The sequence below is a fragment of the Triticum urartu genome, chromosome 7 (assembly GCF_003073215.2).
Source record: "Triticum urartu cultivar G1812 chromosome 7, Tu2.1, whole genome shotgun sequence".
In the NCBI taxonomy this organism is placed as follows: Eukaryota; Viridiplantae; Streptophyta; class Magnoliopsida; order Poales; family Poaceae; genus Triticum; species Triticum urartu.
Genome location: NC_053028.1, coordinates 80,562,335 through 80,634,423, shown reverse-complemented (window position 1 = coordinate 80,634,423; position 72,089 = coordinate 80,562,335). Strand labels below are relative to the sequence as shown.

Genomic DNA, 72,089 nt, shown 5'->3' with positions numbered 1-72,089 from the left:
TTCTGTTGTGTGCTTTTATAAAGTTTAAAAACTAAAAATAATATGCCAAGGTTTGCCTTTAGGATGTTTACTTTGCTTATTGGTTTGTACGGTGCAGGACAGAAACTTTGGCTGTAGTGCGCGATTTTACATTTTTTACTGGAAAGTCAAATGGTTCTGTTTCTTTTTGCACTGTATTTATATACAAATTGTTTATTTTTCCTAATTTTTGTAGAATTTTTGGAGTACCAGAGGTATGGTTAATGTTCATATTATTACAGATTGTTCAGTTTTACACAGATTCTATTTTTGATGCATAGTTTGCTTGTTTTGATGAAACTATCGATTCCTATCAGTGGATTAAGCCATGCAAAAGTTATACTACAGTAGCTATAATGAAAAAACAAAATATGAATTGGTTTACAACAGTACTTAGAGTATTGATTTGCTTTATTATACTAACGGATCTTACCGAGTTTTCTGTTGAAGTTTTGTGTGGATGAAGTGTTCGAAGATCGAGGAGGTCTTGATGTGAGAAGAAGGAAGAGAGGCAAGAGCTCAAGCTTGGGGATGCCCGAGGCACGCCAAGTAAATATTCAAGGAGACTCAAGAGTCTAAGCTTGGGGATGCCCCGGAAGGCATCCCCTCTTTCTTCAACAAGTATCGGTATGTTTTCGGATTCATTTCGTTCATGCGATATGTGCAATCTTGGAGCGTCTTTTGCATTTAGTTTTTATTTTTCTTTTATGCACCATGCTGGTATGTGATAGTCCTTGGCTTATTTATAGAATGCTCTATGCACTTCACTTATATCTTTTGAGTATGGCTTTATAGAATGCTTCATGTGCTTCACTTATATCATTTGAAGCTTGGATTGCCTGTTTCTCTTTACATAGAAAACCGCCATTTGTAGAATGCTCTTTTGCTTCACTTATATTTGTTAGAGCGTGGGCATATATTTTGTAGAAAGAATTAAACTCTCTTGCTTCACTTATATCTATTTAGAGAGATGACAGGAATTGGTCATTCACATGGTTAGTCATAAAATCCTACATAAAACTTGTAGATCACTGAATATGATATGTTTGATTCCTTGCAATAGTTTTGCAATATAAAGATGGTGATATTAGAGTCATGCTCGTGGGTAGTTGTGGATTAGTAGAAATACTTGTGCTGAGGTTTGTGATTCCCGTAGCATGCACGTATGGTGAACCGTTATGTGATGAAGTCGGAGCATGATTTATTTATTGATTGTCTTCCTTATGAGTGGCGGACGGGGACGAGCGATGGTCTTTTCCTACCAATCTACCCCCCTAGGAGCATGCGTGTAGTACTTTGTTTCGATGACTAATAGATTTTTGCAATAAGTATGTGAGTTCTTTATGACTAATGTTGAGTCCATGGATTATACGCACTCTCACCCTTCCACCATTGCTAGCCTCTAGTACCGCGCAACTTTCGCCGGTACCATAAACCCACCATATACCTTCCTCAAAACAGCCACCATACCTACCTATTATGGCATTTCCATAGCCATTCCGAGATATATTGCCATGCAACTTCCATCATCATCATATACATGACTTGAGCATCATTGTCATATTGCTTTGCATGATCGTAAGATAGCTAGCATGATGTTTTCATGGCTTGTCCGTTTTTTGATGGCATTGCTACACTAAATCATTGCACATCCCGATACACCACCGGAGACATTCATATAGAGTCATATCTTTGTTATAGTATCGAGTTGTAATATTGAGTTGTAAGTAAATAAAAGTGTGATGATCATCATTATTAGAGCATTGCCCCAGTGAGGAAAGGATGATGGAGACTATGATTCCCCACAAGTTGGGATGAGACTCCGGCCTTTAAAAATAAATAAAAGAGGCCAAAGAATCCCAAATAAAAAAAGAGGCCAAAGAAGCCCACCAAAAAACACACAAAAAATGAATGAGAGAAAAAGAGAGAAGGGGCAATGTTACTATCCTTTTACCACACTTGTGCTTCAAAGTAGCACCATGTTCTTCATATAGAGAGACTCTTGAGTTATCACTTTCATATACTAGTGGGAATTTTCATTATAGAACTTGGCTTGTATATTCCGATGATGGGCTTCCTCAAACCCCCGAGGTCTTCATGAGCAAGCAAGTTGGATGCACACCCACTTAATTTTCAGTCTGAGCTTTCATACACTTATAGCTCTTAGTGCATCCGTTGCATGGCAATCCCCACTCACTCACATTGATATCTATTGATGGGCATCTGCATAGCCCGCTGATACGCCTAGTTGATGTGAGACTATCTTCTCCTTTTGGTCTTATCCACAACCACCATTCTATTCCACCTATAGTGCTATGTCCATGGCTCACGCTCATGTATTGCGTGAAAGTTGAAAAGGTTTGAGAACATCAAAATTATAAAACAATTGCTTGGCTTGTCATCGGGGTTGTGCATGACGAGAATATTTTGTGTGGTGAAGATGGAGCATAGCCAGACCATATGATTTTGTAGGGATAACTTTCTTTGGCCATGTTATTTTGAAAAGACATGATTGCTTTATTAGTAGGCTTGAAGTATTATTGTTTTTTATGTCAAATGATAGACTATTGCTTTGAATCACTCGTGTCTTAATATTCATACCATGATTAGATATGTGATCAAGATAATGCTAGGTAGCATTCCACATCAAAAATTATGTTTTTTATCATTTACCTACTCGAGGACAAGAAGGAATTAAGCTTGGGGATGATGATATGTCTTTGTCGTATCTATAATTTTTGATTGTTCCATGCCAATATTCTACAACTTTCATATACTTTTGGCAATTTTTTATACTATTTTTGGGACTGACATATTGATCCAGTGCCCAGTGCCAGTTCCTGTTTGTTGAATTTTTTTATTTCGCAAAATATCCATATCAAACGGAGTCCAAACGGGATAAAAACTAACGGAGATTTTTTTGGAATATATATGATTTTTGGGAATAAAAATCCACGCGAGGCGGTGCCCGAGGGAGGCACGAGGCAGGGGGCGCGCCCCACCCCCTGGGCGCGCCCCTAACCCTCGTGGCCACCCCGTAAGGCAGTTGGTGCCCTTATTTCTCCGCAAGAAAGCTAATATCCGGATAGAGATCGTGATAAAATTTCAGCCCAATCGGAGTTATGGATCTCCGGGAATATAAGAAACGGTGAAAGGGTAGAATCTGAGAACGCAGAAACAGAGAGAGACAGAGAGACATATCCAATCTCGGAGGGGCTCTCGCCCCTCCCATGCCATGGAGACCAAGGACCATAGGGGAAACCCTTCTCCCATCTAGGGAGGAGGTCAAGGAAGAAGAATAAGGAGGGGGGCTCTCTCCCCCTCGCTTCCGGTGGCGCGGGAGTGCCACCGGGGGCCATCATCATCACCGCAATCTTCACCAACAACTTCATCGCCATCATCACCAACTCTTCCCCCCTCTATGCAGCGGTGTAACCTCTCTCTTACCCGCTGTAATCTCTACTTAAACATGGTGCTCAACGCTATATATTATTTCCCAATGATGTATGGCTATCCTATGATGTTTGAGTAGATCTGTTTTGTCCTATGGGTTAATTGATGATCGTGATTGGTTTGAGTTGCATGTTTTATTATTGGTGTTGTCCTATGGTGCTCTCCGTGTCACGCAAGCGTGAGGGATTCCCGCTATAGGGTTTGCAATATGTTCATGATTTTCTTATGGTGGGTGGCGTGAGTGACAGAAGCACAGACCCGAGTAAGTAGGTTGTTTGCGTATGGGATAAAGAGGACTTGATACTTTAATGCTATGGTTGGGTTTTACCTTAATGATCTTTAGTAGTTGCGGATGCTTGCTAGAGTTCCAATCATAAGTGCATATGATCCAAGTAGATAAAGTATGTTAGCTTATGCCTCTCCCTCATATAAAATTGCAATAATGATTACCGGTCTAGTTATCGATTGCCTAGGGACAAATAACTTTCTCGTAACAAAAAGCTCTCTACTAAAACTAATTTAGTTGTGTCTTTATCTAAACAGCCCCTACTTTTTATTTACATGCTCTTTATTACCTTGCAAACCTATCCAACAACACCTACAAAGTACTTCTAGTTTCATACTTGTTCTAGGTAAAGCGAACGTCAAGCGTGCGTAGAGTTGTATCGGTGGTCGACAGAACTTGAGGGAATATTTGTCCTGCCTTTAGCTCCTCGTTGGCTTCAACACTCTTACTTATCGAAAAATGTTGCGATCCCCTATACTTGTGGGTTATTACTTCGCCTAAACACCGCTACAGTATGACCGAGGTGGATTATGGTGGAGGGGGGCACCGCACACGGCTGGGAGAGATCTTTGTGATCAACTTGTGTGTCTAGAGGTGCCCCCTGCCCCTGTATATAAAGGAGCAAGGGGGAGGCTGACCGTCCCTTGTTGGTGCGCCAGGAGGAGGAATCCTCCTCCTAGTAGGTGTAGGATTCCTCCCTTTCCTACTCCTAATAGGAGGGGGGAAAGGAAGGGGAAGAAAGAGAAGGAAAGGGGGGCACCGCCCCCCCCCTCTCCTAGTCCAATTCAGACCAGAGGGAGGGGGCGCGCTGCCTGCCCTAGGCCGGCCCCTCTCTCTTTCCCTTATGGCCCAACAAGGCCCATTAGCCCCCGGGGGGTTCCGGTAACCCCTCCGGTACTCCGGTAAAATCCCGATTTTACCCGAAACTCTTCCGATGTTCAAATATAGGCTTCCAATATATCAATCTTTATGTATCGACCATTTTGAGACTCCTTGTCATGTCCGTGATCATATCTGGGACTCCGAACTACCTTCGGTACATCAAAACATATAAACTCATAAAACCGATCGTCATAGAACTTTAAGCGTGCGGACCCTACGGGTTCGAGAACTATGAAGACATGACCGAGACATGTCTCCGGTCAATAACCAATAGCGGAACCTGGATGCTCATATTGGTTCCTACATATTCTATGAAGATCTTTATCAGTCAAACCGCATAACACTATACGTTGTTCTCTTTGTCTTCGGTATGTTACTTGCCCGAGATTCGATCGTCGGTATCCCAATACCTAGTTCAATCTCATTATCGGCAAGTCTCTTTACTCATTCCTTAATTCACTATTCCACAACTAACTCATTAGTTGTATTGCTTGCAAGGCTTATAGTGATGTGTATTACCGAGAGGGCCCAGAGATACCTCTCCGACAATTGGAGTGACAAATCCTAATCTTGATCTATGCCAACTCAACAAGTACCATCGGAGACACTTGTGGAGCACCTTTATAATCACCTAGTTACGTTGTGACGTTTGGTAGAACACAAAGTGTTCCTCTGGTATTCAGGAGTTGCATAATCTCATAGTCATAAGAACATGTATAAGTCATGAAGAAAGCAATGGCGGTAAACAAAAACGATCAAGTGCTAAGCTAACGGAATGGGTCAAATCAATCACATCATTCTCCTAATGATGTGATCCCATTGATCAAATGACAACTCATGTCTATGGTTAGGAAACTTAACCATCTTTGATCAATGAGCTAGTCAAGTAGAGGCACACTAGTGACACTATGTTTGTCTATGTATTCACACATGTATTATGTTTCTAGTTAATACAATTCTAGCATGAATAATAAACATTTATAATGAAATAAGGAAATAAATAATAACTTTATTATTGCCACTAGGGCATATTTCCTTCGGCGGCATCCTCTTCCTCTTCTTCTGGCTCTCTCATGATGGAGGATCTACCAAGCACTCTGGCAGTGGTCTTCTTGACCCTCTCCTTCCTCTTCTTGCCATCTCCAGCCTCTTTGGGTTCAAGAGTGAACTCCATAGTTTCTTGAGTGGAGGCTCTGGCCTTAGACACAGGAATCCTTTTTGCTGGTGCCTTCTTATGTAACCCTGGCTTGGTTGTTGTAGTTGTGCCATACTCTTTCTTCAGCACCTTCTTCTTTGAGCTGACTTCCTCCTCAATGGCCACATAGTCCTCATCTTCAGAATCTGAGGTTTTCTTCTTCCTTGACCTGGTGGCTGCCTTTGGCAAATTACTGGGAGTGCTCCTGCTACCATCATTTGAGGTACCTGAGGGACTAGTGCCCTCACTCAATTGCACTTGCTCTTCTGACATGTTCTGACTATCACTCTGTTCTGACATTCTAGCAAGCAAACTAACAGCAAACCCTGTGAATAGATATAGATGAGGTAGAATGGATGAGCATCACAAAATGCAGAGTTTTTGCAAAACTGATGACTCAAAAACTTAGTTTTAGTTCTCCACAAAAAGCATTTCGGAGCTATCGATTTGTTAAACTCGGTGATACCGAAGCAATTTTGGAACCTAAACTAGTGAACTCGGTCAGACCGAGTCATAGTTCGGTGGCACTGAGACTTCTAGGGTTTCACAGAGAATCGAACTCGGTCACACCGATTTGCAATTTTCGGTTAGACCGAAAATGCATGTGCAATGGCCTAAGCCAAATCGGTGAGAACGATTTCTACAACTCGGTCGGTCCGAGATGAGTTCGGCGGAAAACTAACCCTAAATTTTCGAATCAAACCTAACCTAAAGGATGTTTTGTGTGGATAGATTGTTTTCATACGTGGTAAAGATCATGGCAAAGCAATGTTCTATGAATCGGACTGAGGAAATAGCACAAAGAGTCGAACCCATACCCTAGTTCGGCGGGAGTTTGCTACGACGACAATGGCGGAGCAGAATTCCATTGACGGCGACGGCGACGGAAACCAGTAGCGGGAGGTCGCTGGTGGCGAGGAGACGATCTGGAGACCCAAGGAGGCAAAGCAAGATACACGCGGGCTGAGGAGGTTTGAAGAAATTTCCAAATTCTCACCCGTGGGTATATATATCCCGACCATGTCGGTGTGACTGAGTGGAATAACTCGGTGGCACCGAGATGCAGAATCGCAAGTGGTTACTGCAACTCGGTGTGACCGAAAAGTTCAAATCGGTTGCACCGAGATGGAAAACCTAGATCAACTTAGTGAACTTGGTGTGTCCGAAGTGGATGACTCGGTCATACCGAAATGCACAAAGAGGTTTTGGAAGTTTAAGTCTATGACGAATCAGGGACTCTGAGTGCTCCTCACACAGAGTGGTTCGAATTTGACTTGATCAAACTTTGTGATGTAGCATGAATAGAGTTTGAGACGAGAAAAGCATAGATAGCTAGAGGAGGTTCTTAGGCATTCTTGTCCATCCACTTGGCAAAAGAGAAAACGCCAAACAATTAAAACAACAAGTGGATGTCCTCGAATGAGTAAAATATGCAATCAACATGCTCACATAATAAAATGGCAAATGAAATATGTGACAAAGCATGCACAAACACTCTAGCATCTATCAAGCAATTGGCGATGACTAGGTCATCTATATATGAGTATATTGACTGAGGAGTCAAATGAGAACATTTGATCGTAGGTCATACTCATCGTTTAAGCACAAGTGGGGCTGCCACTTTTACATAAAGTATTGTTGTGCTCACACCTTTAGAGTTGCTTTAGCTCAATTGATTAGAGTAAAGCCCCCTAGATGTGATATCCCCCCTAAGAGGGCTGAACTAACCTTGGGTTTTGTCGATGATGGCTTCATGTAGGTGTTGAAGATGTAGATGCTCAATGTTGATGTAGATCATCCAGAGCAATCCATTGGAGTGAGTTGCACTTTCAATACCTGCGCGGGTTAGTCCCACAAGGAACAAACAAGGATATCCATAGACATAGAGTGATGTTCACATAAGATGATGTCCATGAAAGCATTAGGTTACCTTGTCCCTTGTCTTACCAACAAGAGGGTTTGGGACTAGTAGAACTAGTGCAAGATGTGGAAGTTGTTTGCACAAGTCCTTGCCAAAATATATGAGTGAAGTATGTTGGCGGAGTCACCCTCAAGAACTCTCTAGTTCTTCTTCGGGATCCCCATCATCTTGATGGGAATCCTTGGAGTTGTAGTCATACTTGATGTAGTCTTGGGAACCCACTTGACCAAGGCCTTGGGAGCTTCTTCAAATGCATCAATCTCCTCTTGAAGCTTGTCCTTCCCTTTTAGCTTGTGGTCTTGTGGTGGAAGATCATCTTGATCTTGTGTCCCTTGGAACGAGGTATGATCATACTTCTCTTGTTGAGGAACAGACTTCGTCTTGGGGTATTGATCTTCTTCCCACTCAACTCCATTGGCATTGAACTTCCGTTCAAAACCAAGACCTTGATTCTACCGGTGTCTTCCTTGCTTGCGTACAATTTCCTCAAATTGCTTACTTTTGGCAAGGCTCTTGTAAACACCTTTATCTATAATTCCCTTCAATAAGCTATTTTCTTGCTCAAGTGTAACTTGGATAAGAGAATAATTAGTGGAATCAAGAGAACTACTAGAAGCAATAATATTGGATTTAACATGATTGTTGTTACTACTAGAAGAAGAATCTTTCTTACTCTTGTTGCTAGATTTAACTTGTGGCATGTAAGTAGACAAGAGTAAACGCTTGGCAATGTAAGAAGAACTTTTCTTGCGAAGATCATCATTGATTGCCTTTAAGAACTCATGCTCTTGCTCGAGGTTGAGATTTTCAAAGCGTAATTTCTCATGAGTCTTTAAAAGTTCTCGATGATCTTCCAAGGTAGTTTCATGAGCTAACTTAAGAGTGTTTAGTTCTTTAGTCAGACGCTCAATCTCCTTCTTATCATCATCATTCATTTTATCTTGATTAGCATGATTAATAGTAAGTTCATCATAGTTTTCATAACTAGAGTTGTCAACAAGTAAATCATCATCTCCTAGCAAATCATCTTCATCACTATTGAAATCAACATACTCGGGGTGTGGTACCTTTGGGCCTTTAGCCATGAAGCATCTTCCAATTCCTTCATTTGGTGAGTCAAATATGTCATAGGAGTTGGTTGACACAAGTGCTAGATCAGCAACACCTTCATCTTGAGTATATTCGGAGTCGGAGTGATAACTTCTCTCGGAGTGATTGTCGGAGTCGGAGCCGGATACCCATTCACCAACATGAGCTTGATGTCTTCATTTCGTGTAGCTCCTTGATGATTTGTCCTTCCTTCCCGGATCCTTGCTTCTCCGTGATGTTCTTCATTCATAACGGTCATCTCTACTCCTTCTCTCTCTAGGTGGTGATTCTTCTCTTCTACTTTTCCTTTTGGGTGAATCTTCTCTTATTTTGTAGGGAGCCGTACACTCATTGGAGTAGTGTCCGGGTCTTCCACAATTTTAGCAATTTCATTCACGACTTGAAGATCTTTTGTCATTGTAGGACCTTGACTTGGAACTTCTCTCCTTGCTTCTACTCTTGTAGAACTTGTTGAAGTTCTTCACCATTACTCAATTCTTCATTGAAGGTTTGTTTCTCACTTAATGATGTGGGAGCATCACATGAGGCTTTGTAAGCACCACTTGACTTGTTGTGAAGCTCTTCCTTATCCTTGAGTGACATCTCATGAGCAACAATTCTTCCAATGACTTCGGTTGGCTTGAGATCTTTGTAATTGGGCATCATTTGAATCAATGTACACACGGTATCATATTTTCCATCCAAGGCTCTTAGGATCTTCTTGATGATGAATCTGTCGGTCATCTATTCACTTCTTAAGCCGGCAATCTCATTTGTGATGAGAGCAAGCCTAGAGTACATTTCGGCGACACCTTCTCCATCCTTCATTTTGAACTTATCAAGTTGACTTTGAAGTACATCCAATTTAGATTCCTTGACGGAGTCGGTACCTTCGTGCATATCAATCAAAGCATCCCAAATTTCCTTTGCATTCACAAGACGGCTGATTTTGTTGAATTCTTCAGGGCACAATCCGTTGAAGAGAATATCACAAGCTTGAGCATTGTATTGCAGCATCTTCAACTCTTCTGCGGTAGCTTCACGGTTTGGTTCTCTCCCATCAAAGAATTCACCTTGCAAGCCAATACACACAATAGCCCAAACGGCGGGGTTATGTCCAAGAATATGCATTTTTATCTTATGCTTCCAACTAGCAAAATTAGTACCATCAAAGTAAGGACCTCTACGGTGGTAATTTCCCTCACTAGACGCCATACTCTCCTAGGTTGTGAAACCAAGGCTGTGATCACCAAACGCTATGGAAATCAAGGCAAATGGAGACCCAAGCTCTGATACCACTTGTAGGATCGAAAGTATGTCTAGAGGGGGTGATTAGACTACTTGACCAAATAAAAATCTAGCCTTTTCCCAATTTTAAGTCTTGGCGGATTTTAGCAACTTAGCACTAGTCAAGCAATCAACCTACACACACAAGTCTAAGAGTATAGCAGCAAAATGTAAAACATTGCACATGAAGGTAAAGGGAGGAGTTTAGAGGGAGCAAACGCAATGTAGACACGGAGATTTTTGGCGTGGTTCCGATAGGTGGTGCTATTGTACATCCACGTTGGTGGAGACTTCAACCCGCGAAGGGTAACGGTTGCGCGAGTTCACGGAGGGCTCCACCCACGAAGGGTCCACGACAAAGCAACCTTGTCTATCCCACCATGGCCATCGCCCACGAAGGACTTGCCTCACTAGGGTAGATCTTCATGAAGTAGGCGATCTCCTTGCCCGTACAAACTCCTTGGTTCAACTCCACAATCTTGTCGGAGGCTCCCAAGTGACACCTAACCAATCTAGCAGACACCACTCTCCAAAAGGTAATAGACGGTGTGTTGATGATGAACTCCTTGCTCTTGTGCTTCAAATGATAGTATCCCCAACACTCAACTCTCTCTCACTGATTTGGATTTGGTGGAAAGAAGATTTGAGTGGAAAGCAACTTGGAGAAGGCTAGAGATCAAGATTCATATGGTTGGAATGGAATATCTTGGTCTCAACACATGAGTAGGTGGTTCTCTCTCAGAAAATGAATGTTGGAAGTGTAGGAATGTTCTGATAGCTCTCTCTCTCTCTCTTAATGAAGAGTCGGTGGAGGGGTATATATAGCCTCCACACAAAATCTAACCGGTACACACAAATCACCAAACTCGGTGGGACCAAATAATGAAACTCGGTCAGACCGATTTAGTTCAAAATGTGAACGTTAGGCTTTTCGGTGGGACCGACATGTCAACTCGGTGGGACCGATTTCATTAGGGTTAGGGCATAACGTAATCTTGGTGAGACCAATTACACAAACTTGGTGGGACCAATTTTGGTAACAAGCTAACCAGAGAGTTAGTTAGGCAAACTCGGTGGGACCGATTCGCTCATCTCGGTGAGACCGAAACATTACGAAGGGGAAACAGAGAGTTTGCATTGCGAACTCGGTGGGACCGATCGCTCATCTCGGTTGGACCGAAACGTTACGAAGGGAAATAGAGAGTTTGCAATCCCATCTCGGTGAGACCGAGATCCCTATCGGTAAGACCGAAGTGACTAGGGTTTGTGGCAGTGGCTATGTCAAATGAACTCGGTGGCGCCAGATAGAAAGTTTCGGTGGGGCCGAGTTTGACTTTTGGTTTGGGACATATGTGGATATGAGAAAGTAGTTGAGGGTTTTTGGAGCATATCACTAAGCATTTTGAGGAAGCAACCCATTAAGCAACACCTCATCCCCTTTTAATAGTATTGGCTTTTCCTATGGACTAAATGTGATCTTGGATCACTAAAAGTAAAATGTAGAGTCTTGAGCTTTAGAGCTTGAGCCAATCTTTTGTCCTTAGCATTTTGGGGGGTCCACATTTCTAATCCATGCCATGCCAATCATTGAGCTTTCTTGAAATATTCATCTTGAGATATCATTAGCTCAATGAGCTATATGTTGTTAGGAATTACCAAAACCACCCAGGGATAGTTGCACTTTCAGCGAGTCACCGAGTGCCGCGCGCGTGTTAGATAGGCCAGCGGTCGATCGGGCGACATGCGCGGGGCCCAGCATCGATCTCTCGCCCCGCGCTACCGAGCGTGCGGACACCGAAGGCACCACGTGGCATATTCCTGCTAGTGCGTGGGTTACGAGGGAGATTCCTGACTCCCTAGTCGTCTCGGATCGGGAGCACTTCGGTGCAGTGGATCCAGATCTAGTAGGATCTTTTGTGGACGGGAATTCTGCTGCTGATTCTGCAATGCCACGATCTTCTGTACCAAAAGCGCGTGCACCTGAGCTTCCTCGCCGACATACAAGATCTCAGTCTGGTATTGTCAAGGAGAAAGAATACGTTGATGGTACTATAAGTTATGATAGGATTAAACATGATTTCCTTACCAGTATGGGTGAACCAACTCATTTGCATGATGCGCTTGCTAGCAAAGAATGGAAGGAAGCTATGGATATAGAATATAGTGCACTCATGAAGAATAAAACATGGCATTTAGTACCACGAGAAAAAAGCAAGAATGTCATTGATTGTAATTGGGTGTACAAAATTAAAAGAAAATCTGATGGAAGCATGGACAGGTATAAGGCAAGATTAGTTGCGAAAGGTTTCAAGCAGAGATTTGGTATTGACTATGAAGATACTTTTAGTCTTGTTGTTAAAGCAACTACTATTCGACTTGTGTTATCTATTGTTGTTTCCAGAGGTTGGAGTTTAAGGCAGCTAGATGTTTAGAACGTGTTTCTTCATGGTGTTCTGGAAGAAGAGGTTTTTATGCGGCAACCACCAGGTTTTGAGAATATAAGCACACCTCATCATGTTTGTAAGCTAGACAAAGCATTGTATGGTTTGAAACAGGCCCCAAGAGCTTGGTACTCAAGGTTGAGCACATAGTTACAGAAACTTGGGTTTACACCATCCAAGGCAGATACCTCATTGTTCTTCTATAAAAAAAGGTAGTGTCACTATATATATTCTAGTATATGTTGATGGTATTATTGTTGCTAGTTCAAGTCCAGATGCCACCACTTGTTTGCTCAAGGATTTAAAGATGGAGTTTGCTCTTAAAGATTTGGGAGATCTTCATTATTTTCTTGGTATCGAGGTCAAACAGACAAAAGATGGTATAATTCTTTCACAGGAGAAATATGCACATGACATACTCAAGAGAGTAGGATTGGAGAACTACAAACCTGTAAGTACACCAATCTCAACTTCAGAAAAACTTACTATTGAAAGTGGAGAAGCACTTGGACCAGAAGATGCAACAAACTATATAAGTATTGTAGGTGCTTTACAATATTTGACTCTCACACGTCCAAATATTTCTTACTCTGTGAACAAAGTTTGTCAGTATTTGCAGGCACCTACTACAACTCATTGGACAACAGTTAAAAGAATTGTGAGGTGTCTAAAATTCTCAGAAGGACTTGGACTTCAAATTGTCAAGTCACCATCTATGCTTGTGACTGCCTACTCAGATGCAAATTGGGCAGGGTGTGCTGATGACAGGAGATCCACAGGTGGTTTTGCTGTGTTCCTGGGGACAAATCTTGTGTCATGGAGTGCAAGGAAACATGCTACAGTCTCAAGATCAAGTACTGAGGCTGAGTATATGGCTCTAGCAAACACCACAGCTGAAGTCATGTGGATTCAGACTTTGCTTTATGAGCTTGGAGTGAAAACTCCTCAAGCTGCAAGATTGTGGTGTGATAATATTGGTGCCGCTATCTTTCAGATAATCATGTTTTTCATGCACATACTAAACATATTGAGGTTGATTTCCACTTCGTCAGAGAAAGAGTAGCTCGCAAGTTACTTGACATAAGGTTCATACCCACAGGAGATCAACTGGCTGATGGCTTTACAAAACCTCTTACCATGAGAAGGCTGTATGAGTTCAAGTACAATCTCAACCTTTCAATCACTTAGGTTTAGATTGAGGGGGAGTGTTGGAATAGTTGAATAGAGATAGGACTCTACTTTCCTCATGTTTAAACTTGTAGTCTTTCTCTATCCCTTCTTCTGTCCAACTTCTTCCCATTCTATACCGACCTTTTGTAAACAATCTCTTCGATCGATCATCTTGTAAGCCACGGCATTATTGATATAAATACAAGTGCGGCCCGAGCAAAGGGTTCTACGCTTCCCAAACAATCTTACAGGAATGACTGACTCCCCTTGTTTGAAGTCGATTACGAAAGTTGAAAATGTATACACTGATGTGTAGAGGAATTGAGGTTAACAGCAGAAATGTTACCAATAAAAAGTGTCTTCCCATGGGAAGAAGTATTGAGAGAGGTGATTTTGTCGAGAGGAGGAGATTGTCAATCCTGCTTCGAAAGCCATCTTCTGCTCGCGAGGAGCTCGCGATGGACAGTAAAATTAGAAGAAAAAGGAAAAAGTGAAAAAAAAATCTGAATTTTTCTGTGATGAACTTTGAAAAATGTTTTAAGTGCTTGCAAATTTTGATCATGAAATCACGTTCTTGGAAGTCGTGGCAAAAAATCAACACTTCGAAATGCTTTCAAAAATAACACTTTTGGAGGATCAGCTTTTCTTTTCACGACTTCCACAGATGTCATTCTTTGATGAATTTTTGTGAGCACTCAAGACATTTGTCAATGTTTACCACAGAATTTTTTTTGATTTTTTTCCTTCAGTTTTTTCAGAATTTACTGTTCACCCAAGCTCATTTGTGCTCGAGCTCGGAAACTCTGCATCCATCATGCTTCCTCTTTCAAGAGAAGATTGTCTCCTACCTTACATGACCAATGGGAACAATTATAAATGATGCGATATCAATTCCCAGGAGAGATCTTGCTGATAACATTATCTGGAAATTGCATAGTTCTAATCATGTCTCTACTAAATCTATGTAGGGCAGGCTGGAAAAAGATTTAGCCGGGGATAACTATAAGTCGATTTGGGAGTCTAAGACTCCTTTCAAAATACAAATATTTCTATGGCAGTTGCTCCAGGATGTTGTTCTAACTAGCGAAGAGCTACTCCAGGATACAGTTCTAACTAGGGAAGTGATGAGGAAAAGACAATAGCTTGGCAATCCATCCTATTGTTTTTGTGACCAGGTGGAGTCATCGCAACGTATTTTATTCTGGAGCCATGTGGCTCTAGTGATTTCGATGCGGTGCTAGGAACTGATATGTGCCCCAATTATCTGTGGCAATACTATGTGTGGTTTTATAATTTCATTCCGGGGAATAAAAAACTTTACGCAATTGGTTTGGCTTCTATATATCGGGCTATTTGACTAGCATGAAATCGTGCTACATTTGAGAATAAATAGATCAAAACTCCTTTTGAGGTTGTGTTTACCGCTTGCTCCTTTCTATAATGTTGAGCAAAGATGTAGAAGTTGGGCATGGTTGATGTTGCTATGGTCAGTAGTAACAGCAGCACCACAAGGACAAGAATTGTGGCCAGCAAATTAGTGGCCGGACGCGAGAAGTAGCGCTATCTGTTGAGTGTTTGATGGCGGCAAAATTTTATGTTTTGACCCTTTAACTTTAGTTTTGCAGAATCTGACCCTGGTTGCAAAAAAAATCGTGATCTAACCCTTTTTCTACCGCCAGGGTCTATGACGATAGAGTTGAACAGTCTACCGCCGTGGCCACCGGCGGTAGGTTGACGGCAGCCCCCGTCAACCTGCAGTTTCTGATCTGACGTGTCCTAACTGCCCTACCGCCGAGGCATATGGCGGTAGGGTAGCTAAAGCTACCGTCGAGGGGGGTGGCGGTAGGGTGTGGTGCGCCTGCGCGGGCGAAAGCTTGCTGTGACAGAAAACGAGACTACTTCTGCGGTAGGTTCTCACACCCTGCTGCCACACCCAGTGGCGGTAGGGTGTGCCAGGCGCGTCAACATTCTGTGACTGAAAATGGGGGGTTTCGTGCGGTAGGTTTTCACATCCTACCACCAGGTAAGCTATGAAAACCTACCGCCGTGGTGCCTGGCGGTAGGGTCCTCTCATTTATTTTTCTACAAAAACTTGACCATTTGAATTACAAATATGACACTAACAGATAAACACACAACAGCAAATAGTGTTTGCATATGAAAATATGATGACCTCACGCATTATAGATAGCAAATCGACATATCTAATAAGTTCAACACAATAAAATAGGTAGCAATAACACAAAACCGAGTACTTCAACATGGCACAACTACTTTAACTAAGCAAGTTCAACACGACAACATCACTCTAGTTCCTCCCCCTCCCCCTCTTGGCGGCATGCTCCTCGTTTCTCTTTGAGCGGCCTTCATCGGGCTTCTTCGGGCGACGATGAGGATGCTATTTCTAGAAACGTGATGGGCTCAAAACATCCTGGTGTGGATGAGATACCCTCTTCTCCTGGGTTGGCTGAGTCGGTGAAGGTACATCACCGTCGTCGTACTCCTCCTCATCACCTCCTTCGTCGTCACCTCCTTCCTCTTCTCCCTCTTCCTCCTCGTCCTCTTCCTCGGTCTCCTCAACAATGCGAGACAATGAGGTGGCATGGCTAGAGGAACCTACGCCGGCGTGGCTCGATGAAGCCAGGGCACGTGTCAACCCACCAGGAGTAGGAACATGCACGTCAACCGAGGTAGCGCACCCAAGCATGGCCGCTAGCCTGCGGCAACGGTTCATGATCTTCTGCAAAAACGAATATAGAAGAGAATGGCTTGGATTAGGTTTAGCATTGCAAATAAGTAAGAACATATGGCATGGATCAAATTTGTGGTTGCTCGAACAGAATTCTATGAGGCTTAAAGTTACCTTCACCGCATCCCTCAGCTTGCTGTCACCCTCCACGGTTTCGGGGTCATAACTTAGCGCATTCGAGCCATAAAAAATGTTTCTGTTCAGATCTGCGGTCTACAAATGTAAGGATCATTAATGACCATGTTAGCATCGTCCAACCGCCGGCTCGAATGCATTTCAACAAAATTTACCACTCTGTTCATTAGGGGTGCATACTCCCTGAAATCACCTTGCATATCTCTGAGGTTTCTCTTGTATCCTTCATTCTTAGAGTCCTCCACCTCCTGCAGTGATGACATGTCCGCTTCCGTCCACCATGGCCTCAGACGCAGATGAAACTTGATGCCATTGTCATACCAAATCATGTGCCTCTCGTACACATTCCAGCAAATGTCTGACCTCTCCCCGTCTTTGCGGAATGTCCTCTCGTCCCACATTTTCACAAAACTCTTGTGCTCTTTGATGCGCATGATGTCATGGCGGGTTACCGTGGCTCTGTGATGTGACATCATGGCGGGTTACAGCAAATTGATGAGGAATTAATGATGGAAGATTCTTCTAAGTCAAGTGGTGAAGACTGATGTGAACAAGTTCAAATCAACCTGGGCCTAATGTTGGGGATATAACTACTGGATATGACCCGCCCAGGAGGGGCCGGGTCATGCCAGTGGCAGCTTAAAGGTGAAGAGGCCCAATAAGGTCCAAGAAGACATGAAGATGGCGGTTCGTGGAGCAGGCTTGTTGAAGGCCCAAGACCCGGAGGCGACCTGAGGCCCAAAGGTGCGAGCCACTGTATCTTTAACTTGTCATGTAAGGCAAACTTAGTTAGAAACCGAGCCGGCCACGTTTGTGTGAGCCGGCCGGGACTCTATAAGCCGCCGGGCATCAACCTGTATATAAAAGGGTGACCTGGCAGCGGGTTAACTCAAGAAACAGTCAATTGAGAACTAGGTCAAGCGTATTTGGTCCCTGGTAATCGAAACCCAAGCAGTACAACTGAAAGCAGGAGTAGGCTTTTACTGTTGGGGAACGTAGCATGCAATTTCAAAAAAAATCCTACGATCACACAAGATCTATCTAGGAGATGCATAGCAACGAGAGGGGGAGAGTGTGTCCACGTACCCTCGTAGACCTAAAGCAGAAGCGTTGGGTTAATGCGGTTGATGTAGTCGAATGTCTTCACGATCCAACCGATTAAATACGGAACGTACGGCACCTCCGAGTTCAGCACACGTTCAGATCGATGACGTCCCTCGAATTCTTGATCCAGCAGAGGGTCGAGGGAGAGTTTTGTCAGCACGACGGCGTGGTGACGATGATAGTGATGTGATCCGCGCAGGGCTTCGCCTAAGCACTTACGATGCTATGACCGGAGGAGAAAACTGTGGAGAGTGACGCCGCACACGGCTTGGAACAATTGTTGTGTCTCCAAGGGGTGCCCTGCCCACGTATATAAAGGAGGGAGAGGGAGGAGGTCGGCCCTAGGGGACGCGCCATAAGGGGGAGTCCTACTAGGACTCCCAGTCCTAGTATGATTTGCCCCCCTTCTTGTCCTTATCATGGAGGGGGAAAGGGGGAAAGGAGAGGGGGTAGGAAAAGGAAAGGGGGGTGGCGCCCCCTTCCCTAGTCCAATTCAGCCTCATCCCTTGTGGGGGGTGCACCAACCCCTTGTGGGCTGGTTAGCCTCCCTCCTATGGCTCATATCTTTCCCCGGGGGGTCCGGTAACCCCTCCGGTACTCCGATATGTACCTGATACACTCTGAAACCCTTCTGGTGTCCGAATACTACCTTCCAATATATCAATCTTTACCTCTCGACCATTTCGATACTCCTCGTCATGTCCGTGATCTTATCCAGGACTCCGAACAAACTTCGGTCACCAAAACACATAACTCATAATACAAATCGTCATCGAACGTTAAGCGTGAGGACCCTATGGGTTCGAGAACTATGTAGACATGACCGATACACATCTCCGGTCAATAACCAATAGCGGAACCTGGATGCTCATATTGGTTCCTACATATTCTATGAAGATCTTTATCGGTCAAACCGCAATAACAACATACATTATTCCCTTTGTCATCGGTACGTTACTTGCCCAAGATTTACCTAGTTCAATCTCGTTACCTGCAAGTCTCTTTACTCGTTCCGTAATGCATCATCCCGTAACTAACTCATTAGTCACATTGCTTGCAAGGCTTATAGTGATGTGCATTACCGAGAGGGCCCAGAGATACCTCTCCGATACTCAGAGTGACAAATCCTAATCTTGATCTATGCCAACCCAACAAACACCTTCGGAGACACCTGTAGAGCATCTTTATAATTACCCAGTTACGTTGTGACATTTGATAGCACAGAAGGTGTTCCTCCGGTATTCGGGAGTTGCATAATCTCATAGTCAGAGGAATATGTATAAGTCATGAAGAAAGCAATAGCAATAAAAGTTAACGATCATTATGCTAAGCTAACAGATGGGTCTTGTCCATCACATCATTCTCCTAATGATGTGATCCCGTTCATCAAATGACAACGCTTGTCTATGGTTAGGAAACTTAACCATCTTTGGTTAAGGAGCTAGTCAAGTAGAGGCATACTAGGGACACTTTGTTTTGTCTATGTAGTCACACATCTATCTATATCTATCTATCTATCTATCTATATCTATCTATCTATCTATCTATACCTATACTAATTCTAGACTTCCAAAAAATTCCCACGTTAATCAGAAAATAGGAACTGTTAATCTGGTGGGACCAAGTTATTACGGTTCAGATTATCCGATATAATATCCTATTTTATAAGTTAGTTCTATTCTACAAAAAGAATTATTTACTTTTTTTGCGGTTGAAAAGAAATATTTACTTGAAAGGTCCACGTACGCTTCTCAAATTTGTGACAAAAAGAGATTGAATCCTAACTGCATCTGCATGTGATACTCCACAAATCCCTCCTAACTTCCATCTCATTACCATATATTCCACGGATCCCTCCTTCCTATTCTCTCTCTCTCTCCTTCAGAAGGAAAGGATTGATCCTTCCTAAAAAATACTCATCCCTGCACAATCTCCTATTCCCTCTCTCTCTCTCTCCTTCAGAAGGAAAGGATCGATCCTTCCTAAAAAAAATACCCATCCCTGCACAATCCGAGTTACGACTCCATGGCATGGTCAGACCGGTCGACCGTGGCTGCGGCCACGCCGCCTATGTCCACATACGAGGCTGAGAAATCGAAAGATTTGGCGAAGAAGAACGGAGGTCACAGGAGACGGAGGCAGCGCCGCAGCAGCATCTGTGATCTTCCTATTAATCTCCTGAGACGGATGCTGCTGTGACCACTATCGGTCCACCATCCTATGTGACCTCCGATCGGTCCACCAAATATTTTGACCTCGCAGCCTTGCATGGGAACATAGGCTGCGAGGTCAAAATATTTGGTGAAGAAGAACAGAGGTCAGAGGAGATGGATGGAGGCAGCGGCATCTGCAATCTGCAGAGGGCAGTGGCAATGGAGGAACCGTGGAAAAGTGAGAGTGGAGAGAAGGAATACTCTGCCCTCGAAGAGTAATTGCTGTCCAGGTCGATCCAGATTGCACTATCAGTCACGGGTCGTCATCTGGTGTAGATCGGCAGAAGTTGCTGCCCCTAGAGAACTACCAACATACTGGTAAATCTGGTATAAATGTGTGTTATATATAGGAACGGATTTTTATAATCATATTTGCCGGTTGGTTGTAAACTGTTAAAATCTACATGGTTGATATGTGTGGTTAGTGTGTTCTTTCAAGCAGAGAAACACCATATAGGTTGGAAGAAGAAATTAGAAACCCAGTTTTACACATGCAGTAAGCTATCTATAATGTTCATTGTACAATACTGGTAGTTCTAGGCTGCTAGCTAGGAAAGCGAGGATGATATCAATTCATCTACGACCTGCACTCTGGGGTCGGCCTCATGGCCTCCTCTAGGCGCAAACGAGCAATCTGCAGAGTGGTCTTCTGCCAATGCAGCGGTCAGACCGATGTACAGGCACACCAATCCACAACTGCATATTTTTTTTAGTGTTTCTGAAAGGTAAAACTTCTCTATGTTTGACCAGCTTTGAGGGGAAATTTAACTATGTGCATACAATGGCTATTACCAGGGACAATCCTCTATCAAATCCATGGTCTACCTAACCTAACCTCTTTGACTTCCATTTTATGACAAAGCTGCAATCTAACAAGGGTGATGGTTCATGCAGGGTAGGGTTAGGTGAACCGATGGTGTTCTAAAGTAGTGATGCTGCTGTCGTATGTGGTGCATTTACGATTCGAGAACCTATAAGAGGACTGGTGGGCGGTGGCACAACATTTAAATCTCTGAAGGCGTCGAGTTTGTCTTCAGTTGTCCATCACCACATGTAAGTAACATATTCGTAAATTCCTTGAATATCCTCCTTGATTTTTCTCTAGCACTAACTCCACATATCTATTCTCTTTTTATAAGAACATGCTCTATGGGCATGGTCGACTGAACATGGTTGTCGCCGCACCACCTATGTCTCCACATGCGAGGCTATGAAGTCAAGATTAATTGTTCTACTCATCTGCCCTGAGCTTCAAAGTTCAACTAATGCTGCTTATATTAAAAGAAAGCCAATAATATCCATACTCTACCTAATCACTTTTACTTCCATGTTCTGACAAGGCTGCAATCTAAAGATGGTGATGGTTCCTGAAGGTATGGTAAGGTGTACACCATCTAAACGGGACATGCTTGCATGGTGAATTTGTTTGTTTTAATGTGTAGATGATTCCCAGGTGGTGGTTGGTACAGCATACTGCAGCTGTATAAGAACTAGGACATGTTGTCGTTCCCAAGTCCCAACGGCGACCCGAGCCTCTTCAGCCATGCCAAGTTGGCCGGGTCATGTTTCCCATGTCTCTCAGGCCATGGTGGCAGCTAACTGCCTGTGTCCAGTGATGCAGCAGAAAGACCTTCAGAGACAATGCATGCAGATCAAAGGGGGGAAACAGCAGTGCAGGACAGCGGAAATTGCAAGAATGTCGTACATGAAGGAAAGAGGGACACCGGACAAAGCAGAGCCGACGGAGTGATAGATATGGAGACTGGATCTTATCATGACCTTGAGAAGAAATAATTAGTTTTTAAACCCAGTTTAGTTGCTGCTAGGTGGATGTCTTAATGTATTCTGATTATTATATAAGCAAGCAACAATGACATGATGCTCTACGATTCTTGGTATAGATACATATAAATTACTATAGTATGTTAAAAGGTGTGTTATACAGAATTTAGATGTATAGTATGTTTTGTTTAGAAAAACCATCAACGCGTCTTTTGTTGATATATGTATGTACTGTATAGTTTTCAGACAAAATTCCTTAAAACATGCGAATATTTGGGGAACTGAAAACTATAGTTTCAATCACTTATTTTGGTTTGTAAGTAGAAATAATGATTAGATATAAAATAGCATTCCATACAGTTTAAAATTGCTTTGATCTAGGATACATGTGTACATAAATTAACTAAACGGCATAGGTTATTAGCAAGGAATGAAAAGTGGTCAAATGATCCTTTCGTCTTGATGACATTAGTTGCTAACCTAACCATGTTCACTCTCTATATAAAACAGTAGTATAATGTATGTAAATAGATGGTATATAGTGAACAAAAGACTCGACTTCATCATGTTAACAGTAAAAAAGAAATAGTAATGTGTACATCTTAATATCTAGCCCCATATTAAGTCGGTGGCTTTTTTTTTGGTGAGGGTATCTGATGGTGGTTTTCTGCGACCTTTTTTAAAATGGTGCATATGTAGAAAGTACAGGCGATGCCCTACAAAGGAACAGTTGCCACCAGTACAAAAGAATTAGATTATGATCTATGAAAAAGGCACAAGTTTACACATGTCTTGGGAGTTGTATCAATGTTCCTTACATGAGAGATTATTTACTCAGATAAAAAAAAGAACAGTAGTCTTTTTGGAGGAAACAAGTATGCTGAAATAAATATCTGAATTCCTTTTTCATAATCAAAAGGATGTTTGATTGGGTGATATTGCTTAGAAAGCTACTTTACATGGAGAGGAGGACGATTGGAAAATTTCTTCCAAATAATTACGAAGTCATGCATAGTTATAGATTACCTTTTTTGTATGTCTTATGTGAATTCACACTTTGAAGGAAGTTCTTCAATTCTACATATAAACATATGCGATTTATACTACAGGGAAAAGTCTAGATGTAATGAAGTAAGCAGATAAAAATGACTGCAAATTAATATGTGCACAATGATGGACTTGAAACATAAATACAGTAAAAAACTTAAAGTTATGGGAAATTAGAAATAAAATCGTTAGAAATTATGTCAATTAAATTTTTAATATGGAAAACATAGTGTTGTAGCCAAATCACTATGGGAAATAGGCAAAATTTTGAAGCATGCAAGAGCAAAATAACAAAAATGAACCCATAGCATAGAAGTTCATCAATATTCTATAGACTAGCCCGTGCAAATGCACGGGTTGGCGACTAGTGTATCAAGTTTCCGGTTAATACAATTCTAGCATGAATAATAAACATTTATCATGATATAAGGAAATATAAATAACAACTTTATTATTGCCTCTAGGGCATATTTCCTTCATTTACCTCATTGAGAGGGGCCGAACCTGGGTAAAACTCTCTATGTCCTTTGTCTCGTTCAACCCCTTCGAGCTAACCTAGTTGCGATGGCTCCACACCTAAGTCCTTTTGCTATGGCATCTGCCGTGTTAAGTCCACGACAAATACCAACATGTTAGCATGTGAAGACGTAAAGATATGGTCCATTAGATTTAATATTCATGGTTGATATGTGTAGGCTTGTATCAGTGGCATGTGAGCATGTGACATAGTAAGATGTGGTTATACCATAAAGATGAAGATAGCAAATCAAACTGTCTAGAAGATAAGTAGCGCATGTGCGAAAATTGGAGACAACTGCAAGCGCACAAGCTGATCAATGCATTGCAGTGAGCTATTGAAGCACCATCACATCAACAATTCTTGATGGATAAATATTGACAAGACTCTTAGCTCATGTTCCTCTATGGATGTGGAATGAAGATGATTGATATATATTCAACAAGTGAGGATGATACCAAAATGAGTTGTGTAGGCTTGAGAGGCACCAGGGATTATTTCACCACAAGTTGGTGGTGACTGTGAGCCAGATAAGCTCTTTCAAGGGAATCGGATGGGCATTCAATGTATATGTGAACAACCTAAAAATATTTAAGATGTGGAATGCTAAAAGTGTCCATAGCATCCTTCCCGGTCTTGAATGCTAATAGATGGAGACCTTTTACGTATGTGCGTGTGTTGTCTCTTGGTTAGGATAGAGTGGATCTGTGAGAGCATCTGGTGCAAGATGAGAGAGTGAATTAGCAATGCACAATCTGTTGTTGGCATTTTTGTACACCTTAGTGATGTCTTTCAATCTGCATCATTAGCTATTTCCACAAGGGCGTCACTCAAACAATTCATCTATTCACTTAACTAATTAACCATATTGCTACTTTAATTCCCTTTGAACTGATTTACTACAATGCCATATTTGACTCAAAAGTCCAAATTAAGCAACTTGGATCCTAGTGCATTTACAATCTAGTTGATGATGCCATTAGTAGGTAACCAAGCAATTCATGAATACATAATTGATGTTTTGTGCTTTTTACAATCCAATGCTTCTGTTTACAATAATATGACTCTTAGCGGGTAAGAGATGGGATGAAACTACCGCAAGGAATGTAGCATTAATGGTGGAGTGAGAAATGTAATGGGTGCACCTTGAATCTAGCTCTTAGCATGGCTTTTCTCCGTTGCTAACTATAATACATTGTATGGAATGAAAAAACACGTCACCATCAACGATGACATGGCGATTTGTTTGACCAAGAACCCATGAGTGGTGTGTATCGATCTTTGCGATGAGAAGTGATTTAGAATGTATATCACGACTGACAATAAGCACCTCCTGAGACTAGACTACGTCATGTTGCCATGACATGGCTCGAAAGTATCTCGTAGTTTTTTAAGTGAAACCCCCTTAAGTGTATATGAGAGTGATTCTATATTGGAGCGTCTAGTTTTCATGTTGTGCTGACAGGATGATTGTCTCTGGATATTTACAATAATATGACTCTTACACTACTAGGGAAAACCCTAGTAGTAGCGCTTGAAATATGCATAGCAGTAGCGCTGGGTCCAGCGCTACCACTAAGGCACTACAGCTAAATAGTAGCAGTAGCGCTGGAAAGGGAGCGCTACTGCTACTTGTAAGTAGTAGTAGCGCTTGTTCTAAAAAGCGTTGCTGCTAAATTTTCCTGTATTTTTAAAAATACAGCTTATTTTCATTGTGTGGTTTTATATACAGTACTTTCATCATATGATTTTATAACCATGATTACTTATTATATATAACAGTGGGTGAAATGAACGTGGAGTAGATTCAAGAGGAGGTAACATGTGGTGCATGTTGAAAGTACTACTCTAATCCAAACTTGATCTAGTTTGGATTAGTAGTACTTTCGATGTGCACCACATGTTGACTTCACTTAAATCTAATCCAGGTTCATTTCACCCATTGTTATATATAATAAGTAATCATGCTCATATAACAACTTAGCATCATGCATCATCGATCATAATAATACATTGGTATCATAATAACAATTCATACTCATCATCATCGATCATACAACTTCTACTCGATACCACATCATCATCATAGTCATCTAACCAGTCCTACTTAGTTGTTCTTAGCACATGATCATGAGTATTATTAACTAGGACCTACTACCTTCTCTTAGGTAAAATAGCATAAAACAAGATAGGCCCTGACTCTCCATTATGGAGAATGGAGATTATCCTCTCTTCAATTCTTGCCTTTCGCACAATGTTGCTTCCAAGTACCTCCTTACGACTGTCCATACATTTTTTTCCATTCTTTGATTTTCATGTCTCCACTTCTTTTAGAAATCCAATATGGACAGGTGAGATTCGTATGATGACCTGGCCGTATGTTCAAAACATCAAGGCGACCATTCTGATACATCAGATGAGGCACACAATCATTCGGGATTTTCTGTTGAAAACATAGTAATAACTTCGTAGTTAGCAATGTAGTTAAGTTTTAAATTTATGCAAAAGATGCACAGATGTCGTAATACTAAAAAATCTTACCATGACATCTCCATGGATGTTACCGTGGTTCAACACGTGCACTAGTGGCACGTATTGACCATAATATGGAGGAGTTTTATAATAGATATTGTAATTCTCAAGATCAGTACAAAATGCGATCAGATGATTTTTCTCCTGATAAGTTAACTCAGAGCCATCGATGTAGTAGGTTCTATCTACCATGTTCCGCACATTGTTTGAACAATGGAAATAAGTTGTCAACTATTTTGAATGAACAATATAAATTAGTTAATAACTATGTTTGAGAAACTCACATAGCGATAGAATTGGAAGCGTATCAACAAGGACACAAATGTCCATATTGTCTTGGTTGATGTTAGGATCACCAAGATCCATGGTGATAAGCATACCCTCATAAAAACCATACATCTTGCAAAGTGCTTCCCAATCTTTGCAACCAAAATGGGTTACGCTCTCAGAATTATACAGATTTACTTCAAAATCCACATCATGATGGGTCCTTAGGTGAATTTTCTTTGTTTCAAAATTTTCATGGTCTTCAAAACCCATCCTCTCCAAGACATAGCGTCTTGCATGGCATGGGATAAGCTACTCAAATTGTAAAATATGAAAATTACACGTTGAAATAGTTAAAGTCATGCTTAATTACGAAAAAACACTTTTCGTCGTTGCGTACTGTTTCAACATCGAAGGTCTCCTGGAGCTTAATGCTGAAGCGCCGATCTTCGTCCAGGTGAGGCCTGTCGCACAGACCTCGGTTGTCGTTGCACCAGCTACACTCCCCCGGGAGACTTTCGTTGACTGATGACGACATTTTCTATGTTCATAATTCAAAGTTTAAACTTGTACAATTCAATATATGTACTATAAAAATTAAATTAGATCATTATTATTCATCACGTGTTGACTATCGGTCTACCGAGTCTATATGGTGGAGACTCTCCCTCACTAATTCCTCTCTGACATTTGCGACCGTCGGTGATGGTCGTTACTCCTCCTTTCCCTAGTGCATAACAAAGGTCTAGCACAAGGGAAAGAAGGAGAAACGACCCCCACGACAACAGTCGGGATTCTTCGTCCTCTCTGATATATGGTGGATACACTCCCTTACTGATTTTTCGACCTTCGGTGATGGAGCCTCGACAGACTTAAAGTCAACCCGAAATGTCGTTTAATTATTTTTCGAGAAAATCCAGGCCACTCGATATTTCCTACATATTCTAGCACAAATCATGCCAGAATTCACGGAAAAATCCGGCATGACCTTTGCTAAAAAAGACATATCGAGCGCCTGAAATTTGTCGGAATGGAAATTAATCAACACTCCGACAAAACATAGGCCACTATAGGAGGTGTAACCTGCAAACATGTGGTCGGGCACTTGGGCAAGCACATATCCTATTTGAGCAACACAAGATATACATGTTATTTCTACGTCATATGAGCATTCAAACTTGATGGAGTAGTTTTCCAATTTAAGCATTCAATAAGCAAAACCAAACGTAAAATAAATTAGTATTCAAATTAGCATTCATTCAATAAGCAAAACTAAATCATCTCTTTCGTACGTACATCGTCGGATATTATTACTAATAGATCTCGAATAGTATCATACATATAACATCACTAATACAGCTAAACTGTAGCGAACGAAGGATATCGGCGCGGGCGGTGGACACCCAAAGAGAAGGAACCATCACAGGATCATAGCTCCAGTGAGATCCCTGAAGAACCTCCCAGGTATTGGAGAACCTGCCCTCCAACGCAACCATGTAGCGACAGATGTGCTCGTCCTCCCCGCTAACACGGTGACGTACCACCTCCGCGGGGTCCTCAAGCCTCTGCACCGTCACTGGCCCACCCGACCGCCACCAAAGAAGGTTCGGGTCAACGATGGGCTGGCTCCTCACCAAGCTACGCCCCTCGAAAGGTAGCACCTCCCAGTACCAGCCCGGCGGAGCCCAGTCCCGGACATGGCTCCTCACCAAGCCCAGGCCTCCTCCGCCGAGTCGACGACGAGGATTGGGATAGGCATCGTCGACGTCGATGCGGGAATAATTGGTTTAACTAAAAAATAAACTAGTTCTATTAATTTTCTTACTAAAAATAAACTAGTTCTGTAGTAAAAATTAATTAGATCATCAAATCTCATATACCTAAAATTTCTTACTAAAAATAAACTAGTTTTATTAATTCAACTAGTTCAACTAAGCACTTACTATAAATAAAATAAACTAGTACTTACTAAAAATAAACTAGTTTAACTAGTTATATTAATTTTCTAACTAATTCTATTAAACACTTACTAAAAACAATAAAAAACTATATTGAATTTGTTCTATAAACTAAACACCACTGCCCTAAATTAGCATCTACTTAATTAGTTACCTAACCTACCTCCCTAACTAAAAACATCTAAGTTAATTGACTAAATTCACCTAAGTTAATTAACTAAATTCACCTAAGTTACCTAACCTAATGAACTAAATGGAGGGAGGAGGAGTACCTCATGGTGGTGGAGGAGGTCGGCGGTGCGCGGGGGTCGGTGACGGGGATGACGGCGGGGATGATGCAGGGGCTCCTTGGTTTCTGCAAAAACAAAATATAAACAAAAACATTATTATCGTTATCTTAGGACTTAGTGAAACTCCATAAGCTACATTAAATTATTCTATTCAAATTTACTTATTCAAATTTTCTAAAAATTTCCTATTCTATTCAAAAGACCTACATTTACTTATTTTTTCAATTTCATATTTTATTCTATTCAAATTTACTTATTCAAAATTTCTAAAAATTTCCTATTATATTCAAAAGACCTACATTTACTTATTCTTTTCAAATTACTTATTCAAATTTTCTAAAAACAAAATATACTAAAAACCTACATTTACTAAAAACAAAAGCCTACATTTAACAGAACTAAAATCTATTTATAGAAAGGGGGAGGAGGAGGTGTGGGAGGAGGCCAGGAGGAGGGGAAGGAGGAGGAGGAGAGAGCAGGAGGGGGAGGGAGGAGGAGAGAGTAGGAGAGGGAGGAGGGAGGAGGAGAAGGGGGTCCCCGGAGAGGGAGGAGGAGGGAGGGATCGACCTTGGGGTGGAGGAGGAGGAGGACGGCGAGGGCGACGGAGGCAACAGAGAGTGTGAGGGGAAGAGTGAGAGGAGGCGCGGGTCGGTTAATTTGGATAAGGGCCCTTAGTGGTAGCGCTTATCTGTAAAAAGCGCTACTGCTAAAATCTGTAGCAGTAGCGCTTTCTGAAGAAAAGCGCTAATGCTAAAATCAATAGCACTAGCGCTCTTTGTATAAAAGCGCTACTGCTAAAGCTAAGCATGTAAAAAAATTCAAAAATACATTGGTCATCAATGATCTTTTTGTGTAGAATCTAAATTGTCAATAGGAATCTTCTCCGGTTTAAGAACTGGCGAAGATTCCTATTGCGGCCACAGATCCTACACGTAGAGTTCAATGAAGACCAAGTGATTGTGCTGGTTTGAGAAGCACCATATTTAAGGTGGTGAAAATTATGTTCGCGGATCGAGGTGGGACTAAACTTTGGTCTTATTAGGAGGGGACTAAATATATCAGTAGCGCTGGTAGCGGAAAAAGCGATGTTGCTAAGATCAATAGTAGTAGCGCTTCTTTCCCATGAGCGCTACTAGTATCCCTAGCATACCTAGAACGGTCTGTTAGTTTTAGTAGTAGCGCGTTTTGCATTTCCAGTGCTACTGCTATGCCCATAGTAGCAGCAGTGTTTACTCTTTTCTAGCGCTACTACTATGCTACTGTGTATAAGCATTTTCTTAGTAGTGTTAGCGGGTAAGAGATGGGATGAAACTACCGCAAGGAATGTAGCATTAATGGTGGACTGAGAAATGTAATGGGTGAACCTTGAATCTAGCTCTTAGCATGGCTTTTCTCCGTTGCTGACTATAATACATTGTATAGAATGAAAAAACACGTCACTATCAACGATGACATGGCGGTTTGTTTGACCAAGAACCCATGAGTGGTGTGTATCGATCTTTGCGATGAGAAGTGACTTAGAATGTATATCATGACTGACAACAAGTGCCTCCTGAGACTAGACTACATCATGTTGCCATGACATGGCTCGAAAGTGTCTGGTAGTTTCTAAGTGAAACCCCCTTAAGTGTATATAAGAATGATTCTATATTGGAGCGTCTAGTTTCCATGTTGTGCTGACAGGATGATTGTCTCTGGATACAAGTTTCTACGTCCACCAACTGCTCTTGATAAGAGTTGTCTGCAATACATAATTTTCACAGGCGACCCTTATCTGGAGGCACCAACCAAAGTAGCTTGATCACTATCAAGTTTAGCAGAGCCATATATGACCTCCTGGCTTACATGAAGGTTTTATATTGGTGATAATTACATCTTGGTGTGAGATTCACTGGTGTGAATCAAATTAATAGACTTGAGCAATTAGTTGACTCCTCATATATATGTCAACATGAGGATGATGATCTTGTGTACATCTTGCATAAGATCTAATCCATTTGTCATATTTGAAGTCAGTTCTAAAACCACATAGCAAATGTCCTATTGATGGTTTTTCGAGCATCAACAATGGTAAATACGCACAATTAAAGTATGTAGCCTTTGTTGTAACAAGAAATGCATCCAAAATCAAACTAGGACATGAAACCAGAGGTGGTTGTACTTGTACACCATAATAACATGACATCTCTAATCAACTCATCACATGATGGTAATCGTACGATGTCACGCTACTAATAATGTGCCCCCTAAATGTAATATACATGGTTGATATGTGTATGCTACAATCATATCAAAGGCATGTGAGCATATGACACGAATAAAAACAAGATTATACATGTATGACGTCGCACTAGTATTTATGTTGCCCCCTAGATGTAATATCCATGATTCATATGTGTATGGTGCAATCATATGATCATATCAAAGACAATATGATTCTGCCATAAAAGGCGAAGATCAAATTGACTAGAATAGATGTGGTGCATGTGCTGAAAGTGAAGATAAATGTGTGTGTACAAGCCGATAAATGCATTGTGGTGAGCTACCGAAGCACCTTCACATCAGAAATTTCGAAGGGATAAATATAGTTCTAGTACAAGTCTCGTAGTCATGTTCCTTAGTTATGATGAATGAAGGTCATCCAACTATTCAAGAAGTAGAATCACGTTCTATCTGAGTGAGTAGCATGGGCTTGAGAAACACCGAGGATTATTCTACTGCTGCGTTGAAGTTCACAGGAGCCGGATGGACGTCTCTCTTCTCTCAGCGGCGATGGCCCTTACTTCTTAGGAAAACTTTTGCTTCTCTAACAAAATCATGGCGTTATAAAAGCCACATGGGCTCCTCTTGTAGACTTCAGAAATGTAGTCGTGTACCCTCTTCCTGTAGGTAGACTTGAGAAATGTACAATTATATCATTCTGTTTGTATCATTCGTAACTTCAAGTGGTTCAGAAATAAAAACATGAAGAGAGCAAGGTCAGATAAACATGAAACTCTACTGGACCTAGCCAGTGCCCCAGAACACAACTTGGGCTGGAGAAAGGAACTGTTTGGAAACACAGCAATCCAGCACACTATGCAGGGCCGGGGAAAAAAATAGTTTGATAACTCAGCACTCCAGCTGCAGTACAATTAGCGAACTAATAATTGACAGTTAACCATTCTGATGAGCACTATATTGGAAAAACTATGAATAGCAGGCAAGAAGAGAAGGAATTTTATGAAGCCCTAAACTTAAACTTGGCAGCACTCGGTCACTAGTGCAATAATTGATTTTAACAGTACCCCACAACCAAATAAGAAAGCATGTTGATAGCCGGAAAAAATATAAGAAGACATGCCCTTCAATCACGAATGAGCGCAACCAACCAGTATATCCCCCAGCTAACTGAAATAATGTTTCAGATATTCAGAAAATATCATCTCCAGCCAACTCAAATGATAATCATGAGAAACACTGCTTTGCCTGATTAATTTTCTCAACTCCACAATATATCAAAAAGGGGAACCTAGTTCCTAGAAATTTCTGTATTCCAGACAAGGCGGCTAGTATTAAGCTAACTGTGGAAGCCCCCAGGTCACAGAATTGAGTTCCTTAGAGCATCTCCAACAGGCGCCGGTCGCGCCGCGCGCAAAAAACACATATGCCGCGCGCGCATCGCCTGGTTTGGCGCGGCGCGCAGCGCTGGCTCCAGCAGCCGCGCTAAAATGCAGCGCGCGGGCGCCGCTCCAGCAGTGCGCTAAAATGCAGCGCGCGCGACACGCACAAACAACATATGCATTCGAAAATAAAAGCAAAAAAATCAAAAACAAATAAAAATAAATAGTTCAATTTCGTTTATTACAACTCAAACAAACAGTTTATCGTTCAATACAACAAATAGTGCAATTAAACACAACAAATAGTTCAACAATACAATAACGAACGCACAAATCATTATGCTCTTTGTCGTCCATTCCATGCCCACCACTCTTCAATGAGATCCTTCTGAAGATCATTATGCGCTGCGGGACGTCGAATGGCATGATAGGAGGCAACAAAATGGGCCACCCTTTCAGCCCTCCGTCGCACTCGCACCGGATGTCCCAAGAGCTCATACTGAGAGTAGTCTACATCTTGGCCACGCTCATTCTCGATGATCATGTTGTGCATGATCACACAAGCGTGCATTATGTACCAAAGCATCTTCTGATCCCAAAATCTAGCCAGTCCTCCCACAATAGCAGATTGGGCTTGCAAAATCCCAAAAGCTCTCTCCACATCTTTTCTAGCCGCCGCCTGAGCATTGTGGAAATCAAGATTTTTCTTACCTTCTGGCTTTTTCAACGGCTTGACAAAGGTTTGCCACTTTGGATAGATGCCATCCGCTAGATAATAGCCATAGTTGTATGTACGGCCATTTGCTACAAACTGCACCGGTGGCAACTCCTCATTTGCAATCTTACTCATCAGTGGTGACCGGTTGACAACATTGATGTCATTCAAAGATCCAGGCATTCCAAAGAATGCATGCCAAATCAAAGTCTCTTGATCGGCCACCGCTTCAAGGATTATAGTGGAACCCTTTTTTTGGCCGTGGAATTGCCCGTGCCATGCCTTTGGACAATTCTTCCAACTCCAATGCATGCAATCTATTGAGCCAAGCATGCCAGGAAAGCCACGAGCTTTGTTCATCGCCAAAAGCCGTGCGACGTCTTCAGCGGTGGGAGATCTCAAATACTCCTCGCCAAACACTTGCACAATTCTGACTGTGAAGCGCTTGACACACATGATAGCTTGGCGCTCACCCATAGCCAAGTGATCATCAACTAGATCAGCCGGTATACCGTATGCCAACATACGCAAAGCAGCTGTCACCTTCTGAAAGGTGCTATGCCCGAGCTCTCCGGCGGCATTCCTCCTTTGCTGAAAAAAGCGGTCATGGCTCGCTAGTTTCTCTGCAATGCGCCTGAACAACTCGGTGCTCATCCTAAACCGGCGACGAAAATACGACTCGGGGTATGTGGGATTCTCCGCAAAATAATGCCTGATCAATCTGTTGTGGGCATCGATCCTATCCCTCCAAATTTTTTGCCGACCCATAACCGAACCACCGTGTTTCGGTTTTTTATTAATATGCATAGCTAGGATCATTGCAAGATCCTCCTCCTCTTCCATATCAAATTCTTCTTTGGAAGAATCATACGACGAACTCATCTACAATGTTGAATACTATGCTATAAATAAAAAACTACAATCAACATGCACGAAATTCATGGCTTTTGAGCAATACATACCTTCTAGGCGTTTTGTCGAACACCTAGCGGGCGCCGAGCGGCAGCGGGCGCCGAGCGGCAGTGAGCGCGCGGGCGATGTTCGTTGGCGGGCCAACACGCGTGCGGAGCGGCGGGCCTAGAGGGGGGCGGAGAAAGCGCGCGCGGGGCAGGGATAGGCCGGGGAAGCGCCGGAACGGTCGGCCGGTGGCGCGGTCGGCGGCGGCGGCGCGGCTGGAGGGGGGGTAGGAGGTGCGAGCGAGCGCGCGAGAGTCCAGCGCGCGGGAGCGGGCGCAGCAAATAAGCGGCGCGCGATTGCGTTTCGGCCCGCGCGCTGGACTACGTATGCCGCGCGCGCGGTTTTCGCGCGTCCGCTGGAGCAGCTCTTCCGGTTGCGCGTGCGCTAAAAGAGGGGATTTTGCGGCGCGGTGCTAGTTTGGCGCGCCTGTTGGAGATGCTCTTACCAAGTGACCACAAATACAGTTCATTTCCATTTTGTCTAGATGAACACAACTATGTACAAGCACTAAACGGATTTTCAAAATCATACTATATCTAGAGTTATTTGCTTCATCAAATCCCCTGAAATGCTTGAATAATGTTGATGTTATGCTCCCAAATTATTCAACGGAACACAACTAACTAATCAGTAAACCGGTACAAAAGAGCAATCAAGAACCCCAAGGCAAGGTACGTACAGGATAAACATGTGATTGGGCCATGGGAGGCTACCAAAATAACTTGGCAAGATATGGTCATCGTAGAGAAGTTCATACAAATCATCCAAAGATCATGTCTTATTGTAAGTAGCTAATTTTTTAAGGAACAGAGTGAAGGTGGAAGAAAAGGTTGGTAGCATACAATGCTTCTACTATTTCCATTGTCTGATCATTGTTGTTGTCTATGATTACCTAGAATCACCATAGAGCAACAATAAAACATGTGACCACCAAGATTCCAGCCTACAATTTTACGCGATGTTTTATTTATGCAATCATACATAATTACCAGCTTCTCCATGGGGTAAACTAGATGGTGCATAGAAGTATTGAATCTATCCAAGGCTCTAAACTTTATACCACACGTCCCAACCACCAGAACCTCCTTGCAATTTGGGCTGGTTCACTAAACACACTTGATGACAACAGTGGTCAAACACATACTCCCTCGACACTTACTTTGGGATGGACGGAGTAGATTTTATAAGCGCATTATTCATATTCCCTAGTCACAATAACAAACAAGCATGGGACCACTAGTAGAAAACAGAGTTTTGGTCCAGGCCGGGTCAGCCCATTAGTCCCGGTTCAGTCCAGAACCGGGACCAATCCCGGTTCGTGAGCCCAGGGGGCCTGCCGGGCCACGTGGGCCATTGGTCCCGGTTCATCTGGACCTTTTGGTCCCGGTTGGTGGGATGAACCAGGACCAATGGACCTCGCTCCTGGCCCATCACCATTGGTCCCGGTTGGTGGCTTGAACCGGGACCAAAGGCTCCCCTTTAGTCCCGGCTCATGTCACCAACCGGGACCAATGAGGTGCCTATATATACCCCTCGCTCGCGAGCAGAGCACCCCAGTGCTCTGTTTTTCTCTGGCCGAGGTGGAGAGGGCTTGGTGGTGCTCTAGCTCACCTCCTATGCACACAAGGTGTTCGATGGAATGCCCGAGCCACACTACTTAAGCTTTCTCCTCTCCAAGCTCGACCTCCAAGCTCCATTTTTCATAATATTTGTCTAGGTTTAGCGGTCCGTCACGCCCCGTCCCCATCTTCACCGCCGTCGATCACCCGCGCCGAGCTCATCACCGGCACCACGGTGGTGAGCCTCTTGTTCTTATCTTCTTTCTGAAAGGAAAAATATTCTTACTTGTATGTTTACATAGATACTTGTATTATTTTCTTACTTTTATTATTGCATCTTATATAGTGCGATGGTTTTGGTATCCGCCCCCGTCGGCCCTCGTCCTGTCTATGATTCGGATGTGGTATATATATTATCTTTATAACTATTGGTTCATTTATTGTTTATGAAAATTATGCCGACCAACGTGACATAGATTTTATTTATGTAGGATGTATGTGAATCGGAAATGCCAACCGACCCTACTGTCGAGAGGTTAAATTTAGTTGAAGAAGAAAACAATTTGTTGAAGGAAAAAATAAAAAAAATTGAGGAGGAGAAGATGATATTGGAGTTGCATGTTGCGGATGTCGTCGATGATCACAAGATCAAGATGGATGCAATGCGCTTGAAGATTAGAAAGATTAGAAAATATGCCAGTCATACCGAGGCTTGGTATTATTATGCCGTTGGATCAATTGTTACCTTGGTTGTGATTATGATCGCATTTGTTTTCGCATTGAAATGTTTTACATAGTTTCAATGTATGGTTTAATTAATTAGATGCTCTGGAGAGCTATATGTTGTTAGATGAGAACTATGTATGCACTTTGGTTTTAATGTGATGATGAACTTCTATTAATTTGGACACTTAATTATATATAATGCACGCAAATGAACCGGCAATGGATGTACGGTGACAGACACACCTGCGAGTACATTAAGGGCGTGCATGAGTTTCTCGATGCGGCTGAGGCAAATAAGCAGAATGGTTTTATGTGTTGTCCATGCACTGAATGTGGGAATACGAGGTCTTACTCTAACCGGAAAATCCTTCACTCCCACCTGCTTTACAAGGTTTCATGCCACACTATAATGTTTGGACGAGGCACGGAAAAATAGGGGTTATGATGGAAGACGGCGAAGAAGAAGAGTACGATGACAACTATGTGCCCCCTGAATACGATGATGCTGCAACGGGGGGAGCTGGTGAAGATCAAGAGGAACCAGACGATGTGCCCAATGATGCTGCAACGGGTGAAGCTGCTGAAGATCAAGAGGAACCAGACGATGTGCCCGATGATGATGATCTCCGCCGGGTCATTATCGATGCAAGGACGCAATGCGAAAGTCAAAAGGAGAAGCTGAAGTTCGATCGCATGTTAGAGGATCACAAAAAAGGGTTATACCCCAATTGCGAAGATGGCAACACAAAGCTCGGTACCGTACTGGAATTGCTGCAGTGGAAGGCACAGAATGCTGTGGCTGACAAAGGATTTGAGAAGCTACTGAAAATATTGAAGAAGAAGCTTCCAAAGGATAACGAATTGCCCGACAGTACATACGCAGCAAAGAAGGTCGTATGCCCTCTAGGATTGGAGGTGGAGAAGATACATGCATGCCCTAATGACTGCATCCTCTACTGCGGTGCATACAAGGATCTGAACACATGCCCGGTATGCGGTGCATTGCGGTATAAGATCAGACGAGATGACCCTGGTGATGTTGATGGCGAGCCCCCCAGGAAGAGGGTTCCTGCGAAGGTGATGTGGTATGCTCCTATAATACCACGGTTGAAACGTCTGTTCAGAAACGAAGAGCATGCCAAGTTGATGCGATGGCACAGTGAGAACCGAAAGAAAGATGGAAAGTTGAGAGCACCCGCTGACGGGTCGCAATGGAGAAAAATCGAGAGAAAGTACTGGGATGAGTTTGCAAAGGACCCAAGGAATGTATGGTTTGCTTTAAGCGCGGATGGCATTAATCCTTTCGGGGAGCAGAGCAGCAATCACAGCACCTGGCCCGTGACTCTATGTATGTATAACCTTCCTCCTTGGATGTGCATGAAGCGAAAGTTCATTATGATGCCAGTTCTCATCCAAGGCCCTAAGCAACCCGGCAACGAAATTGATGTGTACCTAAGGCCATTAGTTGAAGAACTTTTACAGCTGTGGAATGGAAACGGTGTACGTACGTGGGATGAGCACAGACAGGAGGAATTTAACCTTAAGGCGTTGTTGTTCGTGACCATCAACGATTGGCCCGCTCTCAGTAACCTTTCAGGACAGACAAACAAAGGATACCACGCATGCACGCACTGTTTAGATGACACTGAAAGTATATACCTGGACAAATGCAGGAAGAATGTGTACCTGAGCCATCGTCGATTTCTTCCGACCAACCATCAATGTCGAAAGAAAGGCAAGCATTTCAAAGGCGAGGCAGATCACCGGAAGAAGCCCGCCATGCGTACCGGTGATCACGTACTTGCTATGGTCAATGATTTACACTACGTAATCTTTGAAAAGGGTCCCGGTGGACTAGCTGTTCCGAATGACGCTGAGGGACACGCACCCATGTGGAAGAAGAAATCTATATTTTGGGACCTACCCTACTGGAAAGACCTAGAGGTCCGCTCTTCAATCGACGTGATGCACGTGACGAAGAACCTTTGCGTGAACTTGCTAGGCTTCTTGGGCGTGTATGGGAAGACAAAAGATACACCTGAGGCACGGGAGGACCTGCAACGTTTGCATGAAAAAGACGGCATGCCTCCGAAGCAGTATAAAGGTCCTGCCAGCTACGCTCTTACGAAAGAAGAGAAAGAAATCTTCTTTGAATGCCTGCTCAGTATGAAGGTCACGACTGGCTTCTCGTCGAATATAAAGGGAATAATAAATATGCCAGAGAAAAAGTTTCAGAACCTAAAGTCTCATGACTGTCATGTGATTATGACGCAACTGCTTCCGGTTGCATTGAGGGGGCTTCTACCAGAAAACGTCCGATTAGCCATTGTGAAGCTATGTGCATTCCTCAATGCAATATCTCAGAAGGTGATCGATCCAGAAATCGTACCAAGGCTAAGGAGTGATGTGGCGCAATGTCTTGTCAGTTTCGAGCTGGTGTTCCCACCATCCTTCTTCAATATCATGACGCACGTCCTAGTTCATCTAGTCGACGAGATTGTCATCCTGGGGCCCGTATTTCTACACAATATGTTCCCCTTTGAGAGGTTCATGGGAGTCCTAAAGAAATATGTCCGTAACCGCGCTAGGCCAGAAGGAAGCATCTACATGGGCCATCAAACAGAGGATGTTATCGGTTTTTGTGTTGACTTCATTCCTGGCCTTAAGAAGATAGGTCTCCCTAAATTGCGGTATGAGGGGAGACTGACTGGAAAAGGCACTCTTGGAAGAGACTCAATAATATGCAGGGACGGATATTCTTGGTCTCAAGCACACTACACAGTTCTACAGAACTCTACCTTGGTGACCTCGTATGTCGATGAACACAAGAACAGTCTGTGCTCCAAACACCCGGAACAGTGCAACGACTGGATTACATGTGAACACATCAGGACTTTTAGCAGTTGGTTGGAAACACGTCTCAGAGGTGACAACACTGTTTGTGATGAGTTGTACTTGTTGTCCAGGGGACCATCTTTGACTGTATTGACTTACAAAGGATACGAGATAAATGGGAATACATTTTACACGATTGCCCAAGATCAAAAGAGCACCAACCAAAACAGCGGTGTCCGCTTTGATGCAGCAAGCGAGAGCGGAAAGGACACATATTATGGTTACATAGTGGACATATGAGAACTTGACTACGGACCTGATTTTAAGGTCCCTTTGTTTAAGTGCAAATGGGTCAATATGTCAGGCGGCGGGGTACAGGTAGACCCACAGTACGGAATGACAACAGTGGATCTGAAAAATCTTGGGTACACTGACGAACCGTTCGTCCTAGCCAATGATGTGGCACAGGTTATCTATGTGAAGGACATGTCTACCAAACCGAGAAAAAGAAAAGATAAGGAAGCGAATACATCATACGATGAGCCAAAGCGCCACATAGTTCTTTCAGGAAAAAGGGACATCCTGGGAGTGGACGGCAAGACAGACATGTTTGAAGATTATGAAAAGTTTCATGAAATTCCTCCCTTCAATGTCAAGGCTGACCCAAGCATCCTGATAAACAATGAAGATTATCCATGGTTACGGCGCAATAAGCAAATGACACAAGCGAAGAAAAAGTGAAGACTTTCTCCCGCTACTATTATGATGATACCATGCCAACTTTGTAACACACGAACATGCTATCATTGTCCGTTTTGTACATGCACATGCTATGTGGGTGAAATTATGATACCATGCCAACTTTTAACTTTTTCAGAGTTCATTTGAAATGCTTTCATGTCGTATGGTTCGGCCCTCGTAATACCATGACCATTAGTCCCTGGCCCATGCCAACTTTCAACTTTCTAAAACTAATGGCACTAACAGAAAGTTTATAATTTTGCTCATCGCCCCTGGCCCATGACCATTAGTCCCGGTTTGTGCCACAAACCGGGACTAAAGGGTTGGTCCTCGTTGCGGGTAGAGTTTAGTCCCACCTCGCCAATCGAAGGGGGCTCACACCGGTTTATAAGCCCTTCCCTCTCTGCCTGGTTGAGCTCCTCTCAACGTGAAAATAGATGCCCTAATAGAAAAAAGTTTAACCTAAATTCATAGTGAATTTCTCTGAAATTCATAGAAATTTACTATGAATTTAGGTTGAATTTTCTCTATAAGCGCATCTATTCTCATTTTTTTAGTAAGTTAATCACAAACTTGTGATTCAAACAATTTTCAAAGAATTCAAATTTTAACTATTCAAATTTGAAAACTAATGGCACTAACAGAAAGTTTATAATTTTTCTAAAACTAATGGCACTAACAGAAATTTTATAATTTTGCTAACCTAAAAGCAAATAGAATTAAAAATTAAAGCAAAAAATAAAATAAAATAAATAATGCAAAAAACAAATCAAAAAAACAGGAAAAAAACTATTTTTATAGTAAAGTTAATCACAAAATAAAATGGCACTAACAGAAAGTTTATATTTTTTCTAAAACTAAAAGCAAAAAAGAATAAAAAAATAAAGCAAAAAACAAAAGAAAATAAATAATGCAGAAAACAAAACAAAAAAACTGGAAAAAAAATAGCAACAATAAGTATTTTTGTTGTAAGTAGAAACAAAAAAAAATAAATAAAGCAACAAAGAAAACAAAAAAACAAAAAAAAAGTGTTTTCAAATTTGAAAACTAATGGCATTAACAAAAAGTTTATAATTTTTCTAAAACTAAAAGCATAAAGAATTAAAAAATAAAGCAAAAACAAAAGAACAGGGCATTAGTACCGACACTTTAGTCCCGGTTCAGGAACCGGGACAAAAGGCCATTACGAACCGGGACAACAGACCCTTTTTCTACCAGTCGACACAAAATTTATAATTTTCACCAATCATAAGACAGCTCATTAGAGAAAGAAAATATCATTAACCAATCGACATAAAATTAAAATGCATAATTGTCAAATAGTTTGGTTTCCACAACATAAACATAACTGATTAAACCATCTAAAATCATCTCTAGGAGATCCTGTAAAAGGCCTCGGCCTTTATAATAACCGTTAGTTTACAGTTTGTGTCAAAAAAACTGATCCAAACAGATCCCGCATATTCAATTAAACCATAAGAAAAATAGGGCTCTCCTATATGAGAACCCAACTAGTACCTCATCTACTATATCTAAATAGCTAGCCCCCACTACTAGAAATTCTCTGTCTTCTCCTTGCGCCACATCACCCGAATTAATTTAGCCATTAAATATATTAGATCAGTCTACAATAGCCCTCACATATACATGTTGAGAGCCGCCACCAAGCGCACGAAGTAATTGAATGCATGCAAATATGCATGCAGCAACTGACTCAAATGTTTGCTTTGGAAAGAAAACAGACGCATGCGTGTAGCTCGCACTAATGCTCCATGAAAGGAAATTGAGGCATCCATGCATGTTCTAATTCGTTTTGCTCCATTTTGGACTTATACATCGAGATTCACATTTATTTATTTTGTCCAAATGTTGGTAAATGAATTATCTTGCTACGGGAGAAACGCAACACACTAACTAGGTTGATTAGTTCAGCGAAATTTTATTGCACAATTTTTATTTTATACAAAAGCATTCGTCTAGTATCTTCAGTTTTCGGGGCCTTGTTTCAGCTCCCACTAGAAAACGGCTGGCTAGAGGGAAGTTTTAGGAGCAACCGCTCTAGCCCCTGCGCTACCGCCGCCGCTAGCCTCGCCGGTAGCTCACCGTAGCACCTCCCTCGACCGGCCGCGTGTCTCCATGGAGCAGCCAGAGCCTCACACTGCCTTCGTTCCATCAAAGCGCACGAGGCACGGCTTGGCTGTGTCTGCCCCGTGCAGGCGCACGAGGCAGGAGGTTGGCGGCGCGATGCAGGGCTTAACGCGAGATGCGGGCGTCAGGTCCGGCGGCAGCCAGCCAGAATACGGCGGCAGCGGCGACGAAACTGAGGCGGAGGACGGCAGATCTGGTTGGGTGTGGGCGAACGTGGCGGATCCGGGCTGCGCGAGCTGTGAGCTCCCTGTCCATGGCGGGTTCGGTGCTCCTGTGTAGAGAGAGAAGGGAATGCGTGAGAGAGAGAACCCAGGAGGGCAGTGGAAGAAAAAGGAAAGGAGGGAAGGAGGAGGTGCTCGTCGCCGGCAGCGAGGCACTGACGAGGCATCGGTGATCTAGGGCGCCTATTGTAATTTACATTTTGCTTTTAGGGTGTGTTGTGCTATTTTGCAGGACACAAACATCATACCGTGAAAATATTTTGTGTTATACCCTAAAATGATTCTATAGTACGAGTTTTTACAAGGTCTGCTAGAGATGCTCTAAGAGCTGGGCGTCACAAGCCACAACAAACCAGCACATCAGGACTGAGACGCCAAAGGTGATTGTACACCATAATAACACGACATCTCCAATCAACTTATCACATGATACTTATACGAGTCAGGCTACTAATCATGTGTCCGCTACATGTAATATCCACGGTTCGTATGTGTATGGTATAATCATATCAAAGTTGCGTGAGCATATGACACGGTAAAGGCAACATGATACGTGTACGACGTCATGCTAGTAATCACGTGTCCCTAGATGTAATAATATTTATGATTCATATGCGATGGTACAATCATATCAAAAGCATATGAGTATATGACATGGTAAAGATACGATTCTGCCATAAGAGGCCAAGATAGCCAATCAAACCAGCTAGAAAGAAGTGGCGCATGTGCTGAAAGTGAAGAGAATTGTGTGTGCACAAGCCGATAAATGCATTGCAGTGAGCTTCTGAAGCACCTTCACATCAGCAATTTCTGAAGGATAAATATAGACATTACAAGTCTCTTAGTCATGTTCCTTAATTATGATGAATGAAGATCATCCACAATATTCAAGAAGTAGCGACCACGTCTCATCTGAATGAGTTGTGTAGGCTTGAGAAGCATCGACATGCGGATGATGCCCTCGCCGACGGATGTATTACACGAATGGTGGCCAGCTGCCAGGAAGCGGATCACCAAGGGGCACCGAAAGGGATTTGATTCGCTAGTGCTATTGATCTGTTGGAGCATTTGGAAGCAAAGGAATGGGCGAGTTTTTGGTGGCCATGGCATTAGCAAGGAAGAGGAACTCTCCACGAGGATTTATCAAGAGCTGCAACTTTGGCTAGCGCCAGGAGCAAGGAGTGTTCAACACTTGTGTGAGTAGTCGTGTATGGTAGGAGTAGGAGTGGGAGTCTCTTTGGCTTCGCCGACTTGTGGTGACGGCCAGAACAATCCTCTTGTAATTATTTCTCCTTTCTATAAAGCTTAGGTACGCTATTGACGTATTCTCAAAAAAGAAAGCATCGAGGATCATTTAACTGCTGCTATGTTCTACTCTCTCTATTCCAAATTACTCGTCGTGGTTTTAGTTCAAATTTAAACTAAAACCACGACAAGTAATTTGGAACGGAGGGAGTACCTTCCAAGCTCCACTGGAGCCGGTTGGGCGTTCCATTCATAGGCCATCAATCATGAAGCTACAGTAGGAACCGAGAAATCCGGATTTCCTATCCCCAAACTAAATTAGGATCTAGATGAGCAATTAACCAATCTGAAAGCACGTGTTATGTTGCATCTTAGAAGGGTCCGCCCCACCGGCTCATGCAACACCTCATTATATTGTCCCGCAAAGTGTAATTCAAAAGATAAACAAAGGTATTCGCTTGGAATCTAGCAGCTTTATATTAATATTATTAAGTGACTTGTCCACGTGATCCTGCACAATTCTTGTCACTCTGCTTCCGAAAAAAAAAAGAAAAAAAAACTTGTCACTTGGCGGCAACGGCCGTTGTTGGAATCAGCTGGATATATGCTCTCTTCTCTAACGAAACCATGGCATCAGAAATGTACGCATTTGGGTAGACTTTAGATATGTTCTTCCTATTGGTAGACTATAGAAATGTACACGTATATCATCCAGATCTTGTGGCCATTCAGAAATTAGGACTGCATCATCCCTAACTTCACGTGATTCAGAAATCAAACATGAAGAGAACCATGTCAGAGAAACACGAGTTTCCCATGGCAGCAGCAACTGGACCAGGCCAGCACCCCAGAACACTACTCAAGCTGTAGGAAGAAACCGTTTGAAAACACAGCACACCGGAACACAACGCAAGCTGGGCTAGAAACCGTTTGAAACCCAGCACCCGAGTAGCGATCCCGTTGGGGCATAATTAAACATAACAGATCTTATGAACACAGGCGCGATATGGAAAACTGGAAATAGCAGACAAGATAAGCCGGAATTTGTACAACACTGTACAAAAAATCTTGACAGCACTCAATCACTTCCACTCGTACAATAAAATTGATTTTCAGAGCAACCCAAACAACCAAATAAGAAAAGGATGCCCTTAAATCATATTAAGGGCAAATGACAGTATACCTCCACCCAGCTGAAATAATGTTTCAGATTTTCCCCACCTCACAAAGTTCGGGGCAAAACATTAGCCGAGCCACCTCAAATAATAATGCTTCAGTACCCCACTTCACGAAGTATTAATCACATTCATCTCCGAGGTAATACAAGGTAGATGAATATTTTGGTGTGAATCAAACTAATGGGCTGGAGCAATTAGTTGACCCCCCATATATATGTCAACGTCACATGGTTGTACAACAAGTATTGCATGTGTAAGTACATTCATTTTATTATTTCCAAAAGGGGGGAAATGCAATGTAAGTTGAGGGATGATCTTGTGTACATCTTGCACAAGTTCTAATCCATATGTGATATTTGAGGTCAGTTCTAAAACTTCATTGCAAATGTCTATTAATGGTTCTTCAAGCACCAACAATGATAAATATGAGGAATCAAACTATGCAGCCTTCCTGGTAATAAGAAAGGTAACCAAATTCAAACTAGGACGTGAATGGTTGTACACATATGTCACGGTAAAGACAATATGAGACATGTATGATGTCACACTGGTATTCATGTGTCCCCTGATGTAATATCCATCATTCATATGTGTATGCTGCAATCATATCAAAGACATATGAGCATATGACAATGTAAAGATATGATTCTGCCATAAAAGGCGAAGATAGCAAATCAAACTGACTAGAATAGAGGTGGTGCATGTGCTGAAAGTGAAGATAAATGCGTGTGCACAAGGCGATAAATGCATTGCGGCGAGCTACCGAAGCATCTCGCATCAGCAATTTCAAGGGATAAATATAGTTCCACTACAAGTCTCCTAGTCATGTTCCTTAGTTCCACTACAAGACTCTTAGTCATGTTCCTTAGTTATGAATGAATGAAGATCATCCACATATTCAAGTAGCGATCACGTCCTATCTGAATGAGCTGCATGGGATTGAGAAGCATCAAGAATTATGCTACTGCTGGAATGAACTGAGTGCGAGGGATCCGAGTCTTCCAGGCCCCTTCATAGGAGCCGGATGGACGTCCTTCATCCCTCAGCAGCAATGGCCTTTGCTACGTCCCCATAGGTTTCCTCTCCACAACAATGGCAGTGGCACCATTGTTTGTCAGGCAAACTTTGAGCTGGGTATGCTTGCTTCTCTAGCGAAATCATGGCATTAAAAAGGCCACAGCGGCTCCCCATACAGTAGGTAGACTTATGAAATGTACCCATATAACGTTCGTAACTTCACATGGTTCAGAAATAAAAACATGACGAGAACGAGGACAGATAGATAAACATGAAACTCTACTGGACCCGGCCAATACCCTAGAAAACAACTCAGGCTGGAGAAAGAAACTGTTTGGAATCAACACTATGCAGGGCTGGAGAAGAAACAGTTTGATAACTAAGCACTCCAGCAGCAGTCCAATTGGGGCACTAATACTTGACAGATAACAGGTCTGATGAGCACAGCAGGGTTGCAAGCATTATATTGTTAAAACTAGGAATAGCAGGCAAGAAGAGCAGGAATTTTATGAAGCACTCAACTAAAACTTGGCAGAAGCACTCAGTCACTAGTGCAATAATATCGATTTTAACTGTAAAAGCCCCAGGTCGCAGAATTGAGTTCCTTAACAAGTGAAATACAGTTCATTACCGTTTTGACCAGATGAATACAAGCGCTATAACGTGCATACAGATTTTCAAAATCAGACTATATCTAGTGTTACTTGCTTGCATCAAATCCCCTAAAATGCTTGAATAATGCGGAACTGATCAGAATTCAGCACCCATATTTGTATGAAATTTATCTAGAACTGACAGACTGCATAGCAGCATGTTATGCTCCCATGTTGTTCAACAGAACACAACTAACTAATCAGCACACCAGTACACAAGAGCAATCCAGAAAATCCAAGGCAAGGTACATACAGGATAAACGTGCAATGGGCCCATGGGGGGCTACCAGAAAAATTGGCAAGATATTGTCATCATGGAGAAGTCATCAAAATCGCCCAAGGATTATGTCTTATTGTAAGTAGCTAATTCTTCAAGGAACAGAGTACAGGCTGTAAACAGTTGGTAGCATACAATGCTTCTACTATTTCCATTGTCTTGCTCTAACATGATCATTGTTGTTGTCTATGACAACCTAGACATAGAGCAACAAGAAAACATTTGACCACCAAGATTCCAACCTACAATATTATATGATGTTTTATGCAATCATCATACATAATTACTAACTTCTCCATGGGGCAAACTAGATGGTGCATAGGTATTGAATCTATTGAAGGCGCTGAACTTTATAAACACAGGCCCCAAGCACCAGAACCTCCTTACAATTGGGATTGTTCACTAAACAAACTTGATGAGAACATGGTCAAACACATAGGTTTCACTGCAGTTTTCTATAAGCGCATTCTTCCATATCCCCTGGTCACAATAACAATCAAGCATGGGACACAAGGATCACAATTTTCGCCTAGCACAAGACAATCCATCAGATAAAGAAAATACCAAGCATGTTCAACATAAAATTAAAATGCATAATTGTCAAATAGTTTGGCTTAAAACAACAGAAGCATAACTGATTAAGCGGTCTAAGAGTAGTAGGCATCACAAGCCACAGCAAACCAGCACATCAGGCCTCAGGCGCGGGCTGCGTGAGCCCAGCCTTGGCAAGCAGCTTCCCCATGGCGTCAGGAGAGCACACCTGGTACTGCACCTCCCCAGTGCCGGGCTGCACGAAGACCTCGGCCAGCTCCAGCTTATCGGCAGTCAAACTAGTGGAATCCATGGTCTTGCTGAGGACCTTGAGGGCGAGGGCGACGGCCTCCTCGCGGGTCATGCCATCCTTGTAGTCCTGCTTGAGCATGGACTGGGCGGCCTGGCTGTTGGCCCCGACGGCGGCGGCCTTCCAGCCGCCGTAGTTGCCGGAGGGGTCGCTCATGTAGAGCTGGAAGCCGTGGTTCTTGTCCCACCCCGCGAAGAGGAAGGAGACGCCGAAGGGGCGGAGGCCCCCGAACTGGGTGTAGCCCTGCTTGGTGTCGCAGAGGGACTGGACGAGCTGCTCGACGGGGATGGGCTCCTGGTAGGAGAGCGCGTAGCGCTGGGCGTGGAGGCGGGCGGTGTTGATGAGGATGTTGGCGTCGGACATGATCCCGGCGACGGCGCAGGCGAGGTGGGAGTCGATCTTGTACATCTTCTCCGCGGATCGGGAGGACTGGAGCAGCTTGGAGGTGACCTTCTTCTCGCCGACGAGGACGACGCCGTCGGCCGCCAGGATCCCGAGCGCCGACCCGGCGTTCCCGATCGCCTCCATCGCGTACTCCACCTGGTACAGCCGGCCCTCCGGCGAGAAGATCGTGGTGCGGCTGTCGTAGCGGCGAGACATCTCGGCGGCGGGGAGATCGGCGGAGGGTCGGCGGCGGCGAGGGAGGGATTCCGAGGGTTCGGGTGGGGGATTTGGGGGAAGTGAGGAGGAAGCAGAGTCGGGGGGGAAGGTTAACGAGGGATCTACTTGTAAGGCAAGTAAAGAGGAGGGTTGTGGTTTGGGTTTTGTTGTAAGTTTAGGGGTGGAAACGAAAAGGAGATCTGCAGGAAGCAAATTCATCTCGAATTCCAAAATTCCGAGCTAATTTTGTGTAATAAATAATCAATGTTTATTTCTATTCTTTTGGCCAGAATCCTTCCTTTCTTCATTATATGAGACATGGCAGTACAAGAAACATTAGAAATAAAAAAATTACATCTCGTAGATCATGTAGCGACGACTACAAAGCAGCGAGCCAAAGGCGCGCCGCCATCATCGCCTCTTCTTTATCGAAACAGGACAAAACCTGTTGTACTAGACAGCCAGGAAGTTGTTGTGCTAAGACCCCGCAAGACCGGCACACCAGAATAACAATCGATGTCAATGAAGAGAAGCTTATATTAAAAGAATTCAACATGTAGACACACGAACGAAGACTGGATCCACGGAGATCCGACGAAACCAACACTGCCCGAATCCCATGAGATCGGCCGAAGACACACCTTTACAGGCCCTCTGACGACATCACACCATCGGGGTGGAGCTAGGCGGGGAAGGCCTTATTCCATCTTCAGGGAGTCGTTGCCGTCTCTCCTTTCTAAGCAGGACACAATCCTAATCGGCCTATAAAAACCTTAAAACAAAGAAGGAACCCTCCTGCTAGCAAGGATGAGGTCAATTGGGCCTCCATGGCCCTAAGGCCCCCGAAGCCTCAATAGATCAACGGGAGGTGAAGAAACCCTAATTGGGGCAGTCATGAGAGGAGGCCGAATCTGATACAAGAAATCGTTAATTGGTACTTCCTCCGTCCCATAATATAAGAACTTTTTGACACTAGTGTAGTGTCAAAACGCTCTTATATTATGGGATGAAGGGAGTAGTTATTTGGTTGGTTGGCGAGTAGGGATTAATAAACTAATCGGCAAGTTAATCGGCCATTTTAATTAATTGATCAGACGATTTATCAGTTTATCGGCTACTCGATGACCCTACAAGTAGGGATTTATCGGCAAGTTAACTGGTTAATCAGATGAATTCTTAAATAGGGGTACAACTGTGCATTTCATCAATGTTTATTTTACCTGAGAACTCGGGTAAAAGAAAAGACATTTTTGTTCTCCCATGGTAATTTGGCCTAAATTTGGAGTTGAAAGTAGAAATGAATATTCATGTATAAATATTGCATTGTGGCAATTACAATACGAAATCACCAGTTACTCAATGAAACTATTTGCTACAAAATAAAGAAAAATACATGCAAAATATCAACCATTAGAAGATTTTATTAGAACACGGGAACATGCAAAACAAAGGACTGAAATGCAATAGCATGCTAAATACCATAGGAAGTGATGACATGGAAATAGCAATGATAGAAGTTATCTGGTTGCACCACAAGGAGAAAACATGCATATCTTTTAAAACTCAGTGCATGACATAAGAGTATTGCCACCGCTTTTGCCAAAAAATCATAATAACTCACCGCTTCTGCGACAAGCAAGTGGTTCGTTGGAACTGGCAGTGAGCCCAACTGGGTAGACATGGCTGATCTCCAAATCAATGTAATTTGTTACTCACTTGCCGCAGAAATGGTGGGCTTTTATGATTTTTGGCACACAAAAAAAACAGTGACAATTTAGCCCAGCCACAAATGTGATGGTTTTGAGCAATTTACTTCTTGTCAAACAAAGAAAAGTTTCAAGGGTCTATGTAGGACAACAATCCATAGGAAATTCAAATGTGGCGTTCCTTCCATACTGTTAGAAGGGAGAGAAAGGTTTGGTGAAATAGTTTTATGTATTGTTTGAGCCTCGTGGGCATATATATATATATAGGAGTACATTATCTATTTGAAGTACAAAGCAAGCCAGAATATTTCCTAATCTAACCTATGTTTCCTAATACAATCACGTTACTCAACACATACAAATATCCTCCGGAGGTGAAGAATTCAATGGATTGAAATCCTACAACGGTCCGAACTCTGGACTGCAAGAGTTTCACATGAAACAAGTCAATCAAGCAGGTACAAGAAATTCCACATTCCAAAGAACACCTCAAGGTGTTAATTACTCATTCAACAAGGCAGCACTACATGGAAATAAGTTTGAACGAACAAATAAAGAATGGAGATGACTAGAGTGGTCCTTACAAGTTACAATCGACGGGTGGAAAACAAAACAAAGCTACAGACCTAAAATCCTGACCGTAAACCGAACTGTACACCAATGTTGCCCTCCTCTTCATGCTACGCGGCAGTTTCCTGTACAGGCGTCCATGTTCCCCAACCAAGCTCCGGGAAGATATGATACAGTACATAGGCTAATTCACATGCTATGCACATCTCAACTCCCCTCATGCATTTGGATGCTTTACCAGCGCAACCCATTTCCACCAGAGGTAAACGACGGACGAAGAGATCACCGCCCCAGCTATACACAGGGCTGCAATGCCTGCAACCACTCCTCTTCGCTTGTCATCATTACTTGGCGCAGACACTGGCCGTGCTGGTGGGGGGCTGTTGTTCGGCTTTTCAGGACGAAAAACTGCAGAAAAATGAGCATTTTATCCTTGTCAGCCAATGTACTGTCCCGATTGCCTACTGATGCTACATTCATCAAACGCAACCTCTGGATCGTATTGTCACATAAACAGAGAGTGAAATAAGCTGAATACAGTATATGTAGTGTGGATATACTTACCTCTTATTGCTGACACCAGAGGCCCATAAGCTCCTTCATATGGAATACAGCATGTGCCTCGTCCACTCCAATACAGATGTATCTTAAGTACTGAGTTATCCACAGTCACTTCACGAGTTATGTTTGTGGGTCTCCCGAACCCCCCTGCTTCCTTAGTAATGTCAAAATCTCTCTTGATATTCTGATCCTGCAGTAAATCAGACAATTTCAGTTTGGCTGATATGAACTGGAGGCATTAAATGTCAAAATTTTGAGAGAGAGAGAGACCAAACCTGAATATCAATGTTAAACAAGCGCCTTCCTGTCCCATTATTTAACTGGCTATCAATAAGTATCTCTGCGAAGAAGAGTTGAACTGTATATTTCCCATTCAACAAACCAACCGCATAGTACGACAAAGCACTTGTTGATGTCCTTGCAGTTTCATAGAGATCAGGCATGTCTGTCCCCAGAATAACTTGAGTTGTACTTATGGTACCAGGTCCAGAAGAGTTAGTAAAAGGATCAGAACCCACATGGCTAACTATCCATTGCCTGTCAGTATTAACATGAAAGCCTGCTGCCCCAAGGATACTGGTGTCATCGTCAAACGTAATTGGCAATGGATCTGAAGAAATCCTTTGCTTGCCGCCACAGTTTACAGCGAATGAAGTTATTGGTTCTGCAAATGATGACCAGATGAGGGATGAGTAAACATTTGTGCGGATTTTAAAAGATTTAACAAGTCTTTGATCTTAATAACTATAGAACATCACAGTATGTACACCAATAGAATATAGTAATTGATGTTATTAATACATGATAAATTGAGTACTGGAAGCTAATAGCAAGAAATGCGTCTTCAAATATCAAACAGTGAAGATTTGTTATAACTTACTAGTGTTGAACTTGTTGCATTCTTTCATGTGGAGACAATTGAGGAGAGTAAGGTTCTCACTGCATATTAAAATTCAATGCAGGGTGAGAAAATGAAGCAGGACATTATTAAAATAACAAAGTTTAAAATTTACTGCAAATTACAAGGACAAGCTCAGGACTGTATACAGAAGTACTAAAAGGCCGCCATCAATGCTACCACTTCTTTTCCGACATTACCCTTGTTGAAAATTTCCTAAATTTTCCAATCATTCTATCCCAGGATGTTCTCTAAAATGCAAATATAGGCCAAACTTGTAACAAAATTCTACTGCATATGTAGGCCTGTTGATCTACAAAGAAGGAAAAATCGGTAGCACTTTGGTCTCCTCTTTCACGGCCCTTCCATTCTCCAACATATCTGATTATTTCTGAAGTGCGTCAAGAGAAAAGAGCAGCCGCAGCCTTACAGGAGCGAAATGATTGCATTATTTAATATTCTTGCTGTGGACAAAAAATGAATGCTGAAAAGCATACATTAAATGTGGAAAATGAAATGGTATTCAATCAATGGTGTTACATAAGCTCTCCCATTCAAATATGATATGTGCCCACCTTCTCAATCTTTAATAACAGGCAGCAAGAGAAGATTCACAATAACAAAAATAAAACTGCTGGCAAGAAATAACAATGGAGTTGTTACTTGTTTGATCAACAGTATCAAAGCACGACCACTAATCAAATTATTTAAAATATTGATTACCTGTTGATTGTTCTGCTTGCATCAATTGAAGTCCCGATATAGTTTCTACGCAGGAGAATATGTTTGCAAAGAAATAAGTAATGTTGCCAATTTAGCTATTAGCACCAATGCCTAATATAATGAGTAAAAGTAAGGAAATACATACATTGACCACTTGCGATCAGGGGGGTTGTTAGGAAGGTTTCCATTAAGTAAAGGGTTATAAGAAACATCCCTGAAGAATTTAAAACAATATTCAGAAGAGTTAGACAGGTTCAAGACCAGACTCCATTGTAGAAAAAGAATTGTAGGCTGATCTTGAAGAATTAGATGACACCATCGAGCCAAAAGAAAGCACATAATGGAACTGTAATGCCCCAGTCTTGATTTCGAACATATTGCAGTTGAATAATTCTGAGATTGCCCGTGTAATTTTATATATACTATTATGTCGTGCTAAGTTGCTAGCTTGCTACCACAAATCCAATTCCTACCAATCTCTTGCAAATCTCCTTGATTCAATCACGGCCACTCATTTGACCGGTTTTGACATGGGAGGAGTCCGTTAAGAGAGACCTGAAGGATTGGAGTATCACCAAAGAGCTAGCTATGGACAGGGGTCCGTGGAAGCTTGCTATCCATGTGCCAGAGCCATGAGTTGGTTGCGAGATCTTATGGGTTTCACCTCTAGCCTACCCCAACTTGTTTGGGACTAAAGGCTTTGTTGTTGTTGTTGTTGTTCAATCACGGCCACTCATTTCTAGTTTCTATAGACCACTTCAGATCCAGTAGTTCAAAGATCCCATGTTTAATATATGCCACTATCTCAGACAGTGGCGGAGCCAGGAAAGTTGAATAAGGGGGGGCCAAGCGTTGATTAGCTTTGTTGGGGAGGGCCGGCCCTTCAAATTACACTATTTTAGCAGGAATTAATCAGCTACTGACATGCATATTAGCTTGAATTTAAGGATGTTAGGGGGGGGGGGGGGGGGGGGGGGGCCCCCGTGGCCACCCCCCCCCGCCCCCCCCGGGGGGGGTGGGGGGGGGGGGGGGGGGGGGGGGGGGGGGGGCAGGGCCCCTGCTGGCACCCCCCTGCCTCCGCCACTGATCTCAGATGTTTTCTAAAAATTGTTTAGCTGTGCTACGTTCCAAGTTTGATCTGTAATATCATGTGCATGTTAGGGGTATAAGTGGTTTTGTAGTCTAAGTCAAGGGTTGTCTCTTCTGTTTCATATATTATAACTTTGGGCCTTGATGCAATACAAATATCCCATTTGCGCAATCTCTCTCACGGATTAACATGGTATCAGAATTCAAGATACGTCAGAATCCATGTTAAATATAACCTGAGGTGTCAATATTTTCCACACTCCAATACAAGGACAGTCAATATGAACAGATGTGATGCACCATTATTAAGTCTGCAGCTAAAAAAAAGGTCCTATTCATTCGAGTACAATGGCTGCCCCATGCTACGGAAAATGGATGTACATGATACTCCCTCCGTCCCATAATATAAGAGCGTTTTTTACTTATATTATGGGATGGAGGGAGTACATGATATGGAAGAAGTTTATGTAAGATTTTAAAGAAGCGTTAGACAAAGTATGTTGTCTTAAAAAGCAATAGAACTCAACTGCATGTATTTTAAAGTTCAAAAAAAGAATAGAGGCCTTTTTAGAAACTAAAACGGCACTCTAAACTAAAGCTTAGTTGAGAGGTTTTGGTAAGCCACAGTCCATGGGGAATCTTTGATATAAGCAAAAGGTATCCATCAGCAAGTACAAATGCAGAACAAGTGAACATACTTACAAACCACGGGATGATTGAAACATTTCAGAAGGCAGAGGTCCACTAAAGTTGTTTTCACCCACATATCTAGAAGGATGAAAATTTATTAGATAAGTGGAACAACAAAAGTGATAAAGTCCTAAATTTGACGCACTGACAAAAACTTGGAGAAAGTAGGTACAATAGCAATAAGATTACAATAAAGTGCTCCCATCCCACCCAAGCCCCAATTCATTTTCTTTGCTATTAGTGCATATCAAAATGTTAAATGAGATACTTAAAGCTTGGTTCATTTCATCAACCAAAGGATAAATAGACCATGATACACCCAAATTAACTTAATCAGGTTGTGCCAATATTGACTAATTAAGTAATTATCACCAATAGACATAACACTTAACAGAATTGATAGTATCTTCCCATAACCTGAAGTCATATTGCTATGACCTTGCATGACTAATATTCTCCATTTGAATCAGATAGTAATATATGTATGCCAAACTAGACAAGGAGACATGCAAAACCAGGGCAGAAACACAAGCCAGCAAGGCACCTAGTGTGGAGGAGATTGATATTGGAAAGGTGCAATGAAAGACATCTGGCACCTATCTTCGGTAGATGCAGAGCTATGAGGCCAATATTACAGTTTAAAGGTCAACAATTATATGCCTTGGAAGTTGCAAGAACTCAAAATTGTTGATTAATTGCATTCTTCTTAGAAACAGGCAGGAGGGCTGTCTTTTCATTTAGACGAAAAGAATTAAATTTGTATTGTTTCCTGAAGAAGGGGAGAGCCTTGGCGCAGCGGTAAAGCTGTTGCCTTGTGACCATGAGGTCACGGGTTCGAGTCCTGGAAACAGCCTCTTGCAGAAATGTAGGGAAAGGCTGCGTACTATAGACCCAAAGTGGTCGGACCCTTCCCCGGACCCTGCGCAAGCGGGAGCTACGTGCACCGGGCTGCCCTTTTTATTGTTTCCTGAAGCAGTTTGCTCTATGTGCACAAGGTTTTCTAAAATTTCCTTGAAAACACGACCAACTTTATTAGGCAAATAAAGGTTAAAAAACTTTATTAGGCAACTAATCTACCCCTAATTCAATTTACTTTTGAAGTTGCAAAATGTAAGTCCGTAACTAGAACTTACAGGTAGCTTAATCTCCCATAACGACGCAATGGTTCTATTGAGCTTGATAAATTGTTTGACCTCAAATCTCTGCATATATAAGGCAGCCACGAACTTGAGAATTAGGTACAACTATGAAATACCAGCAAAATGTATAAAATTTAATATGAAGGATTTTACTTATGAACAAAAAAGATCCATCTCATGCATAGCTTCCTCCAGGCATTACAGCAAAGCTAAGAACAAGATAAAATAGATGTGGCTGCATAGGGAATTGAACATTTTACTATTCTCAGGTCTTCCATTGCCCAAGATGAAAACAAATGTTCAAACACATTTAAAATGTTAAAATGAAAAATTCAACATCTGAAATAGTTGTCCGCCTAACATAGACTACATTGCAAGTTAGAAGGTATGCCTAAATACTGTTCACAGTGTTTCATTTACTAAACCAATAGCTTATTGATGATTGACAATGGATGCTGGAGATAGATAATATTAAGATTTATGACAATGGCATCATACGAAATCAGGCTAGAAAACAATGTCTGGAACTATAAAAATAGTAAGATTTAAGACAGTAGCAGCATATTATAGGGTAACTGTCTAAAATATTATCAGAACCATAAAGAGTTATACTACTATCAAGCATAGCTAAACAAAAGCAATGCCTTCAAGCAGAAGTTTCAGAAAACCCACAGGTATGTTAGATTGGGTAGATTTGGGGGGTTACTAGGAAACTGGCCAATTCCACATTTTCTCAGTGATCTGCTTAACATAAAAAAACATTAGTAAATAATAATTATACTGATCATGGAACCAAAGTATAGTTCAGTATGACAGTTGCAGACGTACAATATTGAAATATTTGCCCCATCTGCTATGAAATCGAAAGTAGAATTTCCACCATCAAGATCACCAAGCATCCTGCAAAAAATTCCCTGTTAAACGCAAGGCTATAAACTATTTATTAAGATGAAAAACAGATTCATGTGTCTTCTAACAAATTGTATGTCACTGATTTTTCGTATATATAGTCCTTTTGTGTTACTCCCTTAAGAGTATGATAATGATAAAAATAAATTGAGGTCACTACTATATTCTACTCCCTCCGTCCCAAATACTTGTCTTAGATTTGTCTAGTATCTAGACAAATCTAAGACAAGTAATTTGGAACAGAGGTTGTATTATTCTTTGATATTTAATAAGTTAAACCACCAGAGTGACTTACAGAATTTTCAGATTGGTCAACTTAGAGAAGTTTTTTGGAATAGGCCCTCGAAGTTTCGTTCCATATATTCTCCTGGCAAGACAAGTGCATTAGCTTAAGAAGACTGCAAAGAAAGAAGTAGTTGTACCTAATGAAAATAAACAAGTACTCATACATACAGATCTATGATATTGGTAAAATTCGCAATAAATTCTGGAAGTTGCCCTTCAATGTAATTATCGAACATCCACCTGCATAAGTAATTGCAAGGTCATGTAATCATTCTTTTCAAACATACTCTATATAATGTACTACCCTCCAGATTGACTTAATCCAAATAATTAGATTTCTACTTAGTATATAAGGAAGTAAAGGAAATGAGGCATACTTACAGGGATTGAAGACTCCCCAAACGTGAAGATTCATTAGGTAAAAGCCCACTGAGTTTGTTGTTGTTGAAGTGCCTAGCTAAGTGAAGATCATTCAGTCAGCTATAATAAACATAATAAATATCTTCGCCAATGTATAGAGTTGCAACTGAGACAGTCTGAATACAGACTGTTTCTGCAGTATAACTAATTATTTGTGTAAGATGTAACAAACATGCACTAGTTCAGCAACATGAACTTGCAATGCAGGTATAGATTGATGATAGATACAGGAAAACTTAACAATGAAGTTATACAACAAATTTACAATCCCATTTGTAAGGGGAGGTAAAAGATTTCATCACCATGTTTGTAGTTTGGAGAGATTGGCAACTTCTTGAGGTATAGAACCACTTAAGTTGTTATTGCTCAAATCCCTACAGGAGGAAATGATGAGTAAGTGGCTATCAATCATATTGATAATTCTTATCACCACACAAGTGTAGCCTCTTTGCAGTATTGATGCTAGAGGGTATAATACAAGAAAGAAAAAAAAAATATGTTGTTGCTAAACCAGGTTGCATCAAATTTAAACAATAATAGTTGGTTCTGAAAGTAGAAGATTTTGTGTACATTTAGACAGGTTCCATACTACCTAATCATTTTCGGAGTATATGTTAGGCATGGAGGCCTTGGTTGTATACCTAATCTTTTCAGTAACCACTATATATTCACCCGCAAAAAAAAAGTAACCACTATATATTCTGCAGTAAACCATTATGAATTTACGATGCAAGAGCAAACTACTGAGTGCTTAGTCAGACGTAGTAACTGATATGATGCACATTCCAACCAATGCTGTGCATCCATGCTCCTACAGCGGGTTAATTCTAGCATTCCCTAGAGTAAGCAGTTTGCACAGTAACAGCCATCAATGCCACAAACTCACAGAGAGACCAGCTCCGTCAAGCTGAAGAGCTCCGGCGGGATCCCGGTCAGATTCGGGAATCCGGTGACGGTCCTGCATCATCCAGAGCCACCCGTCAGTCCACACGCAAAGAGGCGCCTGAAAACTTGAAAACTAAACGGCCAGAGGCTTCGAGCGAGCGAGGAAGAGGGAGCACGAACAGGTGCGTGATGCGGCACACGGGCGAGCCGTCGCAGCGGCAGCCGACGGACGCGTTCTGCGCGAAGGACCCGGGCCAGTCCCGCGTCCCGCACGGGTCCCCCGGGCTCGCCGTCGGGCCGTACCGGAGACCCCACCGCTGGAACACCGCGAGCAGGGCGGCCGCTGCGAGGGGAGGAGGGCACGGAGAGAGATCTGTGAGGCCGCGGGCATTTTACCGCCTTCCAATCCGGTAACGAGAGCGGGAGAGCGGATTTACCGTCGGAGGCGTCGGTGGACTGCTGCGGGGACGGGGGGAAAGGCTGGCCGGGCTGGGCGGCGGCGACGGCGAGGCCGGCGAGCGCGAGGAGGAGGAGGGGGAGGGGGAGCGGGGCCATGGGAGTGGGGAGGCAGGGGTTGACTTGGGGCGGAGGAGGAGGGGTGGGAGCATTGGGGAGGGAGGAGGCCCTCCCTTGGGGTTTTGGGGCGTGGGTTTGACCTCGCGCCGTTGCGCGGGTCTGGGGAGCACGAGCGGCAGCGGAGACGAGGTCGCGGACGGCCGGGTCTCGGGAGGGGGCTGGCTGCCTACCTCGATCGGGGGTCGGACTCCGGCCGGCCGGCGGCGGCGCTGGTCTGAGCTTTGTCTGAGCAGCCTGTAAAACGAGCGGAAATGGAAATGGAAAACGCGTTTTGTTGGGTAAGCATTTTACTCCTTTTTTTCTTCTCTTTTTTGCGTGAAAGGGCAAGCGTTTTACTCGTTGACCGGGTAGTCAAACTTTTGCTCCGAAACAGCCTATGGACCCTCTTTGATTGGCAGAGACTGTTGCATGTGCCAAATAGAAGAGTGTGAAAACACAGTAATTTTACAAAATCACTCCCTCTGTCTTAAAATATAAGAACGTTTTTGACACAAGACGGAGAGAATAGATTTTTTTTTTAGGATCAAAAAATTATATGTTCGATATAATAAAACACATTATCATAAAAGACATAATGAAATAAAGGTTAAAACATATAAAAATAAGATGGAATCAATACTATGCTACTTATTTTCTTAAACCATCAGATCTATTTTAAAAGTTCACCGGAATTATAAAGCATCTCAAACATAGATAAAATTACATTGAGATTTCGAGACCACTGAGCGACCACTACTGCCGAACGAACCGCGGACACGATGTTGTCACCACTCCCTTACCGTAGTGGGCTTGACCTTGTCGATGAAGCCGGAAAGTCTCTATGCACATGACCCTAAGTCCTAGCGGCATGGAGTTGCAGGCACCGCAGTTGAACCCTTACATAGATTTGAAGCACCTGACACCAAATCTTGCCACATGACGAAATACACTAACCTTGCCGACCCTAGGAGATGGCAAGAATCCACGCCGAAGCTTCGTTGACTACGTCTAGGCAGACAGACTCGGGGATGATTGAAGCTCGGTAGACAAACTCGAAGAAGAAGCACCGACATCCGCCCGAGCGCTGCATCTGTGAAGACTACTAACGGAATGAAGGCACCAGTTTCCCCTTCATGCCACCGACTGCCAAAGCGACAGGCAAAGGGGAGGCGAATCCACGGGCTCGTTGGTGAAGTACGGAGGGGGAGAGTTTACCCTGTTGGTCTATAATTAAGTATATTTTTTGTTGTTATTATATACAATGACAGAGCTACAAAGAAAATATTGGGCCGACCAAGTTAAAGAAGAACGGTAAAACTTTTCAAATTTTGAACAATATGTAATGTACTGATTTTATTAGGCATAGTCATTACATATATGTGTGCCTTTTGCTCTCATTGATTACTATATAAGAAGACTCACACATATACTACTCCTAAGCAAATAATCAATACTCCCTTCATCCGTAAAAACTTGTCCCAAACTTGTTTCTCAAATGGATATATCAGCACTCCATTTTTAGGTCCTTCTTCAAGTTTTGTTAGGGTTTATGTCCTGCTCAAGAAGACGAGATGGCGGCGGCTTCTTGAAGATGGAATAAGGTTCTCCCTGATTAACCCCCGTTTCGGTGGTGTGTCTAGCATCGTCGGAGGTCGAGTGGAGGTGTGTCTCCGGTGGATCTCGCGAGATTCGGTCGGTGATTGACTTTGGTGAATCTGCTTGGATCTGGTCTTTGTTCAAGTGTTTTCATGTTGAATCCTTCTGATCTAAATTGCTCTTCATCGGTGATGGTTGTTGTTCTGGTGCGTTGGTCCTATGGAGGCTTAGCACGACGACTTCCCTTTTGTCTACAACAAGTTGTGACCAGCTCCAATGAGGGAGGGGCGATGACGGCGGTGTGTCTTTGGCTTGCATGAGTGATTGTAGTCGTCGCTAGGTGGTCTATGAATCTAGATGTAATTTTTTAATATTCTTGGTGTTCGTTGTACTGCCATGATTGAAGATTTGTATATTTGAAGTTTCTTGAAAAAAAAAGGACCCACAAAACAGTAGTGTGTAAAATCAATCATAAAAAGGACAACCAGAAAGGAAAAATCTACACAATTCTGATGGAGAAGTTGACAGGGGATTTGGCTAATTATATCATCTGACTGAGAATGGCAAAAGCGTTAGATAAAAATTGCTTTTTTCTCTCTCAAAAAAATGCATATTTTTTCTTGGATGTGATTTGTTTGCGCAAGGTTACGAAAATCTAGCGGTTATGATCTGATCGGGTGAATCCTGCAGAAAACAGGTCATGACAGGTACAATTATCATCCAAGGACTATACTAATAGAACAAGATCCATCAAATCAATGTCTCGATGTTTTGCTTTGGTCGGTGGAATTTGAATTTCTAGCACATCAATTCATCCTTTTTCTCTCTGTGCTATGCTTTTAGATATCGTAGAAATACATAGTTTTGAGCCCTCTGATAGCACACTGAATTTTCTTGACCAGCGGATATCTTGAGAAACAGGCCGCATGCTTGCTTCCTAGTCAAATAAACGCCCACATTTTCTTCTGAACTAACTACTTCCTCCGTCCCATATTCTGAGCGTTTGCTTCTGATCCTTGTGCTGCTGAGCTCCTTTTCCCCTGTGTCAAAGGGAGCTGAAAGTTGACAACAATATTGTCGAGTGGCTTTCATTTTGTGCTGGCCCATTTTCTCATTCGTGCACTGGTGGTCTTAGCCTGCAATCACACAAGCAATGAGCTAAAAAAATCCCAACAACAAAATGATTGTTCCGAAAAAAGTGATAACAGAAAAGAAGATAATAGACTGTTGAATTTCATGACAAGATAAACCAGACATATATAGAGCAGAAAAGAGGAGCTCTGACTTACCTCATCGTCCCAATCACATCTCATGGTGAGGTAGACTAACACCAGCGTCTGAACAGCAGTCCCGCCAATCAACCCAGACCAAATTCCCTGCAAAATTTAAGTCATGCATGATCAGAAGATGCAAATTTTCTTCTGTTCATTTTTGTTTCTCCGCCCTTGTGATTATCCATTCCCTACCCGAACTCCGAAGCCGAGCGGCCAGCCCAGTATGATCCCGATGGGCACCCCGACCAGGTAGTAGGATCCGATGTTGACATAGGCGACCAGTGCTTGCCATCCAGAACCAATAGCCACCCCTGCAATGCAACCACCCATAGTTACAATACAACACAAGCGCAATGATACAAAGAGCTTCAGTGGCATTTCTGGATTTTGAGCTATAGAAGGAAATGTATGTACCTGAGAGGACGGGCTGCACGCTGTTGAGGAGGATGGTGAAGGCGAGGAGCATGGAGAGGTTGTGCACGGCGTCGAGCACGGCCTTCCCCGACGAGAAGAGGAGCGCGATCTGGTCGTTGTAGGTGAGGATAAGGCACCAGAAGACGAGCCCGATCACCACGGAGGTGGTGATGGAGACGACGATGGAGAAGCGCGCGCCCTTGCCGCTGCCCGCGCCGAGCTCGTTTGCCACCCGAACACTGCAAAATTTTACGCAAAAATTTGCCAGGCACACATGTTAGTCCACTCTGAGTCTCTGACCGAACGATGCAACACTCGGCCGTGTACTCATTGTTGAATTCGGTGTGCGTGCGTGCGTAAGTACGTACCCAGTGGCTGCCAGGAACCCTAGCGGGATCATCATCTCCCAGCCGTTGATCGTCAAGCATATGGAGAGGGCGTCCACGGCGATCTCAGCGTTGGGCAGGTACCCCGTGAGCAACACAAGCACCCTGTAGTACCAGTTCTCCATGCTGCATGCGGATTGGCAAAGAAATGCCAAAGAATCAGTGGCTAGAATGTACTCCCTTGGTTCCTAAATATTTGTCTTTTTAAATATTTTAACAAGTGACTATATACATAGCAAAATGAGTGAATTTACACTCTAAAATATATCTATATACATCCATATGTGGTGTTCCATTTGAAATCTCTAGAAAGAAATGTTTAGGAACAGAGGGAGTAGTATACACTTGTTCGTTATACTCTACGTAATTGGTACGTGCACTCTTCTAAAAAGTGTGACAAAAAGACTTACCAGAGCATGACGCCGGATGCGGTGGAGAGCTTGATGAAGTCCCAGAAGTCGGCGAAGGCCTCGACGGAGAAGCCCCTCCAGGAGAGCGGGCAGCCGCCGCAGACGACGTAGAAGAACTGCCCCAGCACGACGAGCCACCAGGCGACGTCGGCGGCGACGACCACGCCGGCGTAGCCGAGCTGGAAGTGGGTGACGAGGAGGTAGGTGACGAGGACGTGCAGCGCGAGGGTGACCCCGGCGGTGGCGGCGGTGACCCAGTTCTTGAGCTGGCTCTGCAGGAAGCGGGTGAGCGGGAGCAGCATGGCCATGGCGAAGTGCTGCGGGATGAGCCACACGCTCATCTCGCCGGCGAGGCGGGACAGCTCCGGCGTCTGGCCGAGGAGGAGCAGCAGGCGCTCGGTGAAGACGTAGGTGGGCGTGAGCGCCAGCGCGAAGAGGAAGAGCACGATCCAGGAGCGCTGCAGGTAGATGCCCAGCATGTGGTGCTTCCTCGCCCCGAACGCCTGCCCGCACAGCGTCTCCAGCGCGCTCGCCATGCCCAGCTGTTACAAGAACCACCAGCAGAACACACGAGCAAGTTCAGAAAACGGCCATTGATGAACATCAGTGATCACAAATACTGGTACACCGTTTTTCACCATAGCTAGCCTGAAGATCTTTTCTTTTTACTACAGTACCAAACATTTTCACTGTGACGAAATAGTTCTACTCGTGCTGCTGATCGTGCGATGGCCATGTGATGCCGTGAGCAATGACGAACTGGCCACCACAATGCAGTACGCCTGATCGGTGTCAGTGGCCCGTAGGCGACGGCGTCGACAGCGCCAGGCGCGTACGTGGACACAAAACTGCACAAGATACAGTGTGCGGTGCGGCAGCTAGCGGCCGACCCGATCCAGCAATCAATTTGACATGTGCTTAACCAGGACACGGTTCCTCTTGCTATGGCTTGCAGAAGAGGGACACATCTCTGGATATTATTGGCTATTGGTTTTCTGATCCAGTCCAGACTCCAGAGAGAGCAGAAACTAGTGCAGTCTCTCCTACTCCCTCTGTATTTTAGTCCGCATATAAGTTTTGTCTCAAGCCAAACATAGTAAAGCTTGACTACATCATGGCTAGGAAAGACTATCAACATATAAGATTATAGTAAGGTGTTCCCCTCAGAAAACAAAAGCTGCTCGTGAGGTATACCCACTTAAATGCTACGAAATTAAAATCCGAAAGTTACTTGTAGCACGCAAGCTGTAGCTGTGGCGACACCAACCACATGATCCCCGCCTCGCCCATGAAGCGGGAAAAAAGGGGGATGGTGGTCGGCATGTTACGTGTATAGTACTTCCTACGTCCGAAAATACTTGTCACAGATACGAATAATCCATTTATGTGACAAGTAATTTGAGACGGAGAAAGTAGTATTACTCAAGGCGGCAAGACGCCACGAGCTGGATATGATGATAAGATACGGCGGCGGTTCCATCGATCCTGGTCGACCGGTTCATAGTCCCAAACCAATTTGGCAACCAACAAACGAACGCCGTCACGTTCCTGGTTTCTTTACTCGATCCTGTCCCCTTGTCTTTTCCGGAACGAGCGCGATCGATTGTGCTTCTTCTACGTAAGATCTTACTCATCGTTTCATTTATTTCGAATATCAAATAAGGAAGCAAGCCCACGGAATTAAGATCTGAAAGCTACTGCATGCTTGCGTCGACGGAGCTGGCTGCTAATACTGGCGTTATTCAAAGCGGCAGGCGCTGGACGTACCTAATGATGAGATACTACGGTGGCGTTTTCGGCGTTAAAGTTGACACTGCGCCACTTTACGCCGCGGTGTGCAGTCGACTGGTAGTAGCAGTAGTTTTCAGTGTTTTCCTTTTGTTCGGCAAAAGTGGCTCTCGGTGCCAATTCTAGTACAGATGACATCTCCTGGCCGTCTGTGTGTGCAGACAGCCGCTACGATCCGCACGAGAGGAGCTCCAAGTGCGACGCTAGATATCCCAATCGTGGAAGAGCAGGCCCGCACTGTCTCCCTCGAAAAACAGTAGTGCTGCTGCTCCTGCCCCGCTAAACGAAATGAAGACCTGAAAGCTGCTCCCAGCGGCGATGCAGCTGCAGCTGCACCCGTGTTCGTCGGCCCAATCCAACATCCACGTGGCACGCGCGCCCGCGCGTATGGGAAATGGAGACGGAGTAGGAGTGGACAAGTTATCCAGATTAGCACGAGCAGCTGGGGCGTGTTGATACTTGATAGGATACGCGCGCGCGATTTCGGCGTTAACGTTGACCCTGCCTGCACTGGTTTACGCGCAGCTTAGCTACAGAGCGGGGCGGTTCAAATTAGCTGGCGGCGATGGAGGTAAACAAGGCGGCGATCGAATCAAATGCCGTGGGGTTGTTACTTCTTAGCCAGCCGATCCACCCTGTTCTTTTCTCGGCTTGTCGTTTCTGGAACGAGCCTGTGGCTATGCTTCTGAGATCGATCTACTCCGTTGTCTCGGTCTCCCGGCGTGCGCACGCAGGGGACGGAGGAATCAACGGGTGCGAGCTCCTCCAAATTGAAGGCATGGATCGGGCAAGGAGGCGGAGCAAGCATGAACGAATGAAGGTTTTGCTCACCAGGAATCCGAAGTTGAACCCGGCGATGACGGTGGAGGCGATGGAGAAGGCGGCGAGCTCGAGGTCGCCGATGTGGCCGATGAAGGCCTGCGAGACGACGTTGATCCCGTACAGCGCCACCCGCTGGAAGATGGCCGGCCCCACGATCCGCCACAGCCGCTTCGACTCGTCCCACCACTCCCGCGCCACCCGCGCGCCCCGCCTCTGCCCGTCCCCCTTGGCCGGCAGCTGCTGCAGCAGCGGCGCCGACGCCTCCTCCTCCTCCTCCCCGTCCCCTCTCATGGCCGGCGCGCTCCGCTCGACGACGACGACGCTCCGCGCAGCTTCAGCTCCTCCGGGTTCTTTCTGGTGGTCTTTTGCTTGCGTGTTTGCGGTCGATCGGGTATGTATATAGCGGAGGCCCCGCGCGTGCTTAATCAGCTCATTTATGTGGAGCTGCCGCTGGCATGGCCTTGGCTACCCATATCTGCCTGCCGGGCGGTAGCTGCACGTACGGGAGCCAGCCGGGGGCATACCGACGAAACTTTTGGACGGTCAGTGTACACACAGGACAGGAGGGCTCCGCCTCCGCCCGTGCCTAATCAGCTCGTTTATGCGGACGGTCAGCATAACACACGGTCCATAGCGCCTGAGCCGAGCCATCCACACGCACCAACCATCGGCGCCCCGCCACGCCCACCACACCCATCCGGCCGGAGATCGAGTGGAGAAGCTCATTCAGAAACCCAGCAATCTACAATGAACTGACGAGGCTGTCTTTTTCATTTTTCTTTCTGAAAAGAGGCGCCAGCTGACAAGGCTGTCAGCTCGACCGGTGTGGCCAACGCGAGGCCGCCGATGAGCATCGCTTCGCCGGCGGGGTCGGACGAGATCTAGCACCACGTCGCTGTTGCGCGTCCATCCAACGGGGAGCAGGTGCGTGCGTGCGTGCGCAGGTGCGTCGGGCAAGGCCACGGCGCATCCAGGTGGGTTTTGGATCCGGGCCATATTGTTTGCTAGCACCAGTCGTCTAGCACTCCTCTTGTCCATACTGACGCGTGATTTGATCAAAAGTGAAAGCGGACTGTTTTTTAGTATTGCCCATGGGAACTGAGGCCATCTCAGATGCTTAGAGCATTGACAAGCAGAATTGGCTAATTTCGATCCCAAGTACTCCCTCCGTTCCAAATTACTCGTCGTAGAAATAAATGTATATATACTAAAATACATCTAGATACATTCATACCTGCAACAAGTAATTCGGAACGGAGGGAGTATATGCCAACGTGTCCGGTTGGTCAGTGATCAGACACGCTCATTTTGAGCCTTCATTAACATTAATGCATGCGTGCAATCATTGTTCTCTACATCCTTCCCGAATTGTCCGATTAAATTCGTGCGATTGATGAGGATGAAAACAAGAAGAAAAAAAGAATACATAAAATTAAAAGGTGGCCTGTGATGGGCCGCATCCTACGTGGAGGACTGCCTGGACATCTTCATATCCTCTTCATATTTGGTGTGATGAGATTCGCGGACAACCCGGTCACATGAGGACAAAGTGAGGGAGGGGGGAGGGGGGTCCGGTTGGGTGGCCTTTTTCTTCTTTTTTGTGTTCGGACAGTGACGAACTGTAAGATGAGACGTTTGAGATCCGGTTGTAGATGCTCTTTATATTCTTTATGGTGGAACCAACCCATCAAAATTCAAGTGCTAGACTTGGCGTTGGTGCTCATATTTTTAGATTTATTTTAGGCTTTACAACGGTGTTTGTACTATGGTAGTAAACGTTTTCGTTGACTACGAAGGCATCTGTAGTGACTTCGTAATCCCAACATGATGTGTAGGCTCAGCCTTTCGGAGGTATTCATAGGGGTAGAATGTACGTGTGTGCATTCATAGGGACGAGTATATATGCATATGTATGAGCATCTACGTATGTACTATGTAAACAGAGTGACATTAGCAAAGTCGACTTTTTTTATCTATTCATATCATGGTAGTATAAAGAACATAAAAAACAAAAATTACATCCATGTCAGTAGACCACCTAACAACACTAAAAGCACTGGAACGAGTCGAAGACATGTCGCCATCATCGCCTCTCCTTCACTGGAGCCGGGCAAATCATGTTATAGTAAACAATCAGTAAGTTGTCGTGCTAAAACCCCAAAGGACCAGCACATTAGAAAACACAACCGTCATCAATGAAGAAAAGTGTAGACCAAAAAGATTCAAACGCGAACGAACGAAGATTAGATCTAAGCAGATCCAATGAAAACAAATATCGACCGAATCTCACGGGATTCATAGAAGACACACCTCCATACGTCCTCCGGCGATGCTAGACTCACCTCCGGGACATGGGCTAGGCGTGGAGAGTCTTATTTCATCTTCAAAAAGTCGCCACCGTCTCGGCTTTCTGAATAGGACACAAACGCTAAACAAACTCTAGAAAATACCTAAGGACAAAACAAAAGTCCTCTTATAGGCAAGGGCGGGATCCACCATGCCTCATGACCTTGAGGCCAGAAAAGATGAGGTAGATCGGTAGTACTGCCGGTGAGAGGTGAGAAAACCCTAGTCGTCTTGGAGGCGCTTGTGGGAAGGGTCGATGAGAAAATGATCTAGTAGTACTATAATTGTATTAATAAGCTGCTCGTGAAACTCATTATATTGTACATTAAGCTCATTAAGTTTTAAAACCAAATTCAATTATTGCCTGTTCATTATAGTAATATTGAGCCAGCCGATCTAGCTAGCACTCGCTCACAACCGCTCGTTTGCTAGTTATAGTAGGCGAGCATAGTTTAATAATCATCCGTTAGCCGTTCATCGGTACGGTGTCATCGATGAGCGAAGCCTCTTTGGCTCTTGTGCTTGCTTCATTCGTACGTCCACCGCGCGATCGTTGCAGTATGAGGACGGCTCCCCAGAAATTGGCGCATGCACACGCAAGCACGAGGGGCGCATGGTGAATTCGTTTCTCCTGCTGGCATAGCTCATACTCCCTTCGTTCCAAATTACTCGTCGTGAACCACAACGAGTAATTTGGAACGGAAGGAGTATTTTCTTCTCGAAAAAGACCGCGAGCTCAGAGAAAGCGCCGCAGTGGTGACGACGAACGAACAGCCGAACAAACGCCTGCTCCACGTTAAAACGGTCGATTGTGCGGCGCTTGGAGCCGGAAAGCTACAGCATTGAACAGTTCAACACTTTTACTAACTTGGGTTCGCGGTTAAAATGGTCGATTTTGCCACGCTTGGACCCCGGAAAGCCACAGCATTATTGAACTGTTCTACACTCCAGCTTGACTTGGCGGGGAAGAGGAGGACCTCAGCGCCGATTTGCGTTTCGCTTCCTTCTCCGCCGCATCTTGCAACAATGTGAGAGGTGGACACAGTAGAATCCCTGACCACTTGCTGACTATGTCAGCATCATCATTATTTTTTAGATCAAAGGGGCCAGACGGCCCTATTTACATTTTCATGAAAATGGAGTTGTTTACAAGGCAACAAACCAACCATTACATCATTGATCTAGAGCCACATCAGGATGCTCCAGCCTAGCAAGCCTAGTCATCACACACCATTGATATATATCACCACATCAGGATACTTCAATCTACCCAAAACTAGCCAAGAAAGGCCTAGCGGCACACTAGCTACAAAAGTTTCAACTGATTAAAGGATGACAACCAAATTAACCGGCAAGCCTAATCATCACATCATCATCGCAACAGGAAGGGGGTAATAATCAATGTTTTAAAAAGCGGGCTATGACATTTAGCGGCGACCCTTAAAAACAGCTATAGCTGGGTTATAGCGGGCTATAGCGGAGCTATAACAATAAATTGTACATGAAATTATTTAGCAGCAACACCCTCAAACAGCTATAGCGGAGCAATAGCGAAGCTATAACCGGCTATTTAAAACTATGGTAATAATCTTCCGAGTTCCGACCCCAATAATCCTACAACTACCAAGGGGGTTATTAGAAAAGTTTTACGTAACTTCCGAATATGGCACGCATGCGTGCGTGCAGAAGTACCGATGGAGTGGTGCAAATGGAAGAGGTTTTCACGCAACCTGGCTCGCCCACGCCGATGACTCTTAAAACATTTAGATGTGATGAAGATAGCACCAGCCGTGTCGACTGTATGTAGCTATTGATGTCGTGAGCCGTGACGAACCCGGCGAAAAAGTGACCACGGCGACAAGGGACAGCGATCACAATGTATGTACGCGCGTCTGTGCTGTACTGACATGTCTATTATTTCGGACCAAGTAACCATAATCGCCTATTTATTTTCGATTGTCTGTTTTCCTTTTTCTTTTTTTGCGGTCCAGAGGGGGTCAGTACAAACCGCGCACCCTCCCTCCATCTCGGGCCAGTTCCCCGCTTCCAAAAACTCTTGGTTTACTTCTACTGTAGATGACATGTCCAGACAGATACAATCCAGGCAGATACAATCCACACAGCATCTATATTTATATCTATATCTATACTAATATAAAAAAACCCAAAAGGACAGATCTAAACCATCTCAACCGTCAAATCATGTTATCTAATGGTTCAAATCTCTTCAATGGTGAGCACCAAACACGTTTAACGCTCTAATTACCCACCATTGCCATTGGTTATAAACACGTTTTGACTCAACACTATTCCATGAAATCTGTCATGTAATTAATATCCTACCATTCCCGCGAAAAAGTAATTGATATACTACTAAATACCAACGTGTAACAGATATATCTTAACTAATATAACGTGCAACTAATATCCTATCTAATAAAAACGTGCATTACACGTACATTATTACTAGTCAAATAAAAACGCGACACTAAATATCAAATCATCATGGACGAGGCGTGCCACGAAATTAAAACCTGAAAGCCACCACTACCAGCGGCGACGCAGCTAGCTAGCTCCACGGACGACCGTCGCAGTCCGCTCAACAACCGCGTGATCGGCGCGCGCGTGCGTAGGAAAGAGAAGAAATTATTGAGAGTAACCCGAACCGGCCGGACTCACCGAATGACGTTATACTATTTTTTAGGATGAATGGCAGTATACTCGTGGCGTTTAATCAGACGTTAACGTTGGTCGACCCTGCACTGCTTTCCACGCCCAGTGCGAAGTGGACTATTCGAAATGATTTTCCTATTTCTATAATTTTTCTACACTATAAATTAAAGGGACAAGTATATTTTTCGTCCTTCAACTCTTTTGAAAATATAGCAATGGTCCCTCGACTTCAAAACCAGCAAAACTTAGTTCTCCAACTTTTAAAACCGGATAAATTTAGTCCCTCAACTTTCAAAACCGGATAAGTTTAATCCCTCGTCTCGCTTAGGGTGATTTTCTGCTGGCGCGGTGTGGTTTTTGACTCAGAGCTACCTGTCTCGTGGAGCTCCCTTACTGACGGCGAAGAAGACGACGATGATGATGATGAGCTGGCCCAACGGACGCCACCGCCGGCTACCAAATCCTCGGTTTCGGCTGCTCGGCAGGACGTGGCGTGTGAAGCGGATACATGCGGAGGTTGGTAGAAAGTGCTCCCGCGGCGCGATGTGCAACGCCAGGCGTCACAAGCCCCTGCTTTGGCTACCCGTCCCGTCCCTGCTTGGCTTCATGGTAGATGTTGCAGATGTCTCTTTCCTGGACACCGTGCAGCGGATTGTCGAGATCCTTTTAGATGTTATCGATGCCTTGAGAACGGTCATCGAGCGCATGAGTGCCACAATGCCCGGCGTCCCCTCAGCTCCTTGGGAAGAGCTACTGTGTCGCCATTGCCCCACCCCCCGTTGAGCACCAACAAGCTCCATCTACATACAAGGTCCAGAAAAAAGCCCCGCCCCTCTCAAAGACATTTTGTTGTGATTCTTGGGCATCGATCGTTTCTGCTCCTGCTGGCTCAATGGCCCCGACGGATACCTCGATGCGGCCCACTTTGGAGAGGCAGGCTGAGCTGCTGCGCTCTGAGCTCCTTGGTATGGCTTCCTTTCAGCTTGAGAAAACGGTCCATCCTCTGCGTGATGTCATTGACTCTATGAAAGGTTGGATGTTGCGGATGGAGAGCTTCATGGAGCGAGCTGAGGCTGCACTGGGCGGGCTCTTCCTGACGCCGCCTGTGTTGCACACTACTCATGTGTTGCACCCTTTGGTTGTGCCCGATGGCAGCTTCGACGCTGAGAAGGGAGACGAGCTTCATGGTGTTGGGGATCGTAGCAGAAATTCAAAATTTTCTACACATCACCAAGATCAATCTATGGAGTAATCTAGCAACGAGGGGAAGGAGAGTGCATCTACATACCCTTGTAGATCGCTAAGCGGAAGCGTTCAAGTGAACGGGGTTGATGGAGTCGTACTCGTCGTGATCCAAATCACCGATGATCCTAGTGCCGAACGGACGGCACCTCCGCGTTCAACACACGTACAGCCCGGTGACGTCTCCTACGCCTTGATCCAGCAAGGGGAGAAGGAGAGGTTGGGGAAGACTCCATCCAGCAGCAACACGACGGCGTGGTGGTGATGGAGGAGCGCGGGACTCCGGCAGGGTTTCGCCAAGCACTACGAGAGACGAGGAGGGAGAGGGGTAGGGCTGCGCCAACAGGGAGATTGAATCGCGTGTTGAGCTGCCCCTTTGCCTCCACTATATATAGGGGGAGAGGGAGGGCTGCGCCCCCACCTAGGGTTCCCACCCCAAGGGGTGCGGCAGTCCTAGATCCCATCTAGGGTGGCGGCCACAAGGGGGAGAGGGGGAGGCGCACCTAGGGTGGGCCTTAGGGCCCATCTGCCCTAGGGTTTGCCCCCTTCCCCTCTTGGAGGCGCCTTGGGCCTTGGTGGGAGGCGCCCCAGCCCACCTAGGGGCTGGTCCCTTCCCACTATTGGCCCATGTAGGCCTCCGGGGCTGGTGGCCTCACCTGGTGGACCCCCGGACCCCTCCGGTGGTCCCCGGTACACTACCGGTGATGCCCGGAACACTTCCGGTGGCCAAAACCATACTTCCTATATATCAATATTTACCTCCGGACCATTCCGGAACTCCTCGTGACGTCCGAGATCTTATCCGGGACTCTGAACAACATTCGGTAACCGCGTACATACTTTTCCTATAACCCTAGCGTCATCGAACCTTAAGTGTGTAGACCCTACGGGTTCGTGAGTCATGCAGACATGGCGGAGACAACTCTCCGGTCAATAACCAACAACGGGATCTGGATACCCATGTTGGCTCCCACATGTTCCACGATGATCTCATCGGATGAACCACGATGTCAAGGACTTAATCAATCCCGTATACAATTCCCTTTGTCTAGCGGTA

General features: G+C 43.8%; 3 protein-coding genes across 3 annotated transcripts; all 3 read right to left on the bottom strand.

Moving 5' to 3' along the window:
- Positions 1-46,762: 46,762 nt before the first annotated feature.
- On the bottom strand, positions 46,763-47,762 carry LOC125520769 (proteasome subunit alpha type-4-1). Its single transcript, XM_048685785.1, has one exon. The coding sequence runs from the start codon at positions 47,649-47,651 to the stop codon at positions 46,899-46,901; it is 753 nt and encodes a 250-aa protein (XP_048541742.1). The 5' UTR covers positions 47,652-47,762; the 3' UTR covers positions 46,763-46,898.
- A 2,045-nt stretch (positions 47,763-49,807) lies between these two features.
- LOC125519840 (probable LRR receptor-like serine/threonine-protein kinase At1g56140) lies at positions 49,808-58,361 on the bottom strand. Its single transcript, XM_048684616.1, has 17 exons — positions 57,964-58,361; positions 57,707-57,869; positions 57,528-57,599; positions 56,944-57,015; positions 56,603-56,674; positions 56,390-56,461; positions 56,232-56,303; positions 55,856-55,927; positions 55,700-55,768; positions 55,022-55,090; positions 53,901-53,966; positions 52,255-52,323; positions 52,110-52,154; positions 51,369-51,427; positions 50,764-51,152; positions 50,492-50,678; positions 49,808-50,335 (listed from the first exon to the last, which is right to left on the bottom strand). Exons 1-17 carry the CDS (start codon positions 58,079-58,081, stop codon positions 50,145-50,147), a joined length of 1,857 nt encoding a protein of 618 aa, XP_048540573.1. The 5' UTR covers positions 58,082-58,361; the 3' UTR covers positions 49,808-50,144.
- A 2,066-nt stretch (positions 58,362-60,427) lies between these two features.
- On the bottom strand, positions 60,428-65,286 carry LOC125520512 (protein DETOXIFICATION 27-like). The gene is made up of 7 exons (XM_048685465.1): positions 64,781-65,286; positions 62,162-62,703; positions 61,734-61,877; positions 61,366-61,604; positions 61,144-61,262; positions 60,967-61,053; positions 60,428-60,813 (listed from the first exon to the last, which is right to left on the bottom strand). The coding sequence occupies exons 1-7, from the start codon at positions 65,060-65,062 to the stop codon at positions 60,766-60,768; spliced, it is 1,461 nt and encodes a 486-aa protein (XP_048541422.1). The 5' UTR covers positions 65,063-65,286; the 3' UTR covers positions 60,428-60,765.
- Between the last annotated feature and the right edge of the window lie 6,803 nt (positions 65,287-72,089).

What these genes read in the sequence shown, in the direction of transcription:
- LOC125520512 (XM_048685465.1), bottom strand. Translation starts at nt 65,062, where the DNA reads ATGAGAGGGGACGGGGAGGAGGAGGAGGAGGCGTCGGCGCCGCTGCTG. An exon ending in GGGTTCCTGGCAGCCACTGG is followed by an intron (nt 61,605 to 61,733) that starts GTACGTACTTAC and finishes AAAATTTTGCAG; the next exon opens with TGTTCGGGTGGCAAACGAGC. An exon ending in CGCTCGGCTTCGGAGTTCGG is followed by an intron (nt 61,054 to 61,143) that starts GTAGGGAATGGA and finishes TAAATTTTGCAG; the next exon opens with GGAATTTGGTCTGGGTTGAT.
- LOC125520769 (XM_048685785.1), bottom strand. Translation starts at nt 47,651, where the DNA reads ATGTCTCGCCGCTACGACAGCCGCACCACGATCTTCTCGCCGGAGGGC.
- LOC125519840 (XM_048684616.1), bottom strand. Translation starts at nt 58,081, where the DNA reads ATGGCCCCGCTCCCCCTCCCCCTCCTCCTCCTCGCGCTCGCCGGCCTC. An exon ending in GTCCACCGACGCCTCCGACG is followed by an intron (nt 57,870 to 57,963) that starts GTAAATCCGCTC and finishes CTCCCCTCGCAG; the next exon opens with CGGCCGCCCTGCTCGCGGTG. An exon ending in TTGACCAATCTGAAAATTCT is followed by an intron (nt 55,928 to 56,231) that starts GTAAGTCACTCT and finishes AATTTTTTGCAG; the next exon opens with GATGCTTGGTGATCTTGATG.